At 37.6% G+C, this 60,948-nt stretch overlaps 2 protein-coding genes across 10 annotated transcripts; one reads left to right on the top strand and one right to left on the bottom strand.

Moving 5' to 3' along the window:
• The first annotated feature begins 215 nt into the window (after positions 1-215).
• kiz (kizuna centrosomal protein) lies at positions 216-32,142 on the top strand. 9 transcript variants are annotated; one of them, XM_053682718.1, is made up of 15 exons: positions 216-575; positions 1,949-2,011; positions 3,064-3,226; positions 6,367-6,444; positions 8,454-8,970; positions 9,790-9,997; positions 13,096-13,215; positions 13,677-13,844; positions 14,303-14,453; positions 16,423-16,588; positions 19,736-19,798; positions 21,962-22,069; positions 22,503-22,557; positions 29,806-29,855; positions 31,935-32,142. In XM_053682718.1, the coding sequence occupies exons 1-15, from the start codon at positions 511-513 to the stop codon at positions 32,036-32,038; spliced, it is 2,079 nt and encodes a 692-aa protein (XP_053538693.1). In that variant the 5' UTR covers positions 216-510; the 3' UTR covers positions 32,039-32,142. The 9 variants fall into 9 exon arrangements, with proteins under 9 accessions (XP_053538693.1, XP_017332590.1, XP_053538692.1 ...); XM_017477101.3 differs by having other exon boundaries at positions 217-575; positions 8,451-8,970; XM_053682717.1 differs by having other exon boundaries at positions 217-575; positions 6,364-6,444.
• A 23,951-nt stretch (positions 32,143-56,093) lies between these two features.
• Positions 56,094-58,315, bottom strand: nkx2.4a (NK2 homeobox 4a). The gene is made up of 2 exons (XM_017475630.3): positions 57,783-58,315; positions 56,094-57,391 (listed from the first exon to the last, which is right to left on the bottom strand). The coding sequence occupies exons 1-2, from the start codon at positions 58,150-58,152 to the stop codon at positions 56,706-56,708; spliced, it is 1,056 nt and encodes a 351-aa protein (XP_017331119.1). The 5' UTR covers positions 58,153-58,315; the 3' UTR covers positions 56,094-56,705.
• Between the last annotated feature and the right edge of the window lie 2,633 nt (positions 58,316-60,948).

Genomic DNA, 60,948 nt, shown 5'->3' with positions numbered 1-60,948 from the left:
TTTGAGGAGTGATAAAAAGCTAAATTGTAAAAAAAGAACAAAAACAATACAGTTGTATATATCCTTGCAAATGACTGTTTATACTATATCCTCAGTTCTCTGGCTCATTTTAAGAAATATGAAAGGAAACAACAGAGCTGGATTTGTTTTTTTACCCAAGCGCCTAGTAGTTACCGTAAAACCCCGTATATAATCGCATAGTAGTTTGTAAGAGCCGACGCGTGTGTGTGTGTGTGTGTGTGTGTGTGTGTGTGTGTGTGTGTGTGTGTGTGTGTGTGTGTGTGTGTGTGTGTGTGTGTGTGTGTGTGTGTGTGTGTGTGTGTGTGTGTGTGTGTGTGTGTGTGTGTGTGTGTGTGTGTGTGTGTGTGTGTGTGTGTGTGTGTGTGTGTGTGTGGCAGTACACATGGCAACCGCTGCTAACACCAGCTTAGACTCACTGTTTAGCTGCGGTTTGGAGTACAGCTAAGGTTACTGTGCTAGCTCGCTCGTGCAGGTTTCAGCTAACTTGTAATGGCTTTTTGCACTTCCGAATACTTCGAAACTATTGGATCTATTCAGAACACTATACACGAAAGGTAAGAAGGTGCATACATCATTTCAGCTGGCTAACAAAGCTGTCTAAGAAGAAGCAAAGCGAGGCAGAGTCAAGACCTGCCTGTGAAGTCAGTGTGTGATACACCGGTTAAACCAGGTTTACTGAAGGAAACTAGCTAGCACAGCTTTGCTAAATGGTCAAATTTGCCGTTGCTTAGCAATGTGCATCTGTACAGTTAGCTAGTTAACGTTTGTTTGGGGAAAGTGACTTTACTAAGCTGTTAGCTAACTAGCCTCCTGTATAGTGTATCACTACAGTTCAAGTTTGAAGTAGATGGAGTTTGCTGACTTAACTAGGCAGAACTATAAACGAGTGTTTAAACGCGAGATGGTGGAAAACAGGATGGTGTTTACAGGTTCTCTGTACATCAGCGTGTTTGCAGGTTCTCTGTACATCAGCGTGTTTGCAGGTTCTCTGTACATCAGCCTGTTTACAGGTTCTCTGTACATCAGCGTGTTTACAGGTTCTCTGTACATCAGCGTGTTTACAGGTTCTCTGTACATCAGCGTGTTTACAGGTTCTCTGTACATCAGCCTGTTTACAGGTTCTCTGTACATCAGCGTGTTTGCAGGTTCTCTGTACATCAGCGTGTTTACAGGTTCTCTGTACATCAGCGTGTTTACAGGTTCTCTGTACATCAGCGTGTTTACAGGTTCTCTGTACATCAGCGTGTTTACAGGTTCTCTGTACATCAGCGTGTTTACAGGTTCTCTGTACATCAGCGTGTTTACAGGTTCTCTGTACATCAGCGTGTTTACAGGTTCTCTGTACATCAGCCTGTTTACAGGTTCTCTGTACATCAGCCTGTTTACAGGTTCTCTGTACATCAGCCTGTTTACAGGTTCTCTGTACATCAGCCTGTTTACAGGTTCTCTGTACATCAGCCTGTTTACAGGTTCTCTGTACATCAGCCTGTTTACAGGTTCTCTGTACATCAGCCTGTTTACAGGTTCTCTGTACATCAGCCTGTTTACAGGTTCTCTGTACATCAGCCTGTTTACAGGTTCTCTGTACATCAGCCTGTTTACAGGTTCTCTGTACATCAGCCTGTTTACAGGTTCTCTGTACATCAGCCTGTTTACAGGTTCTCTGTACATCAGCCTGTTTACAGGTTCTCTGTACATCAGCGTGTTTGGTGTTTACAGCTAACTGACTTACTGCTTTATAAGATCAGCTCCAGACATCTGACTATCTTCAGTGTTTATAGTTAGGTATTGGACTAGCTATTACTGCTGTTTTGCAAGAACCTTGAAGAGACTGGGCAGAGAAACGTCACTTAAAGCTCCAAACATAGGCTAATTCATTAATAAAGAGCATAATAATGTGTGTTTATAAATATATTTTTTTCTTTAGGGAAAAGAGAAGGCATGAGTTGGAGGAAGAGTTTTTCACCCACGCAAGATCAGAAGAAAGACTGTGAGTGTCTTGTTTGACTTACGTGTGTGTGTGTGTGTGTGTGTGTGTGTGTGTGTTTGTTTTTAAATACAAATTGAAGGTTTTATTTAAATCAAATAAACAAACAAATAAATAAACACACTAAAAGGGTCAAAATGTTTGAATTTCGTTGCTGAGTTTAAGCTTAGATTTAGGTGTCGGCCTAGCAATAATTAGCTGCTTTAATAATTGTCGGTGGAAGTTTCTCACAAAGATAATGATAAAATAACATGTATGCAGTCCTAATTTAAACAATCTGCCGTTGATTATACAACTAAACAAAATATTTTTTTTTTTAGTTCAGACATCATGAAAAGCACTAAATTCTGAATAAGTGCATGATTTGAGATCAGTGTCTAGTAACACTGAAGATTTTTGATGTGGTGTACATTTTGTTGGTGCACTTTTCTAACACTTGAATACGATGTTTCTCATTTTGTATGAATTGGACTTCACACCTAAACTTTTGTTTTAGGACAATTAGATAACTAGCCTCTTCTCCACTCGTGTATGATATGATGGCTCTTAACACAAGTGCTGGAGACCTATTTGTTTTTGTGCGTCTCTTCTAAATTCATGGACACAAACAAACATTTTGCAACAGCGTATGAGCAGGAAATATGCAAGAGGTTAGTGAATCAGCCTTTATGATCTAAATACAGATTTTTTCCATCATTCTCCCTCCCCCCCCCCCATTTATTTATTTATTTATTTATTTGTTTGTTTATTTATTTGTTTAGCGAAAAAGCATTTCTGCCATTGAGTAGCAATTAAATGTCCAAAACCATTAGCAGGAATTTGTAGCTAGTCTTCAATTAATTTAAGCACCATTTTTGTTCATTATCACTCTTGCAATGATTGGCAGAAGCTGTTATTAGTTTCTGATCAGGTGTGTATATGCTGACTAACTGATACAGGTTGACACCAAATGCAAACCTATATGACATGATTTTTGTTAAGTCAACTCCAGAATTATTGACACCCTTGTTAAAGATTGGTAGAAAAAAAAAAAAAATTTTCTCCCCCACCCCCAGGGCCAGGCTAAAATGCACCAAGATGTGGCACTATCATAGGGAGTTGTGTAAGAGAGAGCAGCAAGCAAAGACTCGTAACCTTGAGCTTCTGAGAAGTGCTGAGAGCCTGGTATTAAAAGCGAAGGAATGCTCTGTAGACTACACTGTACTGCATCACTTGAAGGTATTTTTCTTGGCAACTATTCTGCAGAATGCTGCTTATGAATTAGATTATAAGAGCTGATATTTATCATATTTGTTGTTGTGGTTTTGAATTTCTCATTTGACCCAAGGATTTTCTGATAGTCTATCCTTTTTTTTTTTTTTTTGTCCAAATGCAGATGTAATGAATGTCTGGTGTATGTTCTGTGATCCTGTTAATGTTCCCATGTGATGTAACATACTACAGTTTTCATACATGTATTGGGTGATTGTGGTTTGAAATGTTCATGGTATGTTGATCTAGTATAAAAATATCATGGTCTTAATTGACCATTTAAAAAATACACAATCTGGTGAATCTATAATATATATAATGACACACAGAGACAGGTGCATCTCAGAAAATTAAAATATTAAAAAGTAAAAAAAATTCCCTGTAATTTAATTCAAAAAGGGGAACTTTTGTATATTCTAGAGTAATTACACATAAAGTGATATTTCAAGCCTTTCTTTTGTTTTAATCTTGATGATTACCTTCTGAAAAGTCTGTTAATTTATGTACTCAATACTTGGTCAGGGCTCCTTTTGCACGAATTACTGCATCAATGCGGCGTGGCATGGAGGCAATCAGCCTGTGGCACTGCTGAGGTGTTCTGGAAGCCCAGGTTGCTTTGATAGCGGCCTTCAGCTCCTCTGGTTTGTTGGGTCTGGTGTCTCTCATAGATTCTCCATGGGGTTCAGGTCAGGCGAGTTGGCTGGCCAATCAAGCACAGTAATACCATGCTCAGCAAACCAGTTACTAGTAGTTTTGGCACTGTGGGCAAGTGCCGAGTCCTGCTGGAAAGGGAAACCAGCATCTCCATAAAGCTTAGCAGATAGAAGCATGAAGTGCTCTAAAATCTCCAAGTAGATGCTGCATTAACTCTTGACTTGAGAAAACACAGTGGACCAACACCAGCAGATGACCTGGCCCCCCAAATCATCACTGACTGTGGAAACTTCACACTGGACTTCAAGCAACTTGGATTCTGTTCCTCTCCACTCTTCCTCCAGACTCTGGGACCTTGATTTCCAAATGAAATGCAACATTTATTTTCATCTTCCCCATGATTGTGGTTGTGTGTACTGAACCAGAATGAGAGATTAAAGGCTCAGGAAACCTTTGCAGGTGTTTTGAGTTAATTAGCTGATTAGAGCTCTTCTCAGGGCGACATTTCTTTATTATACATTCTTTATTCTAATATTTTGAGATACTGGATTTTTGATTTCCATGAGATGTGGGCTATAATCATCATAATTAAAACAAAAAAGGCTTGAAATATTTCACTGTATGTGTAATGAATCTAGAATATATGAAAGTTACACTGAATTCAATTCCAGAAAGAAATTACTTTTCCACGATATTCACTTTTTTTTTTTTTTTAGGTGTGTGTGTGTGTGTGTGTGTGTGTGTGTGTGTGTGTGTGTGTGAGATATGTAAATAATGTTCCAGTAGTAAATCTTTATTAATTGTGATCCATTTACATCTGACAGATGGGCGTGTCTTCATGATCATTGTACACATTGCTGTCCATGCATACTACATACACCTCGTCTTAATATAATATTTGACCTTTTATTATAATTGTTTTGTTGTTAACAAGTTGCACTTGTTCATTAATTGTTCACGTGATCATAGCATGTATGTCGAAAATACCTCTGCTAGTAACATATTTTAAACATCTGGAATTGTTGAGGTCTTTTAAATCTTGTTTATATTTAATTGTTCTGCATTTTAAATTGTTTCTCAGAAAAAAACAACAACTTAGTTTTGTTTTGTGTTTGGTGGGAGTTAATATAAAGAAAAGTGCTTCCTGGAGTGTCGTTAAACTAAAGAAAAGTTGAAAAAAAAAAAACAGGATTTGACAGAATATCTCTTTTTTTGTTTTGTTTTTTTTTGCTTGTTTATTTATTTATATGAAATGCTATTTTTGATAATGACATTTCCATAAAATCTCTTACATTTATCACTTTGTAATTTAAACAGTTCGATCATACATTATTGCAGCCCTACATGCAAACTGTTTTTGCAACATGAATAATAGTTTTCAGCTTCAATTCACCTACAATCCAGTATCATTGTCTGATTTCTCATTTGTGTTTGCCTAATTCATAAACTCTGTATGCTTTAAGAATAGTAAACACTCCAACACTACCATTTATCAAGGAAAATGAGAAAAAGAAAACAATGGCTGTGGTCGATTATCACTTTAAATTGAACAGTGCTTGACAGCTTAATAGCAAATTTGTTTAATTACACCACCCCAAATTAATTGCCCACTATTTAGATGCTAAAGTACCTCTGGAAATCCCCTTCTCAACAAAAAAAAAAGACAGTCTTTGTTTTAATGTGTCTAGATTATATTTGTGGATTTTTAATTAAGGACCGTGTTGGATTTCTAAAGGTTGTTTAACATTATTGATATGATAGCTAAAAGCACACATAGCTGCAGATACCTGGTCAAATTAAACTTGCATTATTTGCTATTTATTGAAATAAATATTTGAATTACTAACATTCTTTATTACAAGGACAGCACAGTTGTACAGCACATGTATACAAATCTGTCCTGTCTTCCGCTGCTAGTGTCTTAGGCAAATGAAGTGGCAGACAGGAGGTAATCCCAGTGTCCTCACAGCTGCCATTAGGCTTTTTAATTGAAATTTGGATTAAGACAGTCATTCTGACTAACCACTGGATTGATGAAGAGCCCTGGCAGGCAGTGTTAAGGGCACTCAGAGGGGAATATCCACACCAAGTGACTACACTTTCAGAGATAAACCTAATTCTCCTCTTTCTCCTCGTTTTTATTTTCAAGTTTACGCTGTAAGACTTTAAGTATGCGTTGAAGTGATGAGTAAACATGTGCTCCAGTGAAGTTGAGTTATACTCATTTATAATGTATATGAATTGTTCGAAACCTGGATAATGTAGGCCTTGGTGTTAAGGGTTGCCAGTGCATTGATACAAATTAGTGTTAAAGCTTGCTAATATGTAGGTTTAAAAAAAGAAAAGAAAAAAAAAAAGACATTTTAAAAATTATTATTATTATTATTAGTATTGACTTTGATGAGCTAGAACATGTTGGTTAATTGCTAAATAGATAACATTTCATACAGCAGGAATGTAAAAATCGCATTGCAAGGCTTCCGGAGGAGAGGAAGAAGAGGGAACGCGAAAGAGGACTTGACGCACAAAAGGTAAGAGCTTTCCTAAACCATTATTCGGCATTTCAAGTTTAACAAAGCTATCTCTGCATTTGATGAGATATCACCAGTTCAGTTTCTTTCAGTGAAAAGAAAAGAAAGTGGGAGAGAAGAATAATAAGGTAGCATATCAATTACTCTGCAGTTCTTCTTCAGTAGACACATTTATTTTTATATTTTATGTAGCATATTGGTGTTCAAAGGCTGCAATTAATTTACAATCAAAAGGTATTTGGGAAGTGCTTGAAGTAATTACTGTGATATTCTTGGAGCTGAAATTATCCCTTTTTAATTTTATGAAGTAGTATTGCAGCCTTTAAACCAACATGTTATACATTTTTTTACGAAGCTCTCGGGGAAAAAAAAAAGAAGAATTTGTATTGACTACCTTTTATGCTAAGAGCATTGACTGCCTGCTGTCTTTTTTTAGCCTCAGTCTTTTGCTGCTACAGTTATATTAGCCATCTGCGATTACGACCGATTAAGCTACGCTTCGGTCTGTAGTCCTGCAAAACCAAAATCGCAGTTATGTAGACACTACAGTTTTGTCACCATATCTGTGGTAGCACAGGTGTCTAATCCAGCACGCTGTGCTTGGGCCACAAATGTGGTTGAATCCTGCGGCTGCTTCTTTCCGTCACCTGAAGCGATTTGAGCGCTTTCAGATGAAATGTGGAAGATGGCTCATAATGACTTGGAGCATGTTGTCTCAAGCAGTCACTTGTGACTGTGGTCCCCTCCCACCCCCCCTCGAGCCTGGCAATATTACAATGAGCAGAGATGGGAGGAATCACTCCATTATGCATACACGCCACTGCTGGCTGTGCGCATGTCCCCGAGGCAGCAGTATTCATTAGGGGAGCTTACCAGCCTGAAAGCTGGGAAGCCATGATAACGGGATATGATTTTCATATTTAATACTTTCCTTGGAAGAGCAGGCGTGTGCCACAGATTGATAGAAGAATCAATTGCTACTTTAGCAAAACACTTTCTACTTTGCCCTGCAGCTAGCGATGAAATCACTCAGCCAAGAAATTAACTTTTCCTTCCTCTCTCTCTTTTTTTTTTTTTTTTTTTTTTTTTTTTTTTATAACACCACTGGATCTGCCAGGCAGGCCTTGCGGTTTACAGTGGATATTATTAAGCAGCTAACTGTTTGGTATTTAAGACCCTTATCAGAAGAGACACAGAAGCCACACGTTTTGTTTATTTTGTGTGGCAGCTTTTTGCTCCATAGTGCCATAGTACCATTGCAGGCATGAATCGGAGCATGGGAGTAAAACATTTCTGAACATTAAGAAGTTAAGACAGAGATCTCAGTACACTCAGCTGAAAAGATGATTGGAGAAGAAATTATACCATTTACCCAAATTAAATGCCTTAAAAACGGCCCTTTTTGAAAGACTTTGGTTTTGAGTTTATTGGGAAAGGAGCAAGCGTAACCGGAGTTCTTTTCTTAATGTTCGTTAAAGAAGCAAAGCTAAATCTACATGTCTGGAACCACACCCTGTTGACTACATAGAGCCCTCTTTGGGGAGTCTATCAACATTTAAAATCATAGCGCATATTCAGTGCTTGCCTGAGATCCCACAGTATGCTACAATAGGTAGTGTTCATGTGTGTTTGTCTTCATGACTTCCAATAATTCTGGCATTGTCTGTAAGATACTGTGAGAAAGATGAGTACCACATACAATAAGGGATGTTTTAAAAATGTGGGTATAAAGTATAGATTTATTTTAACACACTAGTCTTTCAAGAATAGAAGATTTTGAAGTGTGCAAATTGTATACAAAATACTACTTTTAAAATGATCTCTCACACACGTGTATGCAAGTAATGTAAATATTATTTAGGGATGTCAATAATTCTTCCCACACATTTTTGCGAGATGTTCTTCCAGAGTCCTTCATATTTCTCTCTCTCTCTCTCTTTCTCTCTCTCTCTCTCTCTCTCTCTCTCTCTCTCTCTCTCTCTCTCTCTCTCTCTCCAAATAATTAGCAGGAACAAAGCAGGTCCCTTTCTCTCGGTACTGGGCGAATGTCGTCTCAACCTGCTATCACCTTAATGGGTTGGCAACCCCTCAAAGACACTTTGGTGGAGGATGGCATCATGAGCGCACATTCACTGATGGAGCCAAAACCTAATCACCCTTCATCTTCTTTGCTACAAAGCAGCCCTTTGATGAACGCCCCAGTTTCAAAAGCCAGCGGCAACAAATCTTTATCTGATGACATTCTAAACTCCAGTGATTTCCCTGAAAGGCAACCGTTGTTCGATTGTGATCCATTTGTGAGCGAAATAGAGGTGTGCGGGTCAGAACAGCTGGCTTCTACTCACGTGACCTCGAAGGCATCTGGAGTGTGCTCTCATCATGGAAGCGCCAGCAGGCCAAAGAGCAGTGCGTCACTGCAGAGCCATCTCAGCCAGAGTGCATCCCCAGATACCACTCACTCAACAGGCTCCTCTGTGTGCAGGAACTCTAGAGAGCCGACATTACAACGTCATACACCTGTTCCAGGTTAGACATTTTGACATTTATGCTATGCTGGTTTCAATGTTCGTAGGCAATGTTCTGTTATGATTTGCGAACCATTATGTCACAAACAAAATAAACACAGGTTTACATTTACATCGACATTTATTCATTTGGCAGACACTTTTATCCAAAGCGTTGTACAAATGAGGAAATACAAGCAAAGTGATATATCAAGCAGAGAACAATATAAATAGTGCTACTATACAAGATTCTTTTTTAATTGAGTGCTAGAGGAGCACAGTGATGTAGATGTAAGAGCAGGTTTAAGTACAGTGTTTTAAATTTTTATTTATTTATTTGAGTGGGGACAATGTAGGGGTTAGTCAAGTGTTCACGGCAGAGGTGGGTCTTTAGACATTTTTAAATTATTTATTTATTTATTTATTATTATTATTTTTTTTTTGGAAGATTGTGACGGATTCTGCTGTCCAGATCGTGATTGGAAGCTCATTCCACCTGTGAGGGACAGGCCTGTTAAGGAAGGGAGAAAGGTTTAAAAGGTTGTGCCATATGAAGGATCTGAATTTGAATCTCAGTCATGCTACAGCAATCTGTTGTGTCTCCCAATTCACATATAGAGACTGCATCACAACACTCAAAAACAATAAATAAATTGGTGTCGAAGTGTTTTTATTTGCTTTCCCTGATTAGTATGTGCTGTAAGATGATGTTCATTCAGACAGTAGATAGGAATTGGAGCTATTTAATCTTGGGAGGTTGAACAACTCCTGTTTTTCTAGTTATTTGATCTCTTGTTAGATATTAAGTGTTGAAATGTTGAGTGTGTTTGTGTGCTTTCAGATCAGAGTAAAAGCAAAAGCTCCAGTATCGGTAGCTCTGATGCAGAGGTCACACCTGACCTTTCACTTGACTCCAGCAGAGATGTTTTAGCTTCACTTGGTCCTGGCCTCCATGAGCAGCACAAACCCATGAAGAATGTCACACCCATTCAAGGCTCTAAAAATGGAGTGGAGTCTGGAGAACCTCTTTTCCCAAAGCCAGAACAGAGGTAGTGCTTTATGAAACAATGTCTCCAAAAACTTGTGGTACAAAGGTTTGCAGCAGCTGAAGGAACCAACACGTTTATTATTAGTGACTGAGAAGTCCACAAGAGAGTTCTTTTGAAGAACCAGGCAAACACAACAATTGCCAGCACTTTTTCCTGTTTCACTCCTGTGAGTCTCTATATGTGCGAATTCAGGTGTGTGTGTGTGTGTGTGTGTGTGTTTTTGTGCTCCTCTGTACATGTCTGTCTTTGGGAATTTGATGAACTAAGGTCATGCTTCATAGGGCTTCACTCATTGAGACTCAGTGGCAGCTTCGGGACATCATGTAGCATGTAGGGAAGGCTTAGACCCGATTTCAACATTATTGCCCTAATCCCTGATAATGCTATAACAGAGCAATTTTCTGCTCGGGAGAGTTGCTCACAGTAGAGTCGACAATTTCTTGACACTCTGAGTGTTCAGAGGAATGGAAGTGTGGGCAGCACTTTAGGAAAAGAGCCCATGAGATGATGTCCACCAGTTTAAATAATGTGGTTGTAGCGAATTGCTCGGCAGTGTATTCGATTCCAGATTGATGCTTGTGTTTTGTATGTGTATTACCAGCTGAGCTGCTTTTCATTATGGTCAGCTTTTATTGACCATGGAATTTAGCAGGAAATATTATATTTGATTGATAAATCAGGGTTTTTTTTTTTATCTTAAAAAAAACTTTAATTGAATAGTAACCATTCTGGAATACTTCAGAAGACATTCCCTTAGTTTATAAGTCACTGTAGCCCATCTGTTGCTGTGTCTAATTTGGCAACCTCTCCTACCACATCCATCAATGGAAATGGACCACTGCTGACCAGATGTTATTTGGGTGGTGATATTTCTCAGCATAGCAGTGACATTCTCCTTCTCAGATACAATGGAGGTGCTGGCTTTTTAAAACCCTAGTGGATTTACTATAATGGAACACACCAAAACTACACTTTTACACTTTACTGATGAAGTGTACATGGTGACTAACAGACATTGTGCATGGAAAAAACAAACTATAAACCATATATAGTTATAATATGCGTGGTGTAGATTATAAGGTTGGTTTGTCTAATACATTAATAAAGCTTTTTTAAAAAAGGCAGGTGTATCTACAGGCAATTTGCTGTCAGATTGCTCAGTATATTTGTAATATTCTACTGAAAAAGAAAGAAAGAAATCCCCCCTGTAGTGAAACGTGTTGAAAACTGACTAGTAAGGGTGTAATGATACAGCATATCATATAGTCGCCTTTCTGCACTGATTCCGTCCAGGCTAAAGAAATCACTGCAGCTTTTGGGAAGTTCATATTTGGAAGTGGAGAATACAGGAATGAAAACAAATCCGTCAGAGCTGTGTGACTCTGACAGCACAAACAGCTGAAAGCAGAATGGGGGGGGGACACACCATCCAGAATCATGCCAGTGATTTGCTTAGGCATATTTAATTTTGTTACATTCTTTAGTTTTGTTGTATACTGCTAAGAGTCTGAATGGGTCACACAATGACTGACATTACATTTCAAATACTGAAAATGGAAACCTAAGGCACATATTCAGGCTATTTTTATTTCTGTATTGAAAAGGTATTGTTTCGAGACACATCATATCGTATCGTTTTGTACATCATTGCAACCCTACTGGATTGCTATAGTAGCATCTTTTACAAACTGCTACAGTTTGCACATGAATATTGCCTCTCATTTCCATGTACAGTTTCTTTGACATCAGATGTGTCTTTTTTTCAGTTTCAGATCATTTTATATGTATGCACTTTATTTCACCTTGTAATTAAATCAATTCTTACCAAGCAACAGCTTCAGATTTTACTAGTGTAACTAATGTTTAAGTATGAATATGTGGCCTTGTGAGGAGAAGTACATATTGGGCTCTTTTCTGTAACTCTTTTCTTCTCCTAGCTTTGTGAATGCAAGTGAATGTGTGAAAGCACATCCTGGCCTTACAGCAATCTGCATGCTCCCTATTTGTTGTTTTTAATGCTTGATTTGAAATCGTACAAAGGTAATACAAACGTGTCCACAAATCCACTAAATATTAGATAGCAAATTATATGCACCTTTATGATAAAGAAGAAAGACATCTGAAATAAGTACAAACTGCAGCAGATTACAAAAAAGACCCTGTAGAATAAGCTAGTACATAATCAAATGTTCACAGCTCTGTTGTTAGGAAAGGCCATGGTTGAATGGTTCCGCCAAATAAAACACAGAAACATGGATGCTCTGTCCATTGCTGAAGGAGATAGAGAGTTAGAGTAAAAATAGATTTTCCTCCAGACTGCAGAGAGACTGCAGCAGTCTCTCTGAAGTGGGCTTGGCCAGATGGCTTGTGCTCTACACCGCATCATGGATATAACTTACATGGGTGGCTTACTCCGGATGTTATCAAGAAACAACCGTCGGAGAGTCAGCGAATGTTCTCTGACCTCTGAACCAATTATAGACCATCATAGATTCTTTTTGGGCCTTTCATGTGGGAAGGGCTTGGGATTTGGGCCTGGCTAATAATCCACAAAGACAGATATAGGATTAACAGTTATTTCCCCCACCACCTGTGATTTAATATTTGTTGACACATTAAAAATTTGAAGCGTTTGAATTTGAATTTGCTTGCCATGTAAATTTTCATATGAGATTGCATGAAGTATACATTGTACTTTATTGTCTAACTGTATTAACTGTTTCATAAGACAGTCATGTGACATCCTCTCCCATTTATGTGCATCGAACTTGAATGCAGCCAAAAGGGCTCATTCACCAACAAATACTGTGAAAGATTGGTGAAAGATTCACCAACAAATACTGTGCAAAACAAATGTGCAATTATATTTTCGCCAATTCAAGTAGTTTACCGCAAAAAGGCACAAAACAATGTTGTGTTCCTGTACAGATTGATGGGAACTATATATATATATATATATATATATATATATATATATATATATATATTACATACACACACACACACACACACACACACACACACACACACACACACACACAGATAATACATAAACTGTGGTGTGGTTTGCTCATCTGGATTTTTGTTTTTACTTTCAGACTGTCACTGGAGGAATTCTTTTATCTGCTGGACAGCATTGAGGAGCGACTCCCTGCTAGAGACACCGAGCTGTACAGTAGCTCTGCAGTCAGTGAACAGAAGCTCAGGGAGATTATTAGGTACAATTCACAGCTTTGCTCGAGTCTTCTTTTCATTGCTGTGTAGTGTTTATACTTCCAGTGGAAATTGCGTTATCCTGTCTTTAAGAGCACTCACTTTAAATTAAGTGCCATTACTTGGCATCAGCAACATTCTATCAATAAATCTTGTCTTCTGAAGGGTTTCAGATCACTGTGAATTGTCATAGTAACTCCCTTCTTGCTGTTGAGTTAGGGGCTGATAATTAGGATGTGTGTCGGCAAATTAATGAGCATGGCATCTTAAAATGATCGATTTTCTTATTTTGCTTGCAATTTGATAGAATTGTAAAGTTGTGACTTTTTGTGTGAATAAATATTATAAATGGATTGCAGTTTCATGCGTGTGCATGTACAAAAAAAAAGTCAATACCCGTAAAAGTGTATATATGTGTGTGTGTTTGTGTGTGTGTGTCAGCTCATTATAACTCTGTATTCTGCAGCCTGTGTCGTCAGCGTAGAGAGCTGAGAGGAGAGGAGCTGCGTGCATGTGGAGCCGTGGTTCTGCAGCAGTTGCCCTGGTTGTTATGGACCACAACTCATGGCTGCCTGCTACACAGTGATCTGGTTAACATACACTGGTCCACTGCAGTAGATCCAGCACACATCAGGTAGTTTACACCCTGCTTCAGGCTGCTGTAGCGTGGCTGTGTAGTGTCTGTAGTTCGTAGCAGAGTGTTGTTCATAAGAGAGACTGAACCCTATTGAACATAAAGATGGAAAATTATCATTTATGTTCTGCGTATTGATGTGCAGATTAAGCCATGGAATGTGCATTCATTTCACTTATATGGTCCACTAAATAACAACATGAAAAGGAATATTTGTACATGCTGTACTGGGTAGGAACTCTTTATTGTTATTGTTCCTTATCTCTATTTTTGCTTTCTTTATGAAATAAATGTGGTTAATGCATTTTATTATATATCTTTTGTGTGATAAATTATTACCTTGTAATTATCTGTAATTGTATAACAATAGTTTGATATCAAATGCTGTTCGGTTATACATATTATGATAATGTAGGATGTGCTATTATCGTCTGTGTTGTGTGTGTATATGCATTCAGGTCGTGTCTGTCTGGTGATAGCGTTGCCCTGTGGGAGCGCTGGTTCACGCATGCCCTTCAGCTGTTGCAGCAAGAGGTTCTTTCCCTCAACAGCATTGTGCAGCTCTTCTCTCCGCTCCTAGTGTACTACAATGCCTCCTACGCAGACAAGGTAGCGCTTCTATCCACTCAACCTTAAATAGGTGTAGACGCATGTTCTTTTTGAATGGTTTTGTCTTTTGTCTTTGACAATGAAGCTCAATTCTAGTATTGCACTAAAATACCCAAGTGTTTAGTACAGATGGAATTTTGCCTGGCATCTCTTGGGCTCTGATTGATGAATCTTCTTCCTCTTCATCTTTTTCTTCTCCTCATCGAAATCTGAGTCTATACTAGGCTTGTGCCATATAATCGCTTTCTGTGAAGATCAAGGAAGAATCATTAATATGAAATAAAATCTAATAACGTATGTTAGACTTAATTAAAATCAATTAACTATTTCTTATTCATTCCTGACTGCACAGCTGATAATATTATTATGTCCTGCCCTATTATCCTTAAACCTGAAATGGTGGTAATGCTTTTCTTCTGGACAATTAAATCATTTGTCACAATTTTTGAAAATCACAAACAAGGGGAAAAAAAAATCGGTATCACACAATTCTAGGCTACACATGAAATATTATATTTATTATCTCTATAGATTTTGCTAGAGATAGGAGACATGATACATATCATATTATGATGCTTAAGAACATTTCTACGATACACGCTGCAAACTGTCTGCAAAACAGTAGTAAAATAAACAAAGACAACAAAAAGAAACGTTAAAGTGACTTCAATGATACATTTCTTTAATGCCTACAAAGGCAAAGAAGACAATTATTTTTTTAATCACATCAAATCAACGGCATCCATTCAGTACCTTGTAATTATTAAAATCATTTTAAAAAATTCATCATCATACCAACAATATCTGAGAAGTCTATCGTGTAATCTTTTATCATGATCTCGATATTATACCAAAATATAGTCCAGCCCTAGATTTTGACGTAAAGGCAATGTTGTGGCCTTAGTGTTATTAGTTATTAATCCATAATTTTAGTAATCACTGCAAGTGCAAAAATGACACCCCAGAAACATGCATCTTTAGCTTACAGTATTTTTACCTTCTTATTTTTTCATGTATGTATGAATTGTATAGGATGATATTTTTACATTAGTATGTTGAGGAGAATTATTAGTGTACTAGCTGTTGTGACTGTGAAGAGAATGTGCAAACACAAGAAAGAAAAAGACTAGAGCTCTCAAGAGTGTGATCCAACAGCTCTCCCATCATCATGGCCAAGAGTAGCAGGAGGATAAGTGCTTTTCCCTCTCTCTGCCTTGTTTGCTCTGAGAGAAAAGAAAATGTTTTGCATGCATGTCGGGTTGCAAGACTAAATATTAAATTTTAAAATGCACCAGTTCACTGAATTTTTTTTTTTTCTTTTCTTTTTGCCATGCTGCAATTAACTAATACAGATTTGTATAATAATAATAATAATTAAAAAAAAATAATAAAAATAATAATAATAATAATAATAATAATAATAATAATAATAATAAGCTTCAGGGTCTTAATAGAAACCCAGATGCATGTGACAGTCTGTTCTGGTAATCTGTGTTACTGACCTACAGATCGGAGCTAAAATTATGTAAAATATTTGAAGTGCATGAGTTTTCAGATTAATACTCATTAAATGTTACGAACAGCACACTTGATTTGAGAGTTGGGATTTGAAGAATAGAGAGAGCGACACGCCTTAATAGATAAGAGCGATTCGTTTGGAGATATATTCAAAGTCACTGTCAGCTGTCATGCTACTGCTTTCTTGTAACTTGTATGCTGCATTTCCTGTGAAGAGATGTCATAGTGAGATGAGGCGGGCAGGATATCCTCAGCTGATTACATCCCAATTATTTGAACATGTTATCAGTTACACAGTTGGAGACAATTGCATATTTGGTATAATTTATGTCACTCTAGATGTCTCTATCTATAAGGAATGCTGAATCGAGAAGAGGAGTATATTCAGTGCTGTTGAGTTACAGGTGTGTGTGTGTGTGTGTGTGTGTGTGTGTGTGGGGTTGGGATACAGGCCGAAGTGCTGCTGAAGAGGCTTTTGACCCATGCGGCTGAGACTCATCACTCAACGGAGAGTGAGGACTCCTCATCCTGCAGCTTACCCTTGCTTTTAAATGACATCGTGGAGATCAAACTGGTCAGACCCTCCAAGAAATCCAACAGCTCCACTGGAACGCGCGGTCAGTGCACACCCACAGCTACTCACACTTTTTGCTAGCCATACACTGCCATCTTCTCCTCCACAAGTTCATACAGAAAATGTAGTTATGCTCAGAACACTGTTGAATACTGAATTCTGATTTCTAACAAAAACAAATGTTAGAAATCATTGGAATTTTAAACACTTATGCTAAACGTTAAACAATGTGACAATTTATGAACATTTTATTATTTAAAAAAAAAAGATACATTTATTTGGCATATATATGTATCGAGAGAATATACATCACTCTATGTGGAATCTTTCTAGTTGTTCTGAACCACAGGTAGGGCTTGCTTTAGAACCATTCATACATTTTCTGGACTATAAGACTTGTTTTGCCAACTACCATTGTTTTGAATGAATGTAGACAATAGATTAGAATTTCAGCTTTAATTTCTTGATCTAGATATGTTAAACTTAAAACATGACACCTCTGGTGGCAGACCACCCAATTTTTTAAAGTAAATGGCACTTAATATTTGGTTGCATATCCCTTGCATCAAGTCGGTGACATCTTCTTTTATCTTATCCTTCTTTCAGTTGTTGTTGGTTTTTGGGAGTTTCTCACTTCATTCTACTCTTCAGGGGGTGAAATACATCCTCAGTTGGATTAAGGTCTGGCAACTGACTTGCCTGATGAATCCTTTGTTGTGTTGGCAGACAAAATGTTCCTGTAAACTTCTGAATTCATTCTGCTGCTACCATCATGAGTTACATCATCAATAAATATTAGTGACCATCTTCCAGAAGCAGCCATACAAGCGCACGCTATGGCACTTCCTCCACCTTGCTTGACCGATGAGCTCATATGTTTTGGATCATGAACAGATTCTTACTTTCTCCACACTTTGGCCTTTCCATCACTTTGGTAGAGGCTAATCTTTGTTCCAAAACTTTTGTGGCTCATCTCTGTATTTCTTTGTGAATTCCAATTTCGCTTTCTGAGTCTTACTACTCACGAGAGGTTTGCATCTTGTGGTATGACCTCTGTATTTCTGCTCCCGAAGTTTTCTTTACGAATGGTGGACTGTGATACTTTCACTCCTGCCCTATGGAGCTTTTTGGTGTTGTCACTGACTGTTAGTTGTTTTTGGGGGGTTTTTCACAACAATGTTTGTCATTAACTGCTGTTGTTTTCCTTGGCCTGGTTGTTGGTACACCAGTGGGTTCTTTCTTTTTAGGCACCTTCCAAGTTGTTGTATTGGCTATGCCCAATGCATATGCAATGTCTCTGACTGATTTTTCCCTTTTTCTCATCTTCAAAATTGCTTTTCTCCCATAGACAGCTCCCTGGTCTTCATGTTGGTTTATACTTTTTTTTTTTTTAACAACACAGTCTTCATAGGCAAGACCCAGGGCTCAAACCAAGAGTAAACATTCAGAGCTATTAATTGTTTAAACAATCCACTTAACACGGCACATCTGGGTAGCAAGAAACACCTGTGTCGTGTGTTCCAATAATTTTGATTACTTGAAAAATGGGTGCGTTCAAACAAAAGGTACCATGTTCTAAATTGTTTAACATGTAAGTAAATATCAAAAAATGAAAGCTAAAATTCTGATCTATCGTCTAATATTAATCTTTTGATCTCAAAACAAAATGTCTTCAGTGTTTAACAAAAACAAATTGGCCTTGCTGTTCCAATACATTTTTTAAGGAGACTGTATGTCATCATTTTTGTGTTTTTTGCCTAATTGTACTATTCCTGTTTATCATGTAGTCATACTACATTTGCAATTGCAATATTTTGCCACCAACACTTAATGACTTCAGTGAATGTAATCACTTCAGTAATTATCAGAATTAGCAAAAGGAATCACAAAACAATTGCCACATTGAAGCTTTTGTTCTCAGAGCACCATTCAGCTATGAGATATGCTAACAGCGCATGTGAGCAAGCTTAGCACGTTGTCTATAGATATTTCATATATAGATTTTTCATAGGAAGTTTAATTTGCAAACTGTAACAAATAAAGAATGTGGTATAGGTCCGTTCATGGTGTATGGGTCTGTATCTTAAGCTAGAGCTTCCATGTGAATTAACATTGTCTGTGACAGAACACTGTTATTACTTTTATCACTTAGATTAAATTATCTTTGTCATATCAGGACTTTTTAAGCAAGCAAAAATGTCATGGTTTCAACTTTAAGCATTAAACATGTACTGTCTTTGTACAGATGAGTTTTTTTATTTTCCAGGGCAGACAGAGATATTGAGAAAGGACTAGCCAATAACTCAGCTCAGCAACCCTTCACTAACAGGCACAAAACAAGCAACACAATGCCAGTAGGTGGCTCTGAAGTGCTGTTTTAAAGCATTATGCAAAAAATATATATATATATATAATACATTTAATATGAATTGAACAAAGAAGTTGAGCTTTGCGGTTGTGCATCTTATTGTACAGAGCGACTTATTGCCTGGAAAAACAGTATTTGTTTGATAATACACGGGGATAATGTCCCCATTTAGAGATATAATATAGTCTGTGCATTATGTAAATTGTTGACCTATCAAATTTTGTTCAAAATTAAATATTTGTTAATTCCATGTATCATAGTACACAGTCAACTAAACTTTTCTCGGCTAGTAGCTGCTTTGATTTTGTGTAAAATAGGGAACACTTTTACAAACAAAAGTTTCATTAATTACGTTATTTCAATAAAGGTTGGTATGAGTGAAGTTAAAAAAAGATCCTGCTTAACACAAAAATTGAGCGAGCTGGTTACGGTACTTGATGCCCACACAGATCAAAGAGGGAATCTGCAGGTATTTCAGAGGCAGACAAGGTCATGCTTGTAAGCGTTGATCTGTAATGCTTTATGATGGAAAGTCTCAATATAGTGATTCCATTCTGCTAGAAGATTGGAAGAAGAGCATGGTGCCAGGGCTTTGTGGTCCTCATGAGAAAACACTCCGTCAGAATTCCATTTCTTTACCCCGTTAATGCCTAGTGGACCTTCAATTCCCCATTTAAACACATCCCAGTCCCTGTCCCCATCAGTCCTGCTGTTCAGATACACAAAGACTCCACAACAACCCCCCCCTCCATCTTTCTCTCTCTTTCCTGCTCTCCCCCTCTCACCGTGCTTTTTTTTTTTTCTCTCATATCTTTTTTCCAGAAGAACAAAGTGATGAAGAGGACAGTTCCAACCAAAGCCCTGTGGAAAGTCTTCCTATTAGAGGTAAAAAGTCAGTCCAGAAATCCCGCCCAATTGGAAGTTCTTTCTCTTGGTCAATGAATAATGGGGGTCTCTGCCCCCCAACCAAAAATAGACAGTTGTGGAAAGATGATGGAGGTGAAAGTTCCGGCTGAAGAGCAGAAGAGGTCCTCTAATTATCACAAGAGAAAACAGGCTCATCTCCCCCTTCTTCTGTCATTGGTACACATGAAACTGAGATTCTTGGGCAGAATAATGTAGCCATTTAATTGTCCTCTGGCCGACCGGGGGGTGCCATACAAGATCTGGCATTGGTTCTCATTATCTTCTACAGCTAGAGGCAGACTTGAAAAGATTTGATGTGAAGGTATGCCTTTAAGAGTTCAGACTAGCAAGCCCCCAGCACCAGGCTCAGAAATGTAAAACTGTCCATTATTCCACTTGGCTATCTGATTTCATACTGTGCCTTTCATCTGCTGGCTTCCCTAAAGAAAGAAGTCCAGCATCTTACTGCCACTAATCAAAGGCACGGCAGTACAAAAAACACCTCTGTTATCCCTGCCTGTGTCGGAAATATTTACAGGCAGACGCTGGGGTCTTTCTTTTGCAGTCATCACAGTAAACAGCCAAATCATCTAAATAAATCCTTTTTAATGTGTGTTTATTTCTATATGGAAACAATGATGTTGTTGTAGATTTTGCAGCGCACACACACGCACAAAAACACCTTTTAGATTCAGTACACGTTTATCTTTCTTAGGGAGTAAATGGGGATCGGAAGGCGTTGTTCATCTGTTGACAGTTACATTTCAACAATTCTAATAATTTCCGTGAGGTAATGAGGCATTGCAGAGTATTCTGTTGTAGATTCACTTTAAGAGCCAGTCAGTTGGTGATCTTTTTGGGGTTTACAATTAGTGATTGGCTTATAATGATCTTATAACATCCATTCTCCTTCAGTGACCACTTATGGATCACTGGGTGCAAATCAGAAATAGACTCTGGAGGGGTGTCAAGTCCATCACAGTGTCAGCACTATTTTTGTTTGGATATAATTCAGATCTGGGTGTTTGAGTGTGTATGAATTGTGCCCTGCGATGGACTGGCACCCTGTCCAGGGTGTACCCTGCCTTGTGCCCGATGCTCCTTGGAATAGGCTCCAGGTTCCCCATGACCCTGAAAAGGAGTAAGCGGTAGAAGATGGATCTATAATTCAGATCATTGCGATTGTCATTCTGTTATAATTTTCCCATCACCATGTTCTGCCTTGATGATGATGATGATGATGATGATCAGAAATGTGAGGAGAAAAACCTATGTGGAGTCACAACGTTAGTAATGGCTCATAAGCTGACGTGATACTTAATTAATTCAGATGTTGACAGGAAAGAAAAAACCTCACATAACCATTGACCTCTAGGGACAATTTGGAGTTTCCAATCCCCACCTATTAAGATGCTTTTGGGAGGTGAGAGCATACTGAATTACAATGATGAAAAGCTACATGCATATAAGAAGGTGCACAGACACACCCCAGGTCCTGAAGTTGTTTGGTACCGGCTGAGTCACTGTGCAGTCCTTATAATAGTCATCAAAGGCATTAAATTAGTATCATTAATGAATGTCACTCACTTACCAGTGATACTTATCACTGTAGTTTAAAAAGTAGTGTAGCTAATCTGGGTTGTACAGTGAGAGTACTTTCTGAAGTTGTCAGTAGTCAGGATAAAACTGATGCTGTGTTTTGTAAGTTTGAAAAGGAAAACATAAACTCGCAGTAATTTAGCTTAACATCACTGACTGTGAGCAGAAGGGTGCATTATATAATTCCCCTAATGTAAATTCTAATAAAAAGAATATCAAAGTAAGGCTTTACTACCCTTATCATTTTCTTTCAAAGGTTATGTAGACTGAAGCATGATTTGACTGTATTCAGGTGATAACACAAAAGGATGGTCCTTGTTGTTGTTGCGTGGCGACAGCCGGCTGCCTGCGTGTCTGAACTAAATCCGTAGTTTAGTGTTCATCTTATGTCCTCCCCCCTCCACTCTTTCCTCATCAGAGCTCTCAAAGGCTCCTGTTGGTTCATTAAACATGGAGGCCCTGTAAAGTTGGAAATGCAGGTCTTGGGCAAATATTTGAGCAGCCTGTTTTGTGTGTGTTTTTATCTTTCTTTTTTTTTTGTAGAGACAAAAGCATATCAGCTGCTTAAACAATCAATCACACAAGAGAACCAGTGGCAGAGCGCACAGAAGGAAGAGGAGGAGGAAGATGGTTCAGACTTAGAGCCATCAGGTAACTGATCTAACTGTGCTCTTTTGGAAGACTACAGAGATCATTTACTCAATCCTAAGTAGGGCTGGGCAGTATGCCGATATAATATCAATACTGTGATGTAATTTATCGCAATAGGCTTTTCTGAGATGTAATGTTAAAATAAATCTTTAAAAATGTTAAATTATATGATAAATGATGACATTTTTTTTTATTATTGTTTGTTTTTGGATTTTTAAAAAAATATTTTTAGATTTCTCCTTTCCAAAATAAACAGCCTAAAACAAAAATATTTTACATTTATACAACTAGACTGTTTTGCTAGCACATACATGTGATATTATAGTCATATGATATTTTTTGTCATATTGCCCAATGGTTTTATGGTATGAATACCTTATTTTCATAATAAGTTTGCTTGTAATGCACATGATTTTTCCTTTTACATTCTAAGGTTTATCAGATCAGGAAAAATCTGGGAGTAGCAAGAGGCTTGTTCAAGACATGCGGTAAGAAACTGTATGGATAACGATGATTTACATGATAATGTGTTTTTTATAAATAGAGCAAATGTGATGAATTTTCATCAGTCAAAGTGAACACCCCCCCCCCCCCCCCCCCTTTTTAAAATACCGTACATCCTCACACAGCAAATCAGAGATTTAAATCACAGAAAAGCTTGAGTGTAGAATATTTTAACTTGCACATCAATAAATCTATGTACAATCAGCTATAAAATGCAGAGGAGAAGGCTCTCTGTGCTGATGTGCCTCTTCACTGTGGATGTATTAGGGCAGGTAATGGGTGGGCAAACATTATGAGGAGTAATCGTCTTTGATTTCATGTGATTACTGAGGCCAGTGCCGACACAAGGGCCAGGAGTCTGTTGGCCCAGGCTATCCCTCTGTACTGCTTTTTTTTGTATTAGGTTTTTTTTTTCTTCTGGTCCAATCCTTCTCTCTCTCTCTCTGTCTCTCTCTCTGTCTCTCTCTCTGTCTCTCTCTCTGTCTCTCTGTGTGTCTCTCTGTGTGTGTGTCTCTCTCTCTCTCTCTCTCTCTCTCTCTCTCTCTCTCTCTCTCTCTCTGTGTCTTTCCCTGGCTAGCATACACTATTAGCCAAGGGAAGGGCATAATGGCCACACTCGATCAGAGCTCTCTGATGGATGCCATGGCCTGCTCAATGAATGGCTGCATTAATAAACATGAGCCATCTACAGGGCGAGATGCTTTCAGATCATAACCCCCCCCCCCCCCCCCCCCCCAAAAGTTATAGCACACACCTCAGAATCTGTTGGGCGAGGTACCCAGAGACCTTAGGACGGCTGTTTCAATGATGAGGTCACAGTGGTTTTTTGTTTGCTTGGTTTGGTTGTAAATCACTACAATATGAAGTTGCACTTTAAAGGCAGAAGATTTTCATTGTTGTGTAGTTTTCCAGTGAACGCTTTCATATTTTTTTCCCCCCTGTTTAAGAATGCCTCTTACCATAGCAATTTCTTGCGCTTTATTGCTTCCACAAGTGCCCTACACTTGAACACTACAAAACATGTGCTCATCTTTCTCTCTCTCTCTCTCTCTCTCTCTCTCTCTCTCTCTCTCTCTCTCTCTCTCTCTCTCATGCACGCGCACACACACACAATCACACACACACACTTATTGCTGTTATTTTGTTACTGAGATGATGAGCAACATCAAAAGACATGCTGGCTGGGCCCAAAGTTGAAAAAAAAATTATGCCTGCCTCTCTGTTGTCTTAGCCATAATTACGATGTGGCAGTTAAGCCGACGCTAGAGCTGAGGGATTGGAGTTTAAAGCAGGGCTTTGGTGCAAAAAATGCATTTATGGGCCTTTGTGTTGCTCCTCATTATGTGTGGGGCCGATTCATTAAGTAATTGGTTTGCAGTTGTTTACATGAGTATTAAGGCCCCCTATTCAGTAGCCTTTGAGAGATACATTGTGCAAATGTTGCATGTTATGAATGCCCAATGGGAGGCGGGGGGCCAGGCCTATTGGCCAAACACTGCACTCGGCTGAAAGGAGCAGAGAAAAGCGCCGAGCGCTTCTTTGCATAGCAATGACTCACCCTTAATAAGCTTTCCAGATTAAATGCATGCAGTCCATACAAGATGCAAGAGATACTCTTAACACATTTATATCTGCTCATTTCACTATTATGGCACTGGAGAGAATTGGGGTCTTTCTTATTTTCCCTGCTCGCTCTCGCTCTCTCTCTCTTTCTCTCTTTCTTCTTGCTGTAAGATACTTTTATACACATACACAGTGGTGAATTACTATTAATGACATGGAAAGCAAACAGATCAGCTACAGTTTATTAAAGATGAGCCGTACTAAATCTTTTGCTGGCATTGTGGTGTGTAAATCGGCAGTGCATCGTGCTCCAGTAGGGATGAAACACATGATGCAGGCTAGTAAAGTAGCCGCACTCCATGTAAAGACCACTTGTTCCCTTCCTTTGTTTAGGGGTGCATGCCACAGCTTCCTCCTCTCCTGCTGCTATTGTGTGGTCTTCTACTGTAGGCATGAGGTGTGAGTCAGAGTGTGGCATCATGGATTGTTTAGTTATGTTTAATTATGTTATAATTTAGTAGCAAACTCCACATTAATGAGTATCAGTGGACGCAGAGGTACGTTATGTGTTTCTCGCGAGTTAATTTTCTGTGCAAACAGCATGAGACACATGCACTTCCTCGATAATTCATTGTCTGTTGGCAACGAAGCAGGAGGTAATTCCTACATACACAAACACAATAGTCTGCCTGGCCTCTCGGCTAGGCACTTGGTGTGTGTGCGTGTGCGTGTGTGTGTGTGCGTGTGCGTGCGTGTGTGCGTGTGTGTGCGTGTTAGAGACCAAGAGAGCAAGCTAGAGAGGGAGCTGTTTGTTGCAGCATTTAAGTCTAGCAGCCACTAGGGGTCACTCTGCTTTTTTTGTGACTCGAAACAAGTCAATCAAATTAAAAGTTAAATCCATGCCTTCGCATTATTTCACATCCTTTTATATGGTTTAAAAAAAAGATGTTTGCTCATTATTTATGTCCTATTATGCTGCTCATTGTGCTTTTCATTTATTTTATTTTTCATGTTTGCCCCTCCCATACCACATTCTCTGTTTTAGCATTTCATTACAGGTAAAACCTCATAATATTTATCTGCCTAATTCAGGATTTCTGACATGAGGTGATTCTGTAAATACACGTGCAAAATAGGTCTTATGACTCGACCTCCCCAGTGAGCTTCCTCTTCATTGTTTTCATAGCAAAGAAAAAAAGAAAAGAAAAGAAAAAAAACCTGTCCTGCAGTTCTTCTGCTCAGCCAATAGAGAGCAGTCCTATTTAGGCTTACTGAATAAACATGTCGTTTCCAGACACTGGCCTATAGAGGTCGCTCCTGCTGCTCTTGACTGAGTCATTACCTCATTGTGACACTCCCCATTCCCCCACCCACCTCCTCCGGCCGCAGTGCAGTGCAGAGGTCTAATCAATCCTAAATCAGCCGTGCTGCAGGTCAGTGTTGCGATGAGTGTAGGAGGAGGTGAGAATGGCGGCACTGGCTCATTTTTGCACCCTTACACAAACATTGTTTCAGAGTGCATGTGCTATTAGCATTTCTGTGTGGGTGGCCCCTTTTTTTTTTTTTTTTTTTTTTTTTTTTTTTTTTTTAAGCCAGGTAAATAAGCGGAATTTTCCTTAACCACATGGGATTAATTATAATACATAATAGGTGCCAGTTTAGAATGATTCTTGACATATGTAATAGTTTACAAATTCTTCAGTTCAAGAAATTAATTAGGTTTATTTTCTTCTGTTTTTCTTCTTTCTCCCATCCTTATTTCTTTTCCGCATGTCTTCCATCATGCATTTTGCTTAATCTCTTAGGAGAGACATTGTTAAGTGATCTGAATGATGGATAATAATAAATGCAGTAGTTCAGGGACTTTGACCGCATGTTTGTTTCTTTTCAAAAACAATTTCAGAGCAGAGAAACAGTGTCGTCTCCCAGAGCCTTTTATTATGTTTAATCACACAACTATAATGATGTGAGATCACAGTTATTATGAAAATGACTGCCCAGATGCCAAGCATGGAACAGTAGCAGTGTGTTTACCTGTAGCACAGCGAATACAGCGAGTCGTCTACCTTTTTATTTCTCGGTTCAAATTCATAACAGCAACCCACACATATATTATGTCCCATATATTAATGTATCAAATGCTTGCATGGAAATGAACTACGGCACTCTGCATCCAACATTACAAATATGTCCTAATGCCCAAAACAATGTGCAACAGAGAGGATGAAAACACACACACACATATACACACACAAGCACTGCAGCGGAGGTAAAACAGAGGTTTCCGTCAAAGTGGTAATTTGCATCATTTTACACATTACATTCACCTCCGTGTATGAGACACAGCCAAACAGTTGCCGGTCCAGTCTTACATATTCAGATCCGTTGCCTCAATTAAGTGAACCTCAGCACAAGATGAACTGGCATAAATGTTTATGGAAATGGAATATTAGATTGGAGGGGTCAGTGGCATCCGCAGCTCTCTATGGTAATCATGTCTTGAAATCAGACCCATCCCTGTCTGAAGAGGAGCATTTGATGGAGCATTCCCATTGCATGCAAGTCATATAGAAGAATAGCCCAATTTTACACATTGAAACGTATTTATTATTGTACTTGTTCTAGTTATAGACAAAAAGTACACAGTGTTGTTGATGTAACAGTAAAAAAAGAAATATTGCTACATATTTTGCAATACACTACACTTGTACTCTTTTCTTTCTTTTTTTTCTTCTGTCCTGCTTATTTTGTCTATTTCTCACCATTTACTAGAGAAAGAGTGAACGAGCATAACTTGTATTCTATGTAGGTTCACATACAGAAATTTGATCAGTGATGAACAGCACTTTTTTTTCTTTCCAGGCCATAAGAAACAATATTTCCACATTTTTAGTTTCCTAACTTCTGTGTGATATTCTGTCTAAATTAGTGCAGTTATGTAATTACATGATTAATGTGGACATTCAATATACCATTGTGCTCATCAAGGCTACATCGAGCATGTGCAAAAAAAAAATAAGTTAAATTCTTGCCCCCCAACCCCCCCCCCCCCCCCCCCCCCCCCCCCCCCCCCGCTTCTCATGAGTTTTGTCATTTATAAAAGCAGGATATTTTTACAGTTGGCTTGTCAGCCATCTCAACTTGTTCATAATCACTTCACCTTGCAGAACATTTCTAATAGAAGTTATGTCATGCTTCATTTGTGAAATACATTATTGAAACTAGTAGGGAAAAAAAACAATGAAATGACATACTTTGTGTCCTGTTAATTTAATGTCGGATGAGATCATAAAATTGTGTGTGATGAAACTATCTAGCAAACCATATTTGATTATTATTGCAATAGATACAACATACCATATAGTGTGTTTGAATATACACATTTAAACAAAAAATACTGCCTTTTTTATTTTTTTTATTTTTTTATTTTTTTTTTAAACAGTGCCAAGAATGAGTGCAGATAATTAAGGTTGTTTGAGCAATATGACTAAAATGTGAATGTGCATGGATGCAAATCACTCTTCTGCTGACCCGGATAGTTTAGGGAATAACCCGGTATTTTTTTTTTCTTTCCTTATGAGACAAAAAGAGAAAGGAGCAGAATAAACAATATGGGTATATGATAACGTTGAGGACGCTGATAAAGATGAAGACGAAGACGACATTGTTAAGACCTGAATAGACCCTGTGCTGATGGAAATTGAAGAGGAAGCCTGTATGAAAAGTAGCTTGGGCTTTTGCATATGCATTGCTACAGATCAAAGGCTTGCCAGGGGTCACTCATTTACATAGAGATATCACTGATGCTATGGGAACCCAGCAACCCTCTGCTCAGAACACTTATGAATAAAGAGGGCCTTGACTGGGTCCTTCAGCACAATTAGAAAAGGAGTCAAGGAAGTTTATTTGGCCACTCGGCTCGTTTGCAAACAGCCTTAGCAGGGAAATGGCAGGTCTCTGGATTTGGTCGGCTTTCCAAAAATATATATTTACATTGTTTAGTTTTCATCAGAAATTTAGAACTGTCATGTTATCTTTCATGTTTTTGTTGGGTTTTTTTTGTTTTGTTTTGTTTAAAAAAAATAAATAAAAAATTTTAAAAAAATCCCGTATTTCCGGGCCTATTTGTGTGTTAGAAAAGCATTACCACGTTGTTTTTTTTAGATTGTTAACACCATGCTTACAGTGGCAAGGTAAATCTTTAAGAAATACCTGTTTTTACCAGCTTTTCCTCTTATTTCTTGTATCCCATATAAAAGAAAATAAAGTAATTTTGATGTTTTAAAAATACTGGGGATATTGTGACGTCTTGCTTGGGAGGATTGGGAACAGATAAAAGATTTATCTGTTTTCTTTTTGCGGCTGCTGTCCAACTTCTGTCTCACCACAACATGGATTCACAGTAGTTTATGGTGGTCATAATAAACTGAATATTATATGACAATTTGATGCTTTTAGTGGGTTATGACTGTAGATCTTGGGGTGTATTACAGAAGGAGCCTAACTTTAGAATACTATCTTATCTGTTTGGTAACCATGGCAATTTCAGTTAGGACCTGATTTAGGACAAAAGCGATTACAGAATAAGATTTCCTAAGTGCATATATCTTATCTTAACTACTGATAAGAACGGGGTCTTACAGAAGCATCCTAACATGACAAACTCCTTAAAAAAAAAGTCTCTTTAGGACAACCCACTGGTGTCCTAACGTAACACTTATTTGAAAGCCAACAATAACAGACACATTACAATAGCCATGCCCGAGAATGGCATTATATTTATTAGTGATACAAGATGAAGAACTGTGATGTTTGATGGTGGAAAGACTTTGGAGTACCCAGATGATGTGCTGTGCTTTGACACTGAGAAATAATTATAGACTTCCATGAAATATGATAATGCAGTTAGCACAAGAATTGTGACCAACATTACAGAAGCCAACGAACCATCACAGAGCATTACCAGTCATGGTGCAAATGATTTTACTCTTCAACATACTCCATTTTAATCGAAAGTTTACTTCACAGTTGTTGCTTGTAGTTGGTTGCTTGGTAACACACCTGAGAGTTAATTATCAAAATTGATGGAGCGGTTTAAGATTTCTTAACTAGAGACAAGATAAGATTTTGTAAGATATGATAAGAATCCTAAATCCAGTTAAGATTATCTTACAACCTGTAATTTATCTGATTTTAAGAATACAGATTGAACGTTTCTGGTCCTTACATAACATCTGTGAGATATTTACAAATCACACATTTGGCCCAAGTAGTGCCTTTGTGACTTGGTGTAGAAGTGTGTATAATTGCATATTAGTACAAATTTTAAATAGGCTGACCTACCTCATTGCAGTGAAAAGACTGTAGGCTTAAAGGGCTGTCAGTCTGATAATGTGATCAATAGCACCAAGCCAAAAAACTAATTCAGTCAGCTAGACACTTGCGAGTGTGTAAATATTACCATCAGTCTTGATTACTATGGTGTGCAACTGACAACAACAGGCTAAATATTTGTGCTATTGAGATGTCTTTCTTTTAAGAGCATGATGAAAAAGGGAGGATTTTGTACTCTGGGTGGTTAAATTTGATTTGACATGATTCAGATTGTTCTCTAGAACAGTTTGGGATAGATTCTACGTTCTATTTACTTTCTCTTTTTTTCTTTACAGGAATGATTCAAAGAAGAAAACACAGGCTTTTTCTGCTGTTCAGTCAAAAGGTAAAGACCACAATGTTGCAGTTAACATGGATATTAAAGGTGTAGGTGCAGTTGCTGGAGCAAAACTATAATTGTTCTCGCAGATGACCATTTAAATGTGTTGTCTCTTGTTAAAAAGTTATTCAAAGTTATACTATTCAGCAGTGTTGAATTCACAAATCAGACTGGTCAGATGGTGTTGATTTATTTTGATATATCAGATAGATCTGATATTAGTAGTGGCTGCAGGGTTTATATTAATGTGCTTGTTCTAATACATTGTTTCTATCAGAACAGGTTATTCACTAGCAAACACTCCACATAATTACTAATGAACAAATGAATGCCATGTTATTAATATGGAGACAGTTGTAAAAAGACAATTATTAAACATTTATGGAAGGAGTCCCCAGTATCAGTGTTTTCTAACAGTCAGCATGTTTTCCACCATGAGAGAGTCTTCAGGATGGAGGATTGTGTGCTTTCTCATTACTCAGTAACAAAAGAGAATAAGAGAGATTGGTCAGGGAACTATTGTTTATAACTAGAGATGCACCAATGTATCTGCCGATAAAGGCTATTTTTCCTGCTATTGGCTATCAGCCGATAGTTTAAAAACATCCGATGATCAGGGCAGATGATATCCCGTCAATCAAAAGAGGGTGTGAAAACATCGATTTTGTGCTGTGTATAAAAATGATGTCTCTTGTGTGGAACGACAACAAAACTGCAGTTTGTACTCTCTGCACTGCTAAAAATTTTGCACCGGAAGTGAGCAGCAGTGAAACGGCATCAAGTCTGATTTTTTGCTCGCGTTGCTCCCGCTGAATTAAAGCGCTAGTACACCATTGAAAGATTTAAATGAAGATGAGTGACAAAAATGTAGTATATATTGCAAAGAAAAATATATTTGTAGAGTAGTATATTTGATATGAAGTTAATGAGTATAACCAAAAAAAGGTTTATATTAGACCTATATACATATATATATATATATATATATATATATATATATATATATATATATAACCAGTTTGATGTTCAGTGATTAAGTAGAAATGCTTTTGTTTGTGTGAATCTGAGACTAACACACTTTTTTTTTTTTTTAGAATTCAGTCATTGTTAATATGAATTAATAAGATTCAAGAAGTTAAGAAATCTTACTTTAATCTTCAGAATTTAGTTCATGTGTTAATGTTAATGTGAGTAATGTGTTTTCTGTTTATGAGACCAGTTACTGTGAAACAACTTGGTGAAATGGAGAGAATAAAGTTTTTATTTGCATTTCCTTCAGAATGGTGGAATTAATTATCATTAATTTAAAAGAAGGTATAAAAGGCAGAACTATCGATTATCGGCCGATATCACTCTGAATTATCGGTATCGGCTGAGAAATTTTGTATAAGTGTATCTCTATTTATAACTGTTTTGACACAAGTTGAACAACTGTAAATGTAACTTAACTGATTTACTAAACATATGGTGTTCTTTAATTAATAATAAATAAATGTAATTGTGGCAAAGTGCTGTGGTACAAGAGGAACAAAACACTTCAGGATGCGCAGTTATCGGAAAATAATACCTTTTTCTTCATGTCTGCTGAATCACCTGTTGTTGATTGCTTTCTTATAAGAGCATACCACATTGTTTTATTCCTTACGTATTTCCACCATGAAAACAATTATATAGCAAATATTATATAGCAGTCAACAATGCATACACATGAGTAGTAAGGCTTTCTATATTTTGTTCAGAAACGCCAGGGGACATCCATAGAACAGTCAAAAAGCATATATAATAGAAATTTACACTCCACTTTTTATTTTTACTGTAAATTATTATTAGTTACTACAGTAGTTATGTGGCTGAATCAGGTTCTATCTGTACCACAATCACTAATCTCTAATCCATTATCTCATACATTATACTTCATTCATACATACTAATTCATACTAAGAGACAAGGACATGTAATGATTCTAGATGCTAAACAGAAGTTTATAATATTATTCCTGCATGTGCATGCTTGAATGTTTTGAGATTGTAAGCACTAAAATGATTACATATTAATTTTGTTCATATTTTTTCATTTTGTTCTCAGCTTTTTGGGGCGATTCTGACGACACCAACTCTGACATTGAAATGGCCTTGCGTCCTCGCTCACACAACACTAATAACAGTGACTTTGATGACTTTTATGGTTAGGTTTTATTTGTACGTAGAGACCGTACTATCTTGTTTGTTTTTCTCCTGACACTATGCTGTAACTGCCCTTTTCGCTAAATAAAAACAAGTCTTTTACTGAGGAACATTAGCAGTTCATGAAAACAAGGAAGGGGAGACCCTCTATTGTGGGCAAAGAATGTGGAGAGTGTTCAAAACAGGCTGGTGTTAACCCTGCTTGAGTCTCTTTAACTGAACAACACTTGGGCCTGGTTAAAATAGATTAAACTTAGTTTTTAAAGTGATTCCTTTGCTCTGGTGAATATTATGCATTTCAGATCTGAACACATTGCAAGCATCTCAACACATTTTAGTATCAGAGCTGGAGTGGAACGTTGTGAGTCAACTCCTGTGAAAAGCTGGTACACAATGGCCTCTCTGGATGCTGCTGAAATACCTTTGAACTCACTCAAGTACCTATGGCCCATTTAGAAGGACAAAATGTGCTGCACTCATCTGAATATAGAAACAAATGCTCTCTATATTTGCACTGCCACAAGAACAAAATCAGTGGCTTAATGTGACGAGATATTCCTGTCTGCACTGCATACTTTACCTTGAACTTAATATGGACGTGTATACGTTGTGATAGGTTTACAAATGATATTTTACACGCTTTTGGGATTTAGTCCTTGATCTATTCATGGTCCTCTCTCCAGGGTTGAAAACAAGCCTTGAAGAAATTGTTTTAAAACAAGTCTAATGGAGAATTAGTTTTTTTCAGCATTCATCATAGATTATTTAGTTATATTTTAAACAGTAGCACAAACGGATATGCTGTGAGTGATATTTGCTAAACTGTCCATGGTTTACTCTGCTTTATTCATTTGTGGATGTGCCTCTTTTTTTCTTTTTCTCTTTTTTTTTTTAGCTGATGTACCAGTAATTTTCCGATTCAGAAATATACATTTATAATACAGTAGAAATATTAACAGCTAATCCAACACAGTGTCATATTTGTATAATAGGTGTTTTTTTTTTTTTCTGAGCCAGCTAATCATTGATAATAACCACAGCAATTTTAATGGACCTAAATTAACAGTACAGACTAAAATTGCCACATATTGATATCCAGAACTGTTTCCACTACCATCAATATTCCTCATCACCTGTGACTTGCATCTGCATGAGTAGGACTATGTTGCCTGCTTCGCAATACGTTTCAAGCTCAAAGTTAATTTGGTCTTGTGTTAATATAATTAGCATATGCAAAGGCTTGGAATCCTGTAATAATATAAAAGCACCGGCATTCAGTCCATCAGTAGGATTCCATTAGTCAGTTTTTAGATGACCTTATGATGCTGAACCTGCTAAAGTAGGACTCCACACTCATTAGCAGTAATGGTTGTAGGTAGCCTTGACCCTCGAGTGCTGCACAAACCAAAACCTGCATGCATCATTTGGAGTTTGCCAGAAAGCTCCCCTCACATAATATCTGAGTTAAGGATCATGTCAACAGATACTTGTGTGCTGAAAGATCGCACTGGGCAAGAGTAACATTGTGCTGATCTCTACAAACACAATCAACTCTTTTTAATGGACCTTTCCCTCCAAGCAGTTTAGTCTTCATTTGCTATAACCTTCCTCCACAGTCAGAGACGCAAGGATGAATTAATTTGATCGGCACAATCATAAGTTGCTTTTAGTATCACAGATGCACATCAGCATTTTTGTGAGCCCTTGAAGAGCCCAAAAACTATGGCTAGAATGCATCTATTCTCTAATACAATTATGTTTATGAATCAGTTTTTGTATCATAATGACAAATAAAACGATTTATTCCTGCCAAAGCTTTTTTACTTCTTATGAGCATTGAAGATGAAGGAAGAAGGGACTCCATTAACACCTTTAACAGGAATGTACACAAAATACAGTACAAATAAACAAGACATTTGACCATGTTGTGTCTGAAATGTCACTTACTTGATAGTAAATTTTTGTTTATAGAACTGTTGTATAAAAGCAAGGTGGTTCAAAGTGGTTTAGTGGTTAGCATGTTTGCCTGGCTCCTCCAGGGTTGGGGTTTTGATTCCTGCCACTGCCTTGTGTGCGTGGAGATTGCATGTTCTCCCCATGCTTTAGGTTTCCTCTGGCTCCTCTGGTTTCCTCCCCCAGTCCAAATACTTGCATTGTAGGCTGATCCAAATTGCCTATAATGTGTGAATGGGTGTGTGAGTGTGTAAGTGCCCTGCGATGGGTTGGCACCCTGTCCAGTGTGTCCCCCGCTTTGTGCCCCGAGTTCCCTGTGATAGGCTCCAGGCTTCCCAGGACCCTGTGTAGGAGAAGTGGTACAGAAAATGGATGGCTGGTTGTATAAAAGCAATATCACACTCGTTATCACACTTATACTGAATATCAGCACAGCCAAATCACAGCTGTGAGGATATTCACTATAACTGCATTCTTGATCGTGTGATATTGCTTAATGAGTCTTTAATGATAATGAGTCTTAATTGGTCCTATATACATTACAGCACAGTGAAATTATTTTCTTCGCATACCCCAGCATATTAGGAAGTTGGGGTCAGAGTGCAGGGTCAGCCATGATACAGTGCCCCTGGAGCAGAGAGGGTTAAAGGCCTTGCTCAAGGGCACAACAATGGCAGCCCCCGGCCTTCCAATCAGTAACCCAGAGCCTTAACCGCAAAGCCACCACTGCCCCACTGCTTAATTGTGTTATAAATACATCTGACCCAATGTCAACTGTCTCCATCCCTAATGTTTTACTGACAGGGTTGTACATTTGGGTCTTAGTTAGTTTGTTAATATAAATATAAAAACGGTGGTATAGATGGAATGTGTACAATGTGGATTGAGTGTGTGGTCACTATATGCTTATGTGAAGTCTAGGTAACTTAATCATCTGTTACATGCTGTTTCATTGTTCATTTATTTCATTTTCATTTCAAATCTGTTAATGCAGTTCTCAGAACCTCATGTATTTGGGGTATGTGGTGTATATGATATGATAGTATTACTGTAGAATGAACTTCTTCAAGAGTTCTTTAAAGGTTCATTGAATAATTAAGGGTTTTGGTTTCCAAAAAGGATTCTACTTGGAACCCTTTCTGATAAGGGAAATACTCTGTAGTGTTTCACATAGAACATTTAAGGGTTCAAAAGGGGAACAACTGAAGAATCCTTAGAGGTTTGTAAGAGTGTATGGACACTTTAGCTCCAGGGCAGAGCTTGAGTTTTCTTTCAGAAATAAAAGGTACCAAATTGTTCTTTCTTGTGGCTGAAGTGGTACCATCAAGGGTGTTTCTTTTGTACCTTTAGTGCGTATCTTTTACCTGGGAAGCTGCATGTAGTGTACCTTTAATTAGCTTTTAGAGTAAAGGTATATTGATGGGCCTTAAAGTCCAATTTAAGTACCTTAAATTACTTTTAAAGGTATACTATATTTGTGTTTTCAGGTGAAAGGTACAAACTACAGTTAGAACAGACGGTACCACCAAAATAACATGAAAATTACAATTTGGTACCTTTATTTTCTGCTTGTGTTGGTTTATAGAAGGAAAAAAAAAAACAGAAGCTTCTTTGCTTATGGCCCACAGCACTTTGGTTGCTTCTATAGTGGTGTGTAAGTGTGCGCTCCAATTATGTGAAATTTCCAAAGATTTAGTCCAGCATTGATCCATGTAGAGGGCTCGACCAGTGGGAAGAAAGGATGACAAATATACGCTGAGGCTCATATGACAATGAGCTTTAGCTGGGACAAATTTGAATTCAAATTTGATAGCATCACTGTTACATGCACTCCTTTGTGTCCCTTTGCTATGAAAACCAAGCATTTCAGTCTTTAGCAGCAGCATCTCGTACAATGAAAGAAAGGAAGACCCAGATGAAAGCAAGTAGGGAAGTTAAAGACTCTCATTAACAATGATATGCCAGCATTGTGCCATTTGCATATTGCATGTTTATGTAATTTATTCTCGCTTGTTGGGCAAGTTTAAGTTTGAAGTGTGTACCTTCCATTCTTCCCCTCTCCACTTTTATTTTTTTTTTTTACCAAGGAATAATGATTTAAAACAAGGTCATTTGATCTTCTGTTTCAATGGGCCTTAATTAAATATTCATTCATGCAGCTATGGTTTCTCTGACAGTGTTTCTGATGGAGTATAGTGGAGACACAAAAGCACAGCTTTTTGTTATTCAAGCCCTTATGAGGTTTTGGATGACTCAGACATTTAGACAGTAAAACAGTTCCCTTCGCAAATGTAACTCAGACTCTGAAAAGTTTGCTAAGATTTGATCTTGATTTTGGTTACTCACAGGTATTTCCTTAGTTGTTAATTGTTTGTAATCACATTTACATGAAAGTATATACTCGGTTTACTCATGATCTATATATTGTATGATGCCATATTGTATGAAGACAACAACTTTGGCATTAAAGAAGTAGCAATCCGACATGGGGTGAGACTGGTGCATAAAGATAGAAGACTGAAAGGGCGAAGCAAAAATGACGAGAGAATATTTCAGCCTGTGTAAGTTGTGCACCATAATTAAGACACTATGTCCAATCTCATATATTACCAGTAAAATATTACTTGATTCAGGAAGAATCTGAATGAGCCAGAGGACAAAAGACATTTGAGGCCTACATGCTCTCTGTGAGCAAAGCAGTCTGCTCTGTTCTGTGTCCAATTGAGACTCTGAGGACATGCTGTGAGCCAAGGTTCAGTACACATGCTGATTATGGACATGTTTGAGACCTGCTGACCGAGAGAAAACCACCTGATGACCTATGTTCTAACATCATGTTTAGCATAGAGCTACATTTATTGTTTCATTCAATCAGTAAGTACACTTACCTTCTACTTTATTAGGAACACCTGTACTTCTCATTCATGCAGTTATCCAATCTGCTAATCATGTGGCAGTAGTGTAATGCATATTATCATGCAGATACAGGTCAAGAACATCAATTAATGTTCACATCAAACATCAGAGTGGTAGAAAAATTCGATCTCAGTGACTTTGACTGTGTTGGTGCCAGGTGGGCTGGTTTGAGTATTTAAGAAACCGCTGACCTCCTGGGATTTTTACACACAACAGGGTAGGGTTTACACAGAATAGTGTGTAGAATAGTGTGTAGATAGTCTATAGGATTTACATAGAATAGTGCAACAAAACAAAACAAAAAATACATAGTGCAAAGTAGTTCTGCTGGCAGAAAGTCTTGTTGATTGGAGAATTAAGAAGAGACTGGCCGGCAGGAAGTCTACGGTGACTACTCTTTACAATCACGGTGAAACTAAAGGCATCTCAGAATGCACAGCACACCAAACCTTCAGCCAAGAATAGGAATCTGAGGCTGCATAGGGCACATGTTGACTGAAACTGGACAATTTAAGATTGGAACATAATCAACTGAAAAAAGCTGTATGGTCTGAATAAGACCTTTCACTATGGAACATGTTCTAATATTCAGTAAGTTGTGAAGATAAATTGTGGGTCCAAGTAAAGTGTTTGTGATGACTCACATTGCATAGATCATGTAAGTCAGCTCCACTCCACACCTCTGGGCCCCTGTGTCTAATGCACAAAATCAAATTATAATTAACCACATTTAAGTTGGAGCAGCAAGTCCCTCCTTATAGGTTTTCCTGTGATCTCTCCATGTTTTTCCCTCTCATGCCCATGGAGTAATTAATATGGGGAAACATCATGCTCAGCAAATTCCTATGAGATGGGCTTGCTAAAGCTGTTAAGGCCAAGAGGCTGAATTAGTATTCATGCAGGTTTTCCTGCTACAAGTCTCCTCTCCCAATGGGACTGTGGGCTAGATTGGGTAGACAGACAGCGTTCATCCTTGATTATGTGAGCAGAATGCCACTGAGCAGCATGAACATAGAGGGAGAAAAACATTCCTTGGACAGCAAATACATTTCTGTGATATGCTAAATGGAATAGTAATGTGATTCTTTTACCCCACAGACATCAGGGAGAAATGAGAGGCAGATTCAGAGTTAGTGTCCATTTACCTATAGTAAAGTCATTTATATGTACGTATATGCTGGAAAGTAGTTGAAACCATGTAATCATATAAAATCGCAAATGAAAAATGCAATGGTGTACCAAAACCTTTGGTTTTAACTGACTGCTGAATGTACTATACTGTAGCAGCACTTGGTTTTTTGATGATGAACTTCACCTAATCTAAAATGCAACTAGAGCATACATGCTATGATTTAATGTACTGTATACTAGTGCACGCTATCCATTTAGATGTTTCTGCAATTCTAAATGTGTGAAATGTGTAGCTTTTAAATTCCATACCTTTTATACTAATAATCTACATTATTCATGTACCTACATTATACATATACATTAGATGCTCAATTTGCTTGTTTTATACAAAAACTGGCTAGTTATGCCCATGGACTTCCACTTATCATGCTAAGTATGCAATGCCGACAGAGAAAATATGAAAATGTCTAAAATGCCTAACTACTGTAGTTATCTGTGCCATTTTGAATGATAGTTTCACCTGTAGCTAATACTTTTCTGTGGTGTAATTTCAGCGTTTACGGTACGTGTGGTTTTAACAGGTTTAATGATTATAAATAAGAACTTAATACAACTGATGGAAGACTACAGGCTGACCTAAATATGTTTCTGTGTCTTCTCAAATTCTCTTCTGCTGGCATTGTTTTTAATTTGACTCTAGCTACTCTCCTGTAAAAAAGCCCAGCCCCAGATCGTGAGTTCTGACTTGCCATCAAATAATTAAGCCAGTGCAGTGCCTTATTAGAGCCTGTTCGGCAATCTGTCAGAAACTAATTCACTACTCGCTGCACACAGGGCTACAGCTCTGGCACCTTATGCGCTATGATTGAAGGCAATCTCGTGGGATGGACAGAATTATTCATCATCTCGTCCTGCGGATAGAGGCAAAATCATCTGTCTTGTTTCTCTCTGGCTGCCACATATCCACTGACTCGCTGCTTAAACAGCATTAAAATGATCTGAAAAGGTCAACTTTTCACCCAGACGAGAACTCTTTCCTCCCATTGCCGATGTGCGTTTATCTCCTCTTTCCTCCCAGTGCCTATGTGTCTATCTGTCTCCCTAATCTACATGTTCACATATTCAAACCCAGTTCATAACCTGCTGTTACCTCCATAACATTTCACTTCATCCCACTTTGTCTGTCTTACCTCCGGGAATACAAATGCTTATAGACTGCTGGCTGCAGGCTCCATCTGGGCCAGCAGAAGTCACATTACAGTAATCTCTGCCTGGATTAAATCTGTTGTTCATGGAGATGTTAACAAAGGTGATAAAACAAGATTAGTCAAGACACACAGTGTGGGAATTGTAGAGTGTGTTCTTATTAGCATGCACTGTGCTCTGAAGAGGAGAGCAGGCGCAGAGCTCCTCATGGGGGGAACAGGGTTCAGCCATTAGCATGAATGGGAAATGCTAATGCTGAGCCTTAGACACCTGCTCCCCAACAGCAGCCCTGTTTAGATACTGATGAGGCAAGGGAAGACATTCTAAGTCAGATCAACACTAGGATGTAAATCAGTAATGATATTTAAAGTGGCAGATGACATTTCTGCGACTGCAGCAGTTCACTCAGTTGGCTTACAAAGGCTGTACTTAATTACTGAGCTCTAAAATCCTTACTCATGTTTTATTGTTGACTCACAATGTAGAATCAGTCATAGGAATTGGATAACACTTTACAATAATATTCATTGGTAACCCAAAATCTATGCAAGATCAAATCATGAACAAATGCACATATATTCATTTACCCATTTACATTTAATAATTTGGCAGACACTTTTATCCAATGAGACTTATTCAAGGGCTCAACAGTGACACCTTGACAGTACTTGTATTCAAACTCACACACACATCCAATTACTGCAAATGTTTTGAAATGAATAACACTTTATGCTTTATTACTATTAAATGGAGGATTGTTTACCACCTTAGCACTTTTTATGGGAAGAAAACACTAACTAGGGAGTTAACTAGAGTGATAGGTTAGTATTAATTCTTGTTGAGCTTTCAGTAGTTAGCAGGTGGTTTGTGCCCAGACAGACAGATAGATAGACAGACAGACAGACAGATAGATAGATAGATAGATAGATAGATAGATAGAAATGAATGTCAATGAATTATTCAAACTCTTTAGTAGGTTGTGAATGGTTTGTAACAGCCACACCTATTGAGACCAAAACCACAGCATAAAGGAATAATAGTTTTACAAGTGTAAATGGCAGTGAAAAACAAAAGGTAGACCTTCAAAGGAAAGTTCCAAATAAAGAAGAAATGAATCAATAGAACGATATCTTCCTAGTTAATAATGATCTAGTTGTAAGACTAGCCCTCTGTGAAAAGGGTAGGCTTAGGCATTCAAAACAGAAGAATATATTATTAACACAATAATTCACCATTCAACGCCTATTTGTTGTTCTGTGAGGTACAAGGCATCTGTATTGATTCTGAATTTGTACTCTGTCCTTAAAAAAACACAAATTATTTACAAATAAAAAAATGTAAGTTGTGACTGCATTAGTATTCATTACCACTGCTGTGAAACCATTATATTAGTTCTGATGCAACCAGTTGCCAACAGAAGTCACATAATTAGTTGAATAGAGGCCATCTGTGTGCAATGTAAGTGTCACATGAGCTCAATATTAATACACCTGTTCCTGAAAGGCCCCAGAGTTTGTTAGACAGCATATTTAAACACACAGCATCATAAGTACAGATTAAAACAAGTCCAGTACAAATTTCAGGACAAAGTGTCCATCAGGGTATGGTTATAAAAAAAAATATGTATCCCAAACTACTGCACCATAAAATTGGAAAGAATGAAACGACTCTTCCTATCCACCAAAAGTTAATGAACAGGTAAAGACGGAATACGTCAGTTCAGCAACCAAGTGTAACTTGAAGTGAGTATAGAGCTACACAAGTCAGATGGTCAACACTGTTCACAAGACATGCCACATTTGGTTTTTACCAAAATGAATGTTGGAACCTCAGCAACATGCAAGGAAAAAATGGTTCTCTTGGAACTTTTTTGGCAGAAAGCGATACATTTGCTGAAAACACAACACTTCTTAGCAACCTGAGATCACCATTCACAGTGCAGCATGATGGAGGATGCTTTTTTATCAGCAGGGACTGGGAAACTGATCAGGGTTGAATGTAAGATGGGTAGAACCAAATACAAGGCAATCCTAGAAGAAACCTGTTTGGGGTGTGCAAAAGACTTTAGACTGGGGCACCGTTTCACCCTCTGCAACCAAAAATATTTGCTTTTTTGTTTAATTAACTAATTAATTCATTAAGCTTGGCATAAAAATATTTTTTACCTTCAAATGTTAGGCATATTGTGCAAATCAACTGGAAAAAAAATCTCAAGCCAGTTCAATTGTATTTTTAACATTATAAAATGTGTAAGGCATTGTACATAGGCATGTTATGAATCACAATATGGACTTTCATTAAAAGTCTAATTAGCATACAAGTATATTGTGTCATTTTACGGTACTGTTTCCACAGCTATTCATGATGTTCATGATTCATGGCTGTTCATAGTTGGTAGTACGTTAGTTTATCTGTCTGTCTTGTTTATAAATTTACTTATCTATCTGATCTTAATTACTTGGGGAAAAAATACCTTTTCCTTCATTAGTAAAAATGCATCATTATTAATTTTAAATGAGTTACTCTATCTGTTCATCATTTGCCCTTCCAGGTTCTGGGTTTCTAAGATCTATTATTATAATGGAATATTATTATATTATGAAAAATTTTAAATATGATACTGATTTTGGAAGAAGAATTTTGCACTATATTATCAAAATCTTAAAACCCAGGCATCCATGATTATTTAACAGTACTTATTTCAGAGGTCATTATACCTCCATCTTATATCTTTGATATTTCTTGTTATGTCATGTGTTATTAAATTTGTATATATAATTTTATACATTTGCTTTTCTTAATGTTGTTAGAGAGCATATACACAGTGCCCTCCACAAATACTGGCACCCTTGGTAAATATATGCAAAGAAGGCTGTGAAAAATTGTCTTTATTGTTTAACCTTTTGATCTTTTGTTCAAAGACATTCACAAAAGTACTCTGCTCTCATGGATATCAAACAATTGTGAACAAAACACAGGTTTATAAAAAATATCTTTGCTAAATATAGGTGTACAGCAATTATTGGCACCCTTTTAGTCAATACTTAATGTGCTACCTGCCTTTGCCAAGATAACAGCTCTGAGTCTTCTCCTATGATGTCTGATGAGGCTGGAGAACATATGGCAAGGGATCTCAGATCATTCCTCCACACAGAATCTCTTCAGATCCTTAAAATTTCAAGGTTTATGCTGGCAAACTCTCCTCTTCCGTTCACCCCACAAGTTTTCTATGGGTTTCAAGTCAGAGGACTGGGATGACCATGGCAGGAACTTGATTTCGTGGTCAGTAAACCATTTTTGTGTTCATTTTGATGTATGTTTGGATCGTTGTCCTGCTGGAAGTTCCAACCACGGCCCATTTTAAGCTTTCTGGCAGAGGAAGTCAGGTTTTCATTTAATATCTGTTGATATTTCATAAAGTTCATGATGCCAGGTATCCTAACAAAGTGTCCAGATCCTCTGGCAGAAAAACAGCCCCAAAACATTAAAGAGCCACCACCATATTTAACCGTGGGCATGAGGTACTTTTCCATATAGCTACCTCTCTGTGTGCACCAAAACCACCTCTGGTGTTTATTGCCAGAAAGCTCTATTTTGGTTTCATCTGACCATAGAACCTGGTCCCATTTGAAGTTCCAGTAGTGTCTGGCAAATTGAAGACGCTTGAGTTTACAATATAGACACACATCCAATTCCAGGTTGAGTCATAACATTTCCAGTTGACTGGAACTTCTTAATTATTGATGGTATTCTAATCTGGTATTTCTACTAATGGTGGAAATGGGCATTTTCAGTGCTTGTGCTATTTTCTTATAGCCACTTCCCATTTTGTGAAGAACATCCTTTTGCCGACATCACAGCTATATTTCTTGGTCTTATTGTTATGAATGACTAAGGGAATTTGGCCTATGTGCTACCTCATGTTTATACCCCTGTGAAACAGGAAGTCATGGTTGAACAATTTCCGTTTCTTAGTCACCCAGGTGAACTAAAAAAAAATTCAAATATCAGTGAGAATATAATTCAAATATATTTTTCTAACATGAATTCATAGGGGTGCCAATAATTGTTACACACCTATATTTAACCATTTTTTAAATAAACCTGTGTTGTGTTTGCTATTGTTTGATATCCATGAGAGCAAAGTATTTCTGTGAATTTTCTTTAACAAAATATCAAAAGGTTAAACAATAAAGACAATTTTTTCACAGCCTTCTTTGCTCATATTTAAGAAGGGTGCCAATATTAGTGGAGGACACTGTAGCTAGCCAGGCATCATGATAACCACAGCTACTGTAAGCCATATCATTCAGGTTATGGAGGTTTTGTTGTTGTTTTTTAAGAGCTACTCTCCTATCCCACCTCTTGTGTTGCATTATAAAGCAATGTGGTCATTGACCGTGCTCCCTGTTGACTTAGAGACTTTGTTCATCAAAAGGGGAAAACTCACTTATAAAGGTGTGTGAAGAGCATGTGATCACTACAGAGCCTGCCATGCTGTTTTGATGTATTGTGCTTTCAAAAGGGGGAACAAGTGCTCTCAAGTTTCATACCAGTCTGAATGTATGGTATATAAACTGTTTGGATAATTAGTGTTTTGTCAACTTCTCATACTACACATAAGATGGAAAAGCCATCAATTTCCTTCAGAAGGAGTCTTATTGCCTCTCTCAAGGGAATGATATCTGCATGTCCCACTGTGTTCTGAGGACAAGAAGAACAGTGTAGCAGTATGTAGAGGGATATAAAAAAATATATCTCTTATCAAATTGTCCATAATTTGTTTCATCAGACTCTAATACCAGTTACTACCAGCTTCTTGTTAAAGAGCTACTTATCACATATATGGGTTTTAGTTTCTCCTCCTGGATACTTCAGTTGACACAGTGGTGCTTAATTTAGGCTAGGAATGAAGCCATCATGTAGAATTTAAGAGTAGAATTGCAAATAAAGTATTTAAACAAACAAAATATTATAGTCTTACAAGTGATCACACCACAAGTGTATTTTGTAAGATGTTGGAAAGTCACAGAATTTGTCCTATAAATATTAAAAGTTATTCATGTAAAGTTTAATTTATAGCATGCAGGCTGGTTTTAAGCATGGAAATTGAATTGAAAGGTAATAAACATCAGTCAGGTCTTGTTTATCATAGGACAGCTGCCAACCAGGGAGCATGAAGACTAACTTGTGCTTCCTCGTGATGCCAACCAATCACATCTTCCCTCTTATGCATGCATCAGCATGAGCCCCTAGACACCCATGATTGGCTAGTGTCTCTGTGATTGACAGGAGAAGAGCCATTACTCCCACCCAGAGAACATGGCCAATATGCTCTCTTGGACTCCCGGCCATGGATGACTGTGGAATCAATTCAAACTCGCAAACTCTGGATGAAAGGGCAAACAATTTTCTGCTGCACCACTCAGGAGCCGTAATGTTTAATTCTTTAGTGAAGTCATACAATGTTGTAAATGTAATGTGTTACCTTCTGCTCCTACAGAATTGGAATTTGCTTACATTTTTGTACCTTGCTTTTCCCTCATATTACGTGTTGCTACTATGTGCATGCCTTTCCACACAGAAAGATGAATCTGGCTTGGATAGTTGATAAAAGTAGTGGATAACAGTTGCAAAAATCAGTAAATTGGTCACAGAATCTGTGCTACATGTAGTTGAAATGACATGAATCAACGTCCGATGTTTTACTTGTGGAATAAATTTTGGGCTAGCAAGGAACCAAAGCTTTGTGAAACCTTTCCCAGGAGTAATTGCAGTGGTTGTTGATCAGCATTTACCTGATTCAAAAAGACTCATTTAATATTGGACCACTTGAGTACACTGATTTCTCAAAATCAAATGAGAACTCAAGCCCAAGCTTCCATAAACCTCTGAGGCATTTCTACTGCTATGGATTTGCTTTAATTGCCTAATGTAAACTGTTATATTGTTATTGTTGTTTTTACATGTGCACCTGTGTTATACAATCATGAACCTGTATGAATAGTGGAGATTTAGAAATCTAGTTGTATTTGATAGACACAAATCCAAAAGATCAAGACACCAACCACAAAACGAAGATGGTAATATATACTATTAGCATTGGGTGTTGTTAAGACTGGTGAAACCGATAAAGAACTGCTTTTCCATTTAGGCAAAGAATATAGACCATATGACCATCATCCATAAAAAAATTAAATCTCCCTCTCAAACAAAATTTTATTGTTTGATTGACTGAATTGAATATTCAACTCATTGAAATAGACAGCATGAAAGAACTGAAAGTTCCATCAGTACTGTAGGTGACTACATGAAAAAAGTGGAATTAGAGAGGAAAGAGACTACATAAAACTGCTCCAAGGCCACTCATTTTGATCTGTAATGCATGTTTATATTATGTTGCGTGTCCTAGAGTGCAGTGTTTTGAAACGTTTCCTTTATGACCAGTGCTGAATAGGGACTTGTATGGTCTGTTTTACTTGGCAGTGAGAAAAAAATTGGGAATAGCTTGGTCCTCGAGTGTGAGTGTCTGTCTGTTCATGCAAGCGTCTCCACCTTTTATTAATGTAGGACACATTTACAAGTGCAGCAATATGCGCTATTCAGTTGATTCAAAAGACCATCAAGCGGTGCTGAAGCAAAGGAAGGCCAAACCACATTCATTTAGTTGCTGCTCTGACTACCTGCTGTTCAGATCTCTACATAATATAGGATTAATCCCTTTCAACATCGTGTGTGTGTGTGTGTGTGTGCGTGTATGAATGTATGTGTTTGTGTCTGTGTGTCTGTGTGTGTATGTGTGTGTGTGTGTGTGTGTGTGTCTGTGTGTATGTGTGTGTGCATGTGAATGTATGTGTTTGTGTGTATGTGTGTGTGTATGTCTGTGTGTATGTGTGTGTGTGTGTGTGTGTACGTGTGTGAATGTGTGTGTTTGTGTGTGTGTGTGTGTCTGTGTGTATGTGTGTGTGTGTGTGTGTACGTGTGTGAATGTGTGTGTTTGTGTGTGTGTGTGCATGTGTGAATGTGTGTGTTTGTGTGTGTGTATGAATTTATGTGTTTGTGTGTGTGTGTGTGTGTGTGTGTGTGTGTGTGTGTGTGTGTGTGTGTGTGTGTGAATGCATGTGTTTGTGTCTGTGTGTGTGTGGGGTGTAAAAACTGAACAGCTTCTCTCTTATTTCATTTCTTCTTCCTTTTTTGTGAAATTCTAACCCACTGTCCTCACACTTTGTTTTAAACTTAGCAAAGTGCTCTTTTCCTTGCACCTTTGATGAACTTAATCAGTCTTAACGGAGACTCTCATATTTCTTCAGATGTCTTAACTGAGGAAAGTATTTGAACCTCTGTGTGAGACAGAGATGTGTGTAATCACTGAAATACTGGTCTCCCATGTTCCCTAAAGGTAAACCCACAATTTCTCTTTAATGAAAATCATGTGAATTAAATCTGGCACATTCCTGATTTGTAGATAATCGACAAGATGCTTTTACTGTTGAGAGTGCAGCAGTCTGGGCAACCAGAAATCACATTTCATCTTATTGTGCAATGTGAAATTCTTCTGCACTACATAATCTCTTATATACTATGGTATCTATATAAATATCAAGCATGCTTTTGTGTCTATTAAGTTAAGTGCTACTGCTTGTGACAGATTTTCTCTCTACATGGTTTCACAGTTGTATACCTCCCCATTTTTTTTCTTGAGTTATGAATTTGTTGAGCTGTCCAAACCCCTTGATGTAAAATTATGTCTTGATTTCATGAGATCAAGGGGAAAAATGCCAAATTCCATTTATCTACCTAAATGGCCATTATCTGAGTTTAGCACTTGTCCAGAGGTCAGATCAGGTTCATTGGGGAATTAAACATGGTAATGTGGGCGACGGCTCTGGAAGGGCAATGCGGTCAATCAAAGGTTACATCTCTCCTTACATCTATCAGTGCCGACATTGGGTGTTCCTCTCCATAATTCCCTGATTTGACTTTGATGTGCCAATTTGTGCCTGATGAATAATTGTCTGGTTTGCTGATAACTTGTGGGAGTCAAGAGCATTCTGGTGGCACTCAATGCAAATGGGATTTTTTGGTTAGGCGAATCACGACAGTGTCCTCCATATATCTGCCATGTGATTCTGTGGATAAACTTACCAATTAGAGCTGTTTGAAGAAGCCATTTTTGATTAGTGCAATCAGTAAACAGCATAGTCTCTCCATGATTGTCCTTGTGATTAGATGAGTTGTCACTTGAGAAGTTGCTGGAGATTTAAATTTATGGCCTTATAGTCTTGAAAAGTACAGTAATTACCTTACGCGTATTCTGCAGCTCCGATTAGTTGCAAAAAAAGAAAAGAAAAGAAAATAGAAGAAGAAGAAAGAGACTGAGATTTATTTATTTATTTATTTACCCTTTTTTAATTTATTTGACAATTTTCTGCATGTGGTGATGAGGAAAAGAAAATATTGATGTCAGTGGTCATGTTTTTCACTAGTAATTTAAGATATAACACGGACAACTGTGGCCTTTGTGTTAATTAGATACACATAATTCTGTAAATTAAGGTTTTAGTAAAGTAGGTTTAACACAAAGTAAATAGCCATTCCATGAAAAATGTGCGAATATATATATATATATATATATATATATATATATATATATATATATATATATATATATATATATATATATATATATGAAATAGTACCACATGTTTGTTAACAAAAGACTGGGAGTCACTTAAAATTAAGTGTAGCAATGCAGCATGTTTTCCTCAAATGCAATTTTTTATTTTAATTCTCAAGTAAAATCACTAAAGGTGAGAACAATAAGAATGGTAAGCAATAATGATACTCTCAACACCATATGATCAGGTAAAATGATTTCTCCAAGGGATTTCCAATCAGTGAGCACCCAACCCCTATTGCCGATTGATTCTAATCAATACTGTTAGGGACTGTGCAGCTTGTGAAAATAAGGGAGAGTGAGCAAGAGCGCAGATCCAGGATTAGGCCTGGCTGATTAGGACAGCTTTAATGTGCTGTTGTGATTATGTTGCTGCTTAAAGGATGCTAATTAACCATGAAGTGTGGCTGGATTGAGGACTTTTGGGAAAACATGAGGAACTGGCTGCAATGCATCTTTTCCCTGTTTCCCAGTGTCCTCATCTAACCATACAAAAGGTTCCAGGAGGTATGTCATGAAGAGGGAGCTAAAACTGAGTTAACTTTCTCTTTCAGTGTGTTAGTACCCCCTGTGGGGCAGGATGAATGTCTCCTTTCTCCTTCTTGCCAGAACTAACCTCTGTGACCAGCTGCTTAAATCAGGCCAAACAAACACTCCAGCATCTGCTGTGACCAAGAGGCCAGCCAGCTGTAACACACCTTTGTCCCGTGCACTTCCTGGCCTAATTGGTTACATTTGCATAATGTACATGCATCATATTAAGCAGGTTATGTGTAATGCTTCAGGGAACAGTCATAAAAACTTTTTTTATGGAGGATCAAGTGCACAGACCGGAGATTCAGGCAAAGATGTAAAGGCATGGCTATAACTGCACTTACATGATAGATAGATAGAGAGATTGACATATAAATAGACAAATGCATAAACAGATAGTTGTGAATACAGAATGTACCATAGATTGCACTGTCTCGTCAAGTCTATTGTACACATACTAGCTCTGAGTGTCTGACCCCCTGGTAACACAGGAGGGGGAACTGGAGCAGGGACGTGGGATTTGGGGTGTAATCCTGTTTGTCTTCAGGGGGAACATGGACTGCAGGCTATTGATTCTAAGCAACAGTCTAGAAATTTATTAAGATGAACAACAGGCATCTAATTGTAAATGCCTTCCTTGGAGTACCGTGTCCATTGATGAATGGTGAAGAGGAGACAGGTTGCCACAAGATGAGAATTGGAAAGAAAGTGGGTGGTCTTTCTGTGCTCTTCGAGTTTGTGTAGTTTGTGTATTAGGTTTGTTCTGCCCAGTTTGTATACGGGGTAGCACAATGACAAACGCGCTGAAATGCTTAGGTTTATCTGCACTTAATGAAGAAAGTGTTTGTCACTTAATTTGTCAGTCTTAATTAGGCTGATTAAACTTATTAGTGGCCTGATCCCATGAGTAAGTGTAAGGACATTATCGTGACATTAACAACGTATGTTAACCTGTTTATCCCTAGGCTAATATCTTCACAAACCAAAGTGATATAATGAGCAGGGAAAAATTGATCATTTAATTTGCTATCCTCGCCATAACCTCTCATTACAGTAATATTTTCCATACAGTTGTTTCTGATTTCTGTAATGTGAATACACATGCCACTTTTAGCATTGTTTCTGCAAATGTTTGTAACTGTGCATATTGTAAATGTGTGTGCATATATATATATATATATATATATATATATATATATATATATATATTTATATATTTATATATATATATATATATATATATATATATATATATATATATATATATATATGTGTGTGTGTGTGTGTGTGTATGTGTGTGTGTTTGTGTTTGTGCATGTGAAACTGTGCATCTGTGAGTGTGTCCCAGCAAGCACCTAAGCGTGGACATATAATGGGTGCCCATAATGAAGCAGAACCTGAACATATGCAACTTCATTCATTCCTCTCACATGTCTGAAGTGGTCACACACAAAAAATCCGTGCTACTGGCCAGATCCATTTGAACCACCGTCCAGCCTGGCTCCTATAAACAAACAAGGCCCGACATTGCAGCTGGCCATTGCCTTGGCAACATGGGATTGGGACGGAGCTGTGGACTAGTTAGAAAGTGTAGCATTGTGAAGGCATAGCAGAGACCTGAAATACTTGAGCACTTTACAATGCAGCCCATTCAAGACCGATTTCAATTTTGGGGAGTGAATACAACTTAGACACTTGTGTCTCTTGAGAATGCTATTGTTATCTGGAGCATTTTGTCAAGGTGGACAAATGTTCCTGGTTGTTTTATGAAAATTTAATGCAAAGCCTATGCATAGATATCAAAGGCAAATGGCTTAAAAAATATTCTGCTATTTAGTTAACCAGTTAGAAAGAAATGGAATGGTTAATAATATTATTAAACTCTGCTTATAGGATACCTAGGGTATAAATTATACAAAACACTATATTTAACCAGAAACAGGCATATTTGTTTTTAACATTTTCAGAGCATCCTTCTACTTTGCAGTAAGATTTGTTGCTTGCAGAATTGTTGGAAAAACATATTTTCTACATGGATTTTCCTGCCATTGTCCTATCTTTAAAAACCCAGCTATAGCTGCTATCTAACTTTTATACCTTCCTTTAGCCAGGTGTGCTAGAAGTGAAGAATTTTGGTTAGGAATTTAGGCCTACTTTTTGAAATTATTAAGCTTAGACTATTCTTTCTTGAAATCACAATTGAACTGAATAATAGGGTCATTAGCTGGTTACTGACCTTATTTGATCCAATAATGTTTTCACTCTGGAACAAGTGAAATATTTTTGAATACATTAAATGAAAAATTTGCTCACTATTTGTTTTTCATTTTCATTCCCTGTAACATTTCCAATCTGATTAATTGCGTGGTTAGCTAAAGCCAAAAGTCTGTGCATCTGACAGTGTGATTTTTGGAAATTTATGGTCAGAGAACTGGATTCTTCATTCCTCTCAAAAAGTAGTCAAAGTAGCAGTGTTGTAACCAAATTATTAATATCTGGTACACAGGAGTATAATGTACACTCCCATGCTCCTATTTTATTAGACCATACATTGTGGCGAATGTGTTTCTTGTATTTCCATTGTTTATTCATTAATGTAAGTTGTTCATTTACAAGTAAGCAGAAAAAAGAACATGCATGCATAGGTAAAAAAAAAAGAGAGAGAGACAGAGAGAGAGAGAGAGAGAGAGAGAAAGAGAAATGTGAGTTTTAAGTAAATTAACAAATGGACCAATGAAAAATGTTAGCTAAAATGTAGCACTTCACAAAATATTCAAATGTTCAAAGGTGGTCATTAAGCAACATATTAACTGTGCCTCTTCCATATAGGTTCCATATGGTCCCTAATATAGACTATATTAGTTGTTTAAAAGTAAACAAATTTCTCTTAAGGGATGTTTGCTAAACTTAATGAAGCGTATGTAATGGTGTACAGCCATAATTACAGCTAGCCAAAACCCAGCAGGTAAGGACAGACCAGCCATTGATTCTTGCTTCAGACCTCTTCAAGTACTAATCAGCTTCTTTGGTTCTGCAACTCAGGCCCTGCAAAGCTATTGTGGGCCTGTGTCACTCTAGGTCAGTAGTTATTAGTGCCGACTGAAAACAGTTTCTTTAACTACTTACGGGATGCCTGAATAAGATGCATGGGGAACTTGGAGGGGGGATTACAGGCTGGCCAGTGCAGTGCAGGCAAGCAGTGAGCAGAATGTGACATGGTTTGGTAATAAGGGATGCTTCTCTCTCTCTCTCTCTCTCTCTCTTTCTTTCTCTCTCTCTCTCTCTCTCTCTCTCACTCACACACACACACACACACACACACACACACACACACACACACACACATACACACACACACACACACACACACACACATTGTAAATGTGAAGGAGTACAGACTAAAGGGGTTTGAACTGCCTTCACAATATTGCAGAATTATACAGTTAAAGCTCTAGAAAAGTGTGATTTTTCTTGTGTGTGTGTAACTGTATGTGTGTCCTAAAGTTCTCAGCAAAAGCATGCCTTCATTTGCTTATTTTTATGGAAATCTATTAGAGTGAAGATTGCTTTCTGAGTCCTCTGACATTCTTCAAATGTTTTTCATTCTGTTGAAGGATGATTATTTGCTGGCTATTTTCTCCAGTTTTAAATAACTGGAATTAGGAAAGTTTGCGTTTTATGTGGCATTTTATCTGATGGGTTCTCATGACCAAAAAAATGACTTTACACACAATTTGCAGAAACACAGCCAATGGACCAACAGGGTCATACATTGCACATGGTTCAGCATAAAGCTGCTACATTCTGTATAAATTGCTAAGTCAATTTTGGCTGCACTGCTCATAAAGCCTGTTTCTGAGGTGGCAGTATGGTACAAGTACAATCGTCAAAGGAGCTGAAGAAAATAAGATGCAGTGGAGGGAGAAGTTAAGAACAGTAATCTCTTTTGGTATTTTTCTTTTTAAACTTCACCAACAATTAAACAAATTAACACACACACACACACACACACACACATATATATATATATATATATATATATATATATATATATATATATATATATATATATATATATATATATATATATATATATAACAACTATTAACAGACATTCTATAGAGCAAATTTGACCTAGGCTGATCTAGGAAGCTCAGAATTCAAATATTTTTGAGCTATAAGTATTTTCAGACCTTCTCAATTGGTGGTAACAGAAGTGGCTCTTATGTTTGGGGATGTACAGCCTCCTCAGTGGGTTTGTGGGGGTGGGGAGCTTTATGCGCACTCTTGCTTCATTCTTGCTTCAAAACAAAACAAAAAAAAAGTCAAATTATGACAAAGGACTCCAGTCAGTGGTTTTATATAAAATAATTGTGGACATGACAACAAAATGGATCAGATGTAGTTGACTGTAGTTATAATAACACTTGCTAAGAAGTAATTCAATATTGTAATATGCTTGATTCAGTTCTGATAGAAAAAGGACATTCTAATTTGCAAACATAATAAACAATTATGATAATGAAAAATCAATGCCCCTGTTTCTGCCACTCATTTTTTACCTTTTTAAGAGAATATTTTATAGCTCCTTATATTGCAAGCTTCCGTGAAACTTAGAACATTCATTATTTATATGAACTATATTTAATAGATGGATACAGTTTCTCTTTTATTCTCTAGATCATCTTGTTGTTTTGCCTATAAATAGTCTGGAGTCATTGTTCCTATAATTTCGAAAATTATTTCATGAGCTCTGTATTTGTTCCCACAAAAACTGTAATGCTGACATCAGGCAGCCTACTCCAATTAGTGCTGGACAGGTTGCTAGGTCACCATGGTCAATTGAAAGACACATCAATAGAACTTGAAAAGGTTTCTCTGCGATCAGACCTTCTGACATATTAAGTAGAATAATGGCAGGAAAAAATACAGACAAGGCCTCCAGCCTGGATTCAAATTACTCGTTGTTAAGAATTTGTTTGGATCCTGCAATTAGCAGCAAAGAATGGCGCTCCAAAAATCTATGGCAGAGTAGAAATGGAGAGTAGAAATACTCTCTTTGAACCTTTATATTAGTATTTTCCAAGTGTTGAATAAATGGTTAAAAAAAAAAGAAGAACACGCTTGCAATGATGTAGTAGGCATCTACACTGTGTGATAGTAAAACTGTGGTATGTAAATTTTACACCACTTCTGTAAGGTGTCTAAGCACCTCTGCAGGTTGTAAACATCAAGTGATCATAAGGACCAGGAGCTGAGAATTCAGTCTTCAACTATTTCTGTGAACTCAGAATGCACCATATATTGTAGTATTGAAATTAATCAATATAATTAATGTTTATCATAAATAATGTTTATTTATATAGAATATAATTTAAAGACTTATTACATAGTTGCAAATTCAGAATTAATTACAACAGATGTCAAACTTTATTTTTATATTACTGTTACCACTGAAACCAACGTTTCCTATTAGCAATCACACTAGTGTGATTTGTAAAACAATAATGACAAATGCTATGAAAATGGGCTGGAGAAATCAAAGGCTTGGTACAAAATCACATCAGTAGTGTTCAATGTTAATGTTGCAAGGTTTGTCAACATTTAGAGGATATTGAGAGTCCTTCTAGTATGCTACTAAAGTTTCAGAATAATGAGGCCAAAACAAGGTCATAATCTGTCATTTAAAGCCACTGTCCTCAGAACCATATTATCTGGATGCAATTTGCACATGCATTCAATCTTCCAAAGCCCACTTAAAGCAATATCATAATCAGGTGAGAACAGGTTAAAGCATGCATTTCAAATATGTTGGACAACAGAACCATATCACACAGCAGTCATCTAACACTGCCCATATAACCTTTACTAACCTGTTACTGATAATGACCACGTAACCTTGTGACTGCAATACTTTTCTATCAGGAGAACAATAGACATCCTGTAACAATTTCCTTATGGGTGATAATCATTCTCAAAACGCATTGTCAGTAATAACTGAGCTGTCACTTTAATAACTGAGCTGTCACTTTAATAACTAAGTTGTCTCTTCATAATACACCTTAAACGTCTCTGCAGCATTCCTTGGAGGTTTTTTTTTTATCACTCAAGAAATGAAGCCTAGAAGGTGGCTTACCAGAGCCTTCCATAATCTGTATTAATTGGTTAAAAACAAACAAACAAACAAACAAACAAACAAACAAACAAAACACAACAACAACAACAACAACAACAACAATAATAATAATAATAATAATAATAATAATAATAATAATTATTATTATTGTTGTTGTTGTTGTTGTTGTTGTTGTTATTGTTACTGTTATTGTTACTGTTTTTATTTTCTTCTTATTATTATTTAATTTACGGGAATATTACGATTTCTCTAATAACATTATTTAGAATTATTTTGCATTATAAGTTAGAAAAAGTAAGAACACGTTTATGAGCCTCGATATCCTAGCTGCACATTGTTTAGAACATTACAGTACAGTAAAAATGATCCGTATTGAATAAACACTTGAACTGCTGAAATTAACACCTACAATGTTTATCAAAAAAATTCAGCTGGACAGGAACACTATTATTATAAATGAATACCAGTCTTTTTAATAGCGTGGGCCTTTCGACCGAGAACAATCTTCTCTACTATTCATTCACAATAACTGTTCAGTAGTTTTAGTAGTAATCATGCTAGTTCAATAGTCTAAATGAAAGGCATTTTGCTATTGATAAAAGCCTTTATAGCAATGCCTGCCTGCAAACAGTCTTCTATATTAATTCCTCAGTAATTTAATTTATCTCCTGTTTCGCTCATATAAGCAATTTTACCATCACCGAGAACACAGAATGAAAACAAGGGAGATGAAATAGGGGGATTATGGTGAGATAAAACATACAAAATAGATTCAGCTAAATATTTTTACTCCATCCTCTTCACATAGCTCTATAATATCACACTTAAAAAAACACTGATCAGATAAATAGCCTAAAAAAATCGTTGCAATACGCTGTTCTTAATAACAAAAATATAATGAGCCTAAATAATACCACCATGTTGTGGACAGTGTTCATGTTAGCCAAAAAGAAATGTAAAATGATTGTGCCGATTGATGTTCCTGAAAATACATTTTTTGTATAACTTTTTAAAAATGATGTTATATAGACAATAATATCGTATTATAAAATAAAAGTGACATATTTAAAGTTAATTCAACAGCCTAAGTAGGCTAATAGCAGTACTCGTGTTGATAGAGAAAAAAAAAAGCGATGCACTCTTTAAAAAGGAATAAGGCAAAATTAAATTGCATGACATACAAATGTATAAATAACCATTAATAATTTATATATATATATAATTTTTTTTTCAAAATTCAACTGATTTTTAATCATTTTAATTTGATTTCTGAAAACAGCTTAATTCGCAACTGGTTTTTAAAAACGATAAGTAGATTTACATTGCATAATGCTTAATCGTGTTTAAAATGTACCACATTATACTAATCTTAATGATTTGACAAACTTTACGTCCATCAGCCTTACTTTCTGTTCTGCTGATGCTGTGTTAACACGGGCCTAATGAAAACTCCAAATTAATTCCCGGAGAATGACTTGTAATTCAATCGATTTATTGTCAACGTTCAATTGGTTTGAAACATATACAGCAGCCATAGTGTATGTGTTTGTCTTAACTTACAAAAAGGAAATAAAATAAACAACCAAAAAAATGTATCATTTATATTACAGGTAAACAGAAAATTAAGTGTTAGCCAAATATACAGTCCCTACTGTTCATTAATCTAAAAGGATACATTAGCTTACAATAGTCATATCAGAATAAATTCAATTGTTCATCGCGGGAGGTTCGTTGTAAGATCAGGTCACTCGGGGATCTTCTGTGGATCATAAGTTCGTACCTGACGCCCTAGCATCCTGTTTTCTGCTTGTATACCACTGCTGAGAGCGACGACCTTGTTCAACAACGGGCACCCTTCTACTACGACAATAAAGGGGAGTCCAAAACACACAGAATAAGGCTAGAAATTACATCTTGTCCTTCACTGGCAGAAGTGTTTAATGTAGAAAAAAATCTACATGTCCCGGATAAAAGAAAAGGTGGCTTGACCCAAAGCCTTGTTTTATCCGTACACACTCCACATTCTCACACCGATGTCTACTTTTGGCCTCGTTTTCACTTCAGAGTTAGAGTTTGTTCTTAAAAAAAAAAAAAAAAAAGTTTAAAATGATGAATCAGTCCTACCACGTCCTGCCATAAAGCAGGTTTGATGTGACCATGTTGCTAGTGTAATCTACAGACGTGTCTATCTGTCCCATGTTGTTTAGTGAAGAGTGGAGGGATGGAGGACTGGGTGACATTTCCTCTAGGTCTTGGGCCTGTACCAGGGCTCCCACCTGCTGACTCTGGTGTTGATTTATAGAGTTACTCGTGGCAGGAAGCACGACCCCAGAACTGTTTTGTTGTTGCTGATGTTGCTGCTGCTGCTGCATTTGCTGCTGGCTGGGTGTCGGAGTGTTAGAGCCGTTCTGGCACGGCTTGCCATCCTTGACCAGCACGGGTACAGCCACCCTCCTGGGCGACTGTTGCTGCTGGCACAGGTTACTCTCCTGCTGCAGCTGCTGCGCCGCCTTGTCCTTGGCCTGTCGCTTCATCTTGTAGCGGTGGTTCTGAAACCAGATCTTCACTTGAGTGGGAGTCAGGTGGATCATACTGGCCAGGTGCTCCCGTTCGGGTGCTGATAGGTACTTCTGCTGTTTAAACCTTCGCTCGAGTTCGTAGACTTGGGCTTGAGAGAAGAGGACACGTCGCTTCCGCCTGGGCGCCGAGTGTAGTGGGGTCATGGCTTTGGTAGCGTCCGCCATGCCGCTCAGCGTTCCCATTCCGCTCATGTTCATACCTGTGGAAGGTCCCATGAATCTAGAAACTTAAACATATACATAAACATGCACGGCCGTTCAGTCACCAATGAAACCAGAATAAATATCATTTTAAATATAGTTGCTGATGCTGTTATAAATGCGATATAAATAGCCTACAGTGTAAATAAACAAGCGGGCATTTATATTTAATATTTAAGTACCTAATCAACTGCAATGCATGCAATTAATGACATATCGTGTAATATCTGAAAAAAATGCCAATGGGGCTATATATCAATACATAAAACTAAATTACGCTAGTGCGTAAAACTCATCCATAGTGAAAAAAAAAAGGCTACATTAGTCAACTTGTACATGGTTCAAAAATATATTTAATTTTATTGCAATAACATAACTAATTCCTCAAGCAAAAAACTCTAAAACATTGCTACTTACTTGTTGAATATCTTGGGTCGGGGTTGGCGCCGTACCACCCCGTTGCCGCTGCACTGCTCCTCATAGTTTCTTGGTAAGAGGGCAGATCGCCCATGTTGGCAATGCTTCCGTTGCAGTAGCCGCTCATAGCGCTGTGGGAGAACTGGGAGACGGTGTGGGGCATGTGGTAGGTACTGGCCACCGTGGCGTTGTGGCCCATCGAGTGTTGCTGCATGCCCGTCTGGGACACCTGAGGCTGCCGGTAGGCTCCCAACGGAGACGCCAGGTTCCCAGAGCCCTCCATGCCACTAAACTTCTTGTACGTCTCTTCTATGGGGCTGAGAATATCTGTCACTGAAAAAGGTGTCGTGTGCTTTGGGCTCAGCGACATGGTTCAGAAAAGCGAGGCGGGGATGCGCGTGGTGGAGCCGCTCGGCCGCGTCGTTCTCGCGCGCGTCGACGTAAGAGAGCGCTCGCAGTAGTTGCCTGAGATCCGATTGATCGCCTTCGAGGAGGAGGCGAGCCCTGGCCACTCTCATCTTGGGTTTATTGTAGCCAGGCGCCAGGTTTACGACAAACACAAGGGGCGGAGCGATGGCCCGCACCAGCAAACAATAGTCATTGACATCTCGGCTAGATAATTGAAGGAAAAAAATGCTTTTAGTTTCATATTAAGTTAAGCCTCCTGCGTTGGTTACAATGTCTCCCCTTCCCACAATTCCCATTTTTTGGTCATACAGTAGCAGTATCATCATTTAAACGAGTGTTTCCTTCTCTGAGCCTCTGTTTTCATTTCATCGAGCGGATTAGCACCACTTTTTTCCCCGACGCTCTGTTGCTCGGCGTCAATAGGGAATTCCATACTTTTCCCCAAGTTTGAGAGCACTTTGACGAGACATAAGCGCCACCGAGCACTAGCAAAGAGGCACAATGAAGGCCTCTCCATTGTATGACCTAATTTATGCGCCTTGAGCATCATTTTGCACCACCAGAGAGGGGCTCTTCCAAATTAGCTCAAGGTAAAAAAACAAAAAAATAAATAAAAAATAAAAAACCACAAAAAAATAACATTCTGACCACAAAAAAGTGACACTAGAAATCATATGTAAGACTACTTTCTGTATACACAACTAAGCACAATGAGCACTGACTTTTAATTTTTCTAGGTTTATGAAGTTTATCACTCTTTCAATTCTGTCATTGCAGTCGGATATGCTACTATATTCTTCATTGCAATATGTGGCTGCTTTAGGAAACTATTTCTCCGTTCAGTGTCTTTGGCTGGTAAGTGCAATGACTGTATTGGTTTTATTGATTTATTTATGTTGTCTATATAATCGAAATCAGGCTTGAGTGAAAAACAAACAAAAAACGGTGTAGAATTGTTTGCGCTATGTGTCTATGTTAATTACACTATTTATGTAATATGTGTCTATGTTACAGGTGAAATGAAAAACTATATATATATATATATATATATATATATATATATATATATATATATATATATATATATATATATATATATATATATGCATATTATATCTAAATTAAAACAGGCTGGATGTTTTAAAGGGATCGGGAAAATGTTTAATTCATACACAACCAGCCTTTTAACCAAAACGCGAATGTTTGTGAAAGCCAACACGAATAACAATGGTTTGTCTCAACCAAATAATAAAACCAAATAATTACATTTGATTTATTTTTAAGTGACTATTTTAGAAGAAGAGATTTAAATATATAACAAGGCAACTATTTAAACAGTTAGGGTGTACATGCACAATAGATCTATGTTTAAAGGTCAGATGCGCATTTTGATTTTGAATATTAAGACTCGAGATAGAGCTCTTAAGACTGCAATGCGCAGACCAGACGAACCAGTTTTTTGACACACGCTGTCCAAAAAAAAAAAGAAAAGAAAAGAAACAAAAAAGCAACAGTTTAGTCCTAACATATAACTCCACTAAAATACTTTAAAATCAATATTTCCTACTCGTATATTCGACTTATGAAACTTTGAGCACCTAGGACTCACAGTATCTCAGCTTTCAATCACATTCTAAAAAAAATCGAACGGTATTTGGTTTATATCCGATGCGTTCTGTTAGGTCATAATTTAAGACACCAGCTAGCCTTGTCAGACTACACTGATGTTGCGTAGTCGCTTGCAGAAACTTGGCTGGCATGTGTGTGCCTCCGCCATTAGGTAAATGAGGCCGGCCACTCAACCTTGTGCAATATTAAGACAGAGAGCGCGACCGCGGGCCAAGCGCGCGCCTCACTGCAGCTCACCACAAACACAACACTGGTGACTGATCGGGATTTCGACTCTGCTTAAAAAACTTCAATCAGGACCAGATCTCCCGAATAAAGAAATGCAGAAAGGACTGGGATGTAAAGGACTACGTTATCGGAGGTATTCAAACGAATTGGTTTGTCATGTTGTCCCTGTTCTTCGGTAGCCTATATAGATATTTCTTAGGAAAGAAATGAACGATAACTAACCTGTAGGAAATAAACTGTTTTGTATTCAAGCACAGGTTTTGTGATGGCTCATGGATTCCTCTGTATGACCTTGCCTATGTGTGGGTGTACGTGTGTGGGGGTGTGTGCACGAGCGTACTAGCATGTGTGCGTGAAGATAGTTGCAATGGAAACACAAACCCAGAACAGAGACCTACATATATTTGACTTCAGTTAAGGTTTGTAACTTGATGCAGTAAAACCGATTAATGTGCGCGGAACTTGAATTTAGTATTGTGAGGTGTGTGGATAAGGGTTTGGTGAATATTAAGGCTGGACAGTCTTGGTTGGCAGCATTACGTGATTATAAAGCCACGTAATAGGCCTGTTTCCTTACCCAAAGCTTATTGATGTGTAACTCGACAACCACATGCAGTCAAATCTAAGTTATGTATGCAGTCCTAATTAATGTGGCTGGAAGGACTGGGTAAAACCACCTAGGTTGAATTTATGACTCCAGCTATAAATTGAAGCTAGTAAATATACGCTATATACTATTAACAGCATGTTTCCTATGGAGGCGCTAAAAAAAAAAAGATTTCATGAGAGAGCTGTTTTGCTTGACCTTGAGGTGGTTATCAAGATATTGTATGATCGCCTCAAGCTCCTTTCCATTCCATGGCTCACAAAGGCAGAAGAAATGTTAAGCGCCATTGGTCAG

This window comes from Ictalurus punctatus, chromosome 9 (assembly GCF_001660625.3).
Source record: "Ictalurus punctatus breed USDA103 chromosome 9, Coco_2.0, whole genome shotgun sequence".
Lineage (NCBI taxonomy): Eukaryota > Metazoa > Chordata > Actinopteri > Siluriformes > Ictaluridae > Ictalurus > Ictalurus punctatus.
Note: the sequence above shows the minus strand (reverse complement) of the source record. Positions and strands in the feature narration are given on the sequence as shown.

Bases quoted from the DNA above. Each gene is read 5' to 3' on its own strand.
- nkx2.4a (XM_017475630.3), bottom strand. From the start codon at position 58,152: ATGTCGCTGAGCCCAAAGCACACGACACCTTTTTCAGTGACAGATATT. The intron at 57,392-57,782 runs GTAAGTAGCAAT...TATATGTTTAAG, and splicing joins CGACCCAAGATATTCAACAA to TTTCTAGATTCATGGGACCT.
- kiz (XM_017477100.3), top strand. From the start codon at position 511: ATGGCTTTTTGCACTTCCGAATACTTCGAAACTATTGGATCTATTCAG. The intron at 2,012-3,063 runs GTGAGTGTCTTG...CCCCACCCCCAG, and splicing joins GCAAGATCAGAAGAAAGACT to GGCCAGGCTAAAATGCACCA. The intron at 19,799-21,961 runs GTAAAAAGTCAG...TTTTTTTTGTAG, and splicing joins GGAAAGTCTTCCTATTAGAG to AGACAAAAGCATATCAGCTG.